Source organism: Sceloporus undulatus, chromosome 3 (genome assembly GCF_019175285.1).
Source record: "Sceloporus undulatus isolate JIND9_A2432 ecotype Alabama chromosome 3, SceUnd_v1.1, whole genome shotgun sequence".
NCBI lineage: Eukaryota > Metazoa > Chordata > Lepidosauria > Squamata > Phrynosomatidae > Sceloporus > Sceloporus undulatus.
This window is the reverse complement of record NC_056524.1, coordinates 254895926-254966756: the sequence shown is the minus strand read 5'-3', so window position 1 is coordinate 254966756 and position 70831 is coordinate 254895926. Positions and strand designations below refer to the sequence as shown.

The following is a 70831-nucleotide window of genomic DNA, read 5'->3' as shown; positions in this document are numbered from 1 at the left end:
CAATTCAAAAGCTTTGTTGTTGTTGTTATTGTTCTTATGTATCTTCACTTCAACTCAGATTTATGGTGACAATATCCTAAGGTGTTCTTGGCAAGATTTATTCAGCAGAGGTTTGTCATTGCCTTCCTCTAAGCCTGAAGGTGTTTGGCTTGTTCAAGGTCAACCAGTGAGTTAAATGCCTGAGTGGATACAAACCCTGGTCTCCCAGACTTTTAATCCAACACTCAAACCACTGTGCCAAGCTGGATGTCCTCCACTAAACTTATGACACATTATGTGTCATAATAAATTAATTAATTCTTAAAACACCATCTAAGAGTTCTTCCTAATCCAAAGCAGTCTTATCAATGAGGGTCGTGGCCAAAGCTTGGATAAATTCCATTTTTGGACTGTGGCTTTCACAGTAACCAAGCTAGCTGGGTAATTCTGGGAGTTTAGTTTAAAACTGTAGTTTAAAACAGTATTTTTCTCAAGCTCTGATCATGTCCATGTCTGCAATGATGGGGAAACCTGGCTTATTGTTTGGGCTTCTGGATCCACAGGGAGGATGACCTGTTTGCACAACTGGAACTCACAATGGGCTGATATCAGCAGCACTGTCTGTTCACTCCTTCCTCCTGTCCTGGCCAGTCCTATGAAAATGCAGTATGTATCAGGGGAACTGAACGAACATGACAGTGACTGTGGTGTGGTGGGAGTTGGAATTGCCAGATGGGAAGAGGTCAGTGGTTCACCCAGCCCTGAGCATGTCCTCACTTTTTCTACTCACCCGCCAATGCTCTTTGCACCAATCTGCAGTCCACACACTTAGGATATTCTCTGAAGCTTTTGGCCTGATTTGCAGCAAATGGGGATTCTTTTTACTCCAGACAATTCCCCTGGAGTGCAGGTTGTCCCTGTGTTTTGCCCATTTTTGGCCCTGTGCACCATATAAACAGGTAAGTGTGGGGATGAAGTGGGAATGTTTTTTTTCCCTCCGTATGACACGGCCCATATCTTCCACCCAGATGTCTGTGATGTGCTTCATGGTACCCATGTTGCTCTTCTATAAATAGGCTTCAACTTCATGGGTTGAGTTGTTTCCTGTCTTAAGGTGAACAGGTAACCCTCATAGGTTAGGAAGCTCAGTGTGTCCAGTACTGGATCACCTATCAGCAAGAGCAAGAACCAGGATTAAGTACTGGTCACCATTAGATTGGGGTCTTTCTGAAAAGAGTCTCACCGTAAAGCCTCCCCACAACCACTATATCTTATCACTGTACAAAAGCAAACCTGCCTGCAAGACAGAACCACCCAGCACCAGAGCTTGGGAAAGTTAATTTGGTGGACTATAGCTCCAACAGGCCCCCAACCAGCATGACCTTTGACTATGCTGGAAATCAACTTTTCAAAACTCTGCCCTTTAGACACAGAGGAGTTGGTGTTTTGACTGCCTTGACACAAGCATATGTGTATTATGTGTAGTGCATAAAGAAGAACAGAAGTTAGGAAATGTGTGGGTAATATCAAAGCTAAACCTACAGTTGGGCAGAGTGAGGATAATAATAATAATAATAATTTGTTTTATTTATATACCGCTATTCCAAAGATCATAGCGGTGAACAGCAAGTAAGCTAATTAGCAAGTAAGCTAATTTGCCCCCAACAGTCTGGGTACTCATTTTAGCGACCTCGGAAGGATGCAAGCCTGAGTCAAGCTTGGGCCCTTTTGCTGGTCTTGAACTCGCAACCTTGTGGTTTTGAGTAAATGGCTGCAGTACAGGCATTTAACCACTGCGCCACCAGGATGAAGCTATAGACAGCAGATTTTAAGCATCATACAAGTCTTAGTTACATGATGGTTATATTGTGTTTACTACTAGGGATAAGGAAAAATTATTGTATGATCTTCTGTCACTGATGCCAAACTAACTTGTTTGGTTTTGAGGGCATTGTGCATCTCTACTTCATGGATAAAGGCTGCTGTTTGTTACCCTGCTTGAGGCAACAAAATACATTAGACTGGCTCCATGTAATATGCAAGCAAAAGGAAATCAAAGAGATAGAAAAAGAATTTAGACATGGAAAGCTGTTGTAAATCTTGCATGCCCCTCATTTCATGGGACATCTTCCATGTACTTCTTTCTTTAGAATATTTTATTCTTTTTTCTCATTTACTCTTTAAAGTCCTGCCCAGAATTTTAGTACTTTCAGTACACATGTGCTTAGTCACAGACAAGGACTCATAGCTAATAGTAGTCAACTCTGACGATTAAGTTTCCCATTGCCTTGATGGGCCTCATGACATTTGCACCCATCTGGACTGGGGGGAGGCAGTAAATGAGTTTGACTTTGATTTGAATCTCAGAGCTGCTCAAAGAATTTCTGGATAGAATCAGTGTGTGAGTGGATGGAGATGATATTGCAGCTGGTGGTGATGTCATGTAACTAAACTTACCTAAATTTATCTGAACCCCTAAAACAGGGGTAGGCAACCTGCGGCCCGTGGGCTGGATGTGGCCCGGCAAGGCCTTGGGGCCGGCCCCAGCCCGGTCCTGCCGCCGATTGCCGCCGGGGCCTTTGGCCTCTTGCGTGCAGGAGCAAGGGGGGCAATTGTCTATAGATGCCTCAGAAACATGCATTTATATTAACATTTTTTTAAAAATCAGCAAATTTTTTTGTGTGTCTTCCACTTTTTTTAAAAAAAAAAGTGTCCACCACTTGAAAATGTTGTCCTACATTTGTCCCAGTTTATTTATTTATTCAAATTGTAAAAAAAAAATTAATTATTTATTTTTTGGCTTCAGCCCCCCAGTTGTACATTGTGCCATGGTGGTATTCAGTATAGGGTGTGTGTACTTCACTGGCAGATATTCACACTAGGCTGGGACAATGTAGGCTCTCCACCAAAGACTATTTAGTCATACTAAAAATGTTGGCTGTTGCTCCCCCAAGCCCGCCATCCTCCTGTCCACCTTGTCATCACAACACAGCACAAGACAGTATCTTGAACTTCAGTATGAGACATCATTTGAACCATGTGATATTAGAGGTATCCCCTGTTAAGTTACAATTATAATGGAATACTTTGGTTATTAGAAAAAGGGAATTAATCACAAGCACTAGCAACCCGTGGTGTGAGCAGATGAAATTACTTCTCTGGTAAACCCATGGGTTGTCCCTGGTTACAAGGCACTCACTATTTGTATCTGTTTACTTCCTAACTTCGTCATGACACCTTTGGAATTATTGTTCTATGATGAAGGAGGCTAGGAATCTTAATCTCAGGGCTCTTAGCACCTCAACAGCCCACACTTCTGAGGATTCTGTGGGAGAATCCCAACGGTAGCAGGATGGCAGTTACAGAGGTATAAAACTGATATTGGTTTTTATTATAATAAGAGTCTTAATATGATTACAGTCTCAGCTTTTCTAGTCATGTACGCTTTCTGAAAAGTGTTTTTATTGTCTTGAAGTCTTCTATGATCTTTCTGCAACTTGCTGGTTCTTCATTTGTCTCAGATGAGATGTAATGGTGGACAGAGGACAGTTTGAAAGACAACAACTGAACTGGCTTTTCTCTTTCCCATACCTCTTCCCAGACTGAATTATCTATACTAAACTCTTTGCCTCTACTGGCCAACAGAGCGATTAGATCTTTAGTCAGAGATAGTATATTTCCCTTTAAAAGCTCAAAAGCACTGAGAGACAGACTTAATCTTTGTACACATTTGTTGGCTCACTTTATTATTATTACAGTTTATTTATAAAGCCGTAAATGTGCACAGCTCTGTACATGATCAATTAAGTTAAAAATAGAGACCTGCCTGAGGCATACAATCTAAAGTTGTAAACCTCTCAGATTTTAGATTGACAAGCAAGAGGAAAAACAAGTCAAACATCAAGTGAGGCTCTGTGATGACTCTGCCGTCTTATACACATATCTCCATCACTTTCATGATTAAATGTTGTCGTTGTGTGTCTTCAAATCATTTTTTACTTATGGCAACCCTATCACAGGGTTTTATTGACAAGATTTGTTCAGATGGGGGGGGGTTGTCTTTATCTGAGGCTGAGAGAGACTGGCTTGCCCATGGTCACCCAGTGGATTTCAATGGCTAGAGATGTAGTCCAATGCTCAAACCACTAAACCTACACTGGCTCTCTCATTATTTAAATAAAGGGTTGGAAAATAGGGCCCTAATAACCTCTGTAGCAGAATGGAAGTAGCACAATAATTTTTATAATGCTGGAATTTAGAGCAGGGCAATGAGGATTCAAACCTCAGCTCTAGCACAAATTTTGCTAGGAAAAAAAACATAGGTGGCTATGTTAGTACATGCAGGGGAAACCAAAAGGAAAGTAGGATAACATTTTGCTTGTTGTTGCTTGTTGTTAACTGCCTTCGAGTTGACCTCGACTCATGGTGACCCTGCAAATGAGACTTCAAGATTCCCTATCCTCAACTGCTCTGCTCAGGTCCTACAAGTTCAGGGCCGTGGCCTCTTTCATTGAGTCTCTCCATCTGGCATGTAGTCTTCCTCTCTTTCTACTGCTTTCCACCTTTCCTAGCTTTATCATCTTTTTAAATGAGTCATGTCTTCTCATGATGTGGCCAAAGTACAACAATTGGTTTCCAGGGAAAGATCAGGCTTGATCTTTTCTAGGACTCATTGGTTTTTCTTTTTAGTCATCCAGAAAGGGGCATGCATTACAGAGATCCATTGCTATGTCTGCCACATCCATAGCCTTCTGTGACTCCATCAGGAAGGAAATGTCTGAGTCAACTCCTCGTGGTGGTGTTGGAAAGAATGACTGGTGATATCCTGAAAAACATGGGAGGCAGTTGCCAGTATATAGAAGTTTCAGCAGAAGGGGGAATAGTGCAGAAATAATAGTATGAGTGGATTCTGCACAGCTAGGAAATCCCATTCCCTTCCCCATTTCATTTTAATATTGGTTATTGTGGACAGGAGAGAAGCTCCCACCTATCATAAATAAAGCTGGCATCATGGAATAGTGAAGGCATACATTTTAATAGATGACAAGTTACGATTGGGACAAGACATGCAAAATACTACATATGAAACTCAAAGGGAGATGACACCTTCAAATATGGAATAAGAATGCATTCTTGAGACAATATATAAGAAAGTCTGGGAAATTCCAAAATCTTTCAATACTTGGTTCAAGTATTTTATTATTATTGCCATTTCTTCCATAATATTTGAAATCTCCCCCCCCCCACCCCGAGTAAAGTTATATTGGCATTAAAATGGCAGTTTACTGTACCTTCTTGGTTATAGCTAGAGAGGGCTGCCAGAGAAGGAAGATGTCTATGATAAAAAAAACCAGGTCATTTCTTGGCCAGATCTAGAGTGAAAGAATGCTTTTGGTGGAATGCTGTTACAGGCCAGAGAATATTCTGTTACCAACCTCTTGGCTTGTTCATATAACCTTAAAGGAGAGAATTTAACTTATTAGGCAATGAGCTCTATGTGTGAGAGCGAATATATCAGTGGAGAACTGGTTACAGGACATGTCAGTTTAGGAAGAATGCCAGATACTCTGGAATGTAAACAAGATAAGAAACACCTCCACAAGTGTAGCTAGACATCAGATGACACCAGGAGGAACACTAACACTAGGCAAGGTCACTACACTAGGTATCACTACATGACAAGAAAAGGGATGGGCTATAAGATAAAGAGCTTTATCGATTGGTCAACTGAAGAGCTGAGTGGATATAGAAAGAGAATAAAATGAAGCTGAGAAGCAGATCTTATAAGGCAGAAGACGTTGTTGATGAACAATGACCATCATTCCTGAAAGCCTGATTCATGATGGTTCTGGTCCCAACCACGTGTGTTTATTTGATTGTTTGTGGAGAGGCCTGTGGATATACAGTACATGTATGTAAAGGGATCTTGTAACACCTTTTAGACAGTAACTGTGTAAAAGAAGTTGTAGCATAAGCAGAAATAATAAAGTTTGACAGCACTTTAACTCTCATGGTTCCATGCTATAAAATCCTGGAATTTGTAGTTTTTGTGGTATCAAGTCTCTCTGACAGGGAAGGATAAATATCTCACAAAACTATAAATCCCAGAATCCCATAGCATGGAGTTATTATGGTAGTTAAAGTAGTGTCAAACTGCATTATTTCTGCAGTGCAGAAGCACCTTTGGTCTACTTCCTCAGATGCACTCCATTCACCTGAGGAAGTAGAACAAGTCTAAGAAAGCTAATGCTACAACTTCTTTTGCACAGTTAGGACATCCACTCGCAGCAATTGTGTCTATTTTTTAAAATAAAAATGCAAACATATCACTTTCAGAGCAGCCATCATGGGTCATCTTCTCAATCACACAACTGAGGCTGCTGCCCCCATCACACTTCCTTCCCAACTCTTTTTCAACCCCACCTCCCTGACCCATATCCTACCAATATTCCTTTTAGTTATTTTTATTTTATTTTATTTCACTTTTTTCATGCAGTTCCAGAGCTCTGCTGTTATGACCTAAGCTTATTGTAAAAAAGAAAAGAAATATAATAATAATAATAATAATAATAATAATAATAATGGAAATCAGGCTGCTTGGGAATAGAAACAGAGAAAGGGGAGAGGGAGAGAGAAGGGAACATTGACATCATGTGACTGCCAGTCTTCCAACTGCCCCAGCAGTGATGTTTCACACCTGTGAACTTGTGTGATTGCAAGGTCATTGGTGGGTTTCCCTGTCAATGAAAAGGGATGCAGCAGCTATGGGTTGAGGACAGAGCAGTTACAGATTAGAGGCGTTGTTGTGTGATATGTATCACCAAATCCATTTTTTTCCTAGTCTAATCACAATTTGAAAGCTGTGTGCAGTAATTTCCTTTGAGGGTATATAGACAGGCACTTTGTGCCGGCCTGCACATGAAATAGGGCTGTGGTAGGGCTGAGAATTCACATGCTCCAAGCCCTTGTTCTGCTGCCCATGTGCCATTATGGTGCACACTCATCCACATGGGCAGTGCCATGCCCAAATGGTGTTCTGCGGAAGTGGCATCATCACGGTGCATGAGTGTACCTGTGGTGCCCCTTCCAGGACACAAAAAGAATCTGCCAAGAAGAAGGTTCTTTTTGGTCCTTCCAGAAGAAGGTTGATGTGGCCTCCATCTAGGCCTCAAAGGGTTGATGTTGAGCCGCCCGTCTGTAGAGGCCCTTAATTTCAAAGATGCTACAAAATCACTTTGCATACTGATATTACAGGCTAACACAGCTGTGTCTGAATTCTACCGCTGTGGATATACAATTTGTATTAATGTTAGTATTTTCTGGAATCTGCAGGGAACTATTAAACAAATGTATGGCAGCTGGCATCAGGGACAATCCTGATTCCTCTGTTGCTGCTATTTACCAAATGTCTCAAAAGAAATAAATTAGTATGGCAATGCAGGATAATATTTCCAGATGGATACAGCCCTCTGTGCCTTGAGTCCTGTCAGCCTGAAGGACTGGAGTCCCCCAATACAAGCCTGTCCAGGTTTTGAGATCTGAAGAGAAGCCCTTCTCTTAAGTCTTTCTCCCAAAGAGGCACATCTGGTGGAGATGCAAGAGATGGATTTCTCAATGGCCTTCCCTATTCTCCTTCCATCAGAATATTTATTTAGGCACACTTTTGGCAATTGCTTGCTGGGTGGGTGCTGTATTATTTATTTGTTTAAAACTGTATTATGGACAGGAGAGATTTTTTAAAATTTAATTGTGTTTTAATGTTTGTGAAGTGGCTTGAGTACCATTTTGGGGGAGAAAGGTGGGATGTGAATAAAACTGATGAAATGATTTAAGAATGCATTGATGCTCATCCCACCTGTGGAGTCTGGTTTCATTGGACCTGCAACTGGGCTGGCCATTATAATTTAGTAAACTAGCTCTTAAGTGGAGCCTTATATCTGGATGCAAAAGGATCCAGAGGAAGAAAGGAAAAGAAAGGAAAATAATAAAAAAAGATCTGTTCAAGATGTGTCTGCTTCTGCTACCTGCTGCAAAAAGAAGTGATATGGCACAACTTTTAATACCCATTCATTTAAATATTTACTTAATGTGATACTCATGTTGTAGTAGGTAGGTGGCTCAGATCTGATACCTGCCACCTGTTTTGTACAATATATCAATAAAATCATGTGAAATTTTAATGTTAGGTGAAGTAGTTGCCTTATTTTTGGCTGTTTGGAATTATATCTGTTTTGGGTGGTTTTTTAAAGGTTTCAGATCAATGGGCTGGGATATAATGCTTATCAGATCTCTTTCTTCCCTGCTATTCCTCTCTCTAACCTCCATCTGTGATGAGATGACACCAAGTGACACTGTATCCTCATTTATTACCCCTTTCTTAGGATGTCACACCTGCTCTACTTCTCTCAGTTTTCACTGCTGTGCTGGGCTTTTTCCAATATGGATACTGCATTGGAGTCATTAATGCTCCTCAAACGGCAAGTAAAAATACTTAGTTTTATTCTTTCAATATTGAGTACCATATATTGTACTTGGTCTGGGGTTACATTATATCTCTTGACCTTATAAGGCCAAGGGATGGCTTTCCAAGTTTTTGCCAAATGAGTCACTCTGGCAAACATTAGGCAAGACAGTGTAAACTTGTAAGAAGTCAGCATAATGAAGGCCAGATTCAGATATAGTGTCAAATCCTAGCTTAGTATTATGTGTACAACCCTGTTCCTCATAAAGCTTGAAAGTAACATGCTACAGCATGGCCTACAACATGGTAGTTTGGGAGTAATAACATTAGAAATGTCATTACTTCTTCAAAGCTATGTAACCACTAATAACACAATACTTTCCTTTGCATCTATACTTGATGCCAACTAAATCCTGATTTGTCACAATGTACTGTGTGAATAGCTTCTAGCGTTTCAACAATTTACTGAGCTCCTTATAGGGCAAACATCACATTATTATGTATTTATAAGCAGCTCTGGGGAAATTGTTTTAAATAATTACATTTCATAACAAATAAATAAATAAAGTACACGTAATTACTTTTTTTCATCACCACAGATCATCATGACCCATTATGCTAAGGTGCTGGGCATTATAAGTGATCAAGAAGCAGAGATTGATAGTGAACGAGATGAGGCACTGAAAAACCCTACTGTCATAATGCTCTGGTCTTTGTCTGTGGCCATGTTTGCAGTTGGTGGAATGATTTCTTCCTTCACAGTTGGATGGATTGGAGAAAAGATGGCAAGGTGAGGAACAGTCAGTTTTGCCTTGATCTCACAAGTAGCCAGGCAGAAACATTTCCAATAACATGCAAATGGGGGATGATGAGTGTGACAATTCTCATCGGCTAATGGGAGCTACTACATTATCATCAGCATTGGTTTATCACTGTAACAAAATTACTGTGAGGAGGCATCCATGAAGACTTTGGGCAGATAAATCAAAACTAAGTAGCCAAGCAGCCCTACTAATTTCCATGGAATCTGTATAAATACTGCTTGTAACATGGATGTGTTCTTCAGATTGGCCTTGAGAATGGCAAGACACTGTGGCCCCAGACTGTGTCCTCTTGTCGTGCAGTGCTGTGAGAAGCATCTTGTGGCCCATTTGATGGTCATCCCATTCTGCCTTGCCCACTGGAGGTTGGTGGCTTCCATATCAGTGGGGCAGTGAATCTGTTCTGAATTGCAGACTGAACTTTAAATGTTCTCTCCTAGTTGCTAGTTGAATCCTATCCCCCAAATAGAGTTCACATGCAAACAAAACCCTGGAATGGACTGACTGACCACTGACATGGAAGCCACCAACCGCCATTGGCCTTTCCTTCCACTTCTACCCATTGAGAGTTAATGCAGTATTCTCTTCCCCACGCTTCTTGCTTTCTCAAGCACAAATCCTTCCTGGCTTCTTTATGCATGGTTAAAAGTGTTATGGCACCTATAGCTTTAATCATGGTTAATATTCAACAGATACACTTCTAATCTGGCTTTTCTACTTCTCTTCAAACTCTAAAGATGGTCCTGGTTAATGCTGTGCTATAGCAACAGGTTTTTAATAGGATGCACGTCCAAAGTTTTGAAGTAGAAAGAAAAAGATGTCCATTTTGCAGATTTTGATTATTGGACTACATATTTACCTATTTTAGCTTTCTCTGTTGTGGAAGTATTTGAGCTTAGAAAAGTTGCCTACATGGACTACAAAAAAGTACCTTCTCATTCTCTGGGAAGTAGCTTGACTAGTTTGATACCATCATACACCAAAGCGAGTGAGATTCAGGGCCTTTTCCCATGTGGATGTGGAATTTATTCCCTCTCTTGTTTCAGAGTGAAATCTATGCTGCTTGTGAATGTCCTTGCAATTGCCGGGAATGTCTTCTTGGGTGTGGCAAAGTTTGGTCCTGCACACGTCCTTATTGTTATAGGAAGATTATTGACTGGACTGTATTGTGGTAAGTTGAGGCAGGTTCTCAGCAGAAAATCACTGCTCTCTGAGTTTCCCCAGAAGATTGGCTTGAAATGCTTTGATCTGTAGTTGGCATACAAGATGCCATGAACTAAAGAAAGAAAGAAAGAAAGAAAGATAGGAAGGAAATTAGGTATAACAAAATGGCAGGAATGTATAGGTTTTGGTAGGCCTGGCACCCATTTTTAGCCATTGCTGAGGCACAGGACTGACCCTTACAATATCCAGGGCCTGGCTTTATCAAGCAACAGCAGAAAGCTTCTGCTTTAATCTGTCCACAATGCCCAATAAACCTTTCAGGTGTGGACTGATCCCAGACATCTTCAAAATGCCTTGAAAAGCATTTTAACCCCCACCCCACCCCCCAGATATCAAGCAAAAGCAATGTGAGCATTGCTCATTGCTTGACTTTTCCCCCATGTTATTTGCAAAAGGGACATTTTTGTCCATGTATTAACCCAAAAAGTAACGCATCGCAGGTAACTTTTGCTTGTAACCTGCTATTTCCACACTCAGAGTATGACACAGAGGACCCTGAACCTGAGAAACTTTCAGAAGGAGTACCTTTTCCTGTCACTGTTATTCTGTCAGACCCTGAAGAAAGTTACTTTTTGGACTACAACTCCCAGAATTCTCCATAGCTACTGTTCTTGCTGACTTGCCATTTTGATCTCAGAATAATGACCTCCAGGATCTCTGTACCATGGATGCAGAAAATTGAATTACTTTATGGGACCTCTCTGTTTTAGAGCCTTTAAAACACACAGGAGACCTGATCTCTTCAAAACATGAACTCCCTTTTGTAATTTCACAGACCTATACCTTCCAAGAAACAATTCTGTTTTAAGTGCTTATTAAAACAGCAGGGATAACTGTTTGTTCTTGGCATGTATTTGCTTTGATTAAGTCATTAAGCTGTACACATATTTTGCCCAGGACTCTCATCTGGACTTGTTCCTTTGTATGTTGGAGAGATAGCACCAATTTCTCTTCGTGGTGCTCTGGGATCATTTAACCAACTTGCTGTTGTTATAGGTATTCTCATCAGCCAGGTACGTAAGTTCACAAAAAGCTAAATAATGCCAAAGCCTATTTTGTTTTGCAACATGTATGGGTCGAGGGCTAAACAGGACACCCAGGAGCCTCTATCTGAAGCCTCCCAGTTCTTCAGTTTTTAATTATATCCAGAGTATGCAGAGATTGCAAACTCTACTATTTAGAGCTCCAGCTCCTAGAATTCCCAATCAGCATTGCCATATATCAAAAAAGTGATTTTTCTAAGACCTGGTTTTGTTCTTATTTTGTCCTTTCATATGATTCTAGTCAAATATGACTTTAAAACAAAGCAAATAGTTGCTCATGCTATCACATCTCAGGGATGGGTGGCTGGATGGACAGACAGACAGACATGATTCTGATGAAATGGACTCTAGTCCATGAATGTATACGGCCATAATGGACATGTTTAAAGTTCCACAGGGTGCTTCAATTTTAACTAGGATGTTGCTGAATAGAGTTCCTCATACTCAGGGATCTGTCCATGGTCTTGCAATATACTAGTTGACTGACTGCAGATACTGTACTGTAGCCTTCCCCTAATGTGGCACCCACCAGATATGTTGGATTATAGTCCCTGTCATCTTTAGTCATTAGTCTGTTGGGGAGAACAGTATCTTTAGTGCAACACATTTGGGAGAACTTATTTAGGAAAAACTGACTCAATGGACTGACAGGATTATTTGTTCATTCTGACTTTTGTTACCATCGTAGAATGCTGCGATGGCACATCTGTGAGATCCAAGTGATTCAGTTATTTCACCTAACTGTCTGGTGATCTCACATGGAAAACAATTTCCTGATGTTACAATATTATACATTTGTTACTAACCTGTTTGCAGAGGTGGAACTATGTCTTTCCTTTCATCAGTGGCATCACTGGGGAGGGGGGTGGTGGTTACGGGATGATGATGATGATGATGATAATAATAATAATAATAATAATAATATTTTATATACCACCTTTCCAAGAAGATCAAGGCAGTTTACAACATTACAATTACAAAATTACAAAACACATAGAGCAAACAAAATCCATAAACAAATACAATAACAATCAAAGAAAATAAAAACATTACAGTCTAATGAAATTCATAATTAACTCCTTTCCCAGTCCCTCAACACAGGTTCAAATGGCAAAAATTAAATAAAAATACATAGTAATTATAGCAATAAAGCAAAATACAAACAAATAATAGAGTAAAACAAGTGAAAAGAAAATAATCCCCATTCTCAACTTCCCATCTCAATCCTAAAATCCAATATAAACTTAAAAAAAAAAAAAAAAGGAGGGGGAGACAAGACTCCTCCTTAAGTCCAGGAGCCAAGGCATGGGTGGAGCCCAGGTGGAAGGAGGGCAACAAACACTCTCTCAGCCCAGCATTCCCTGGCAGATGGTGAAGAGGAGATGCCTTCTGGTCTTGAAGCTAAGCAAGTTCATTCCTGGCTAGTACTTGGATGAGAGATCACCAATGAATACCAGGTGCTGTAGGCTGCATTTCAGAGGAAGGAACTAACAAAACTGCTTCTGAGGGTTCCTTAAGAACCCTATGAAATTCATGGGGTCACCATAAGTCGATAGATGACTTGAAGGAACATATACACACTTCTGTCTATAGTTTAGAGAGAGAGTGTGCGCAATATCACATATATCTTATTCAAACAGATCCATATCATCCTCAGGTTCTTGGACTAGATGTTCTGCTGGGCAGGGATGAAACATGGCCACTGCTTCTTTGCTTGTCTGGTTTTGCGGCTGTTCTTCAGATTTTCCTCCTACTGATTTGCCCAGAAAGCCCTAGATACTTGTACATCAAATGTGGAAATCTAGAGGAAGCTCAGAAAAGTAAGGTCATTTTAATATTGATTTATTTTTGGGGTTCTAACAATGTATGTATGTATGTATGTATATATGTATTTATTTATTTATTTATTTTATGCATCCCCTTTCTCCCAACAGTATAATATTTTGTATTGTAATCCTAGGGAGAGGTGGGAAATAATTATAATTATAATTATTAGAGGCTACATTTTTCCCCAGAAGCTTCCTCCTTCTGTCTCTTTATTCATTTGGCACTCTTAAGTTAAAAGTCTGTTGTCTTCAGGCAGAGGAGCACAATTAAACTAGTTTCTATTACAACTTCATCACTTGGTCATTGACATCTTTTGGAATGGCTGGAAGGCAGCTAACAAACTTCCTCAGCTTTTAAAGTCAGCAAGCATTTTCTTTTCTCGAGCAGATCATTAAACAGAGAGTCCATGAATATTTAGAAGGGAATGCCATAATCACAAAAAGTTAACATGGGTTTCTAAAAAAACAAGTCATGCCAGACTAATCTGATCTCTTTTTTGATAAAATTACCAGCTTGGTAGATGAAAGGATTGCTGTAGGTATAACATATCTTGATTTCAGTAAGGCCTTTGACAAGGCCCCCATTACACTTTTGCAAACAAGCTGGTAAAATGTGGGTTAGATAATGCAACTGTTAAATTCATTTGTAATTGATTGGCCGAACCCAAAGGGTGCTCAACAATGGCTCCTCTTCATTCTGGAGGCAAGTGACCAGTGGGGTGCCACAGGGATCTGTCCTGGGCCCAGTACTATTCAACATCTTTATCAATGACTTGGATGAACGTATATGGGGCATGCTTATTAAAGTTACAGATGATACCAAATTAGGAGGAATAGTTAATATCCCAGAGGTCAGGATAAAAATTCAAAATGACCTGAATAGATTAGAAAGCTGGGACAAAGCTAACAAAATAAATTTTAACACAGAGAAATGTAAAATACTGCACTTAGGGCCAAAAAAAAATGAAATGCATAAATATAGGATGGGGGACACCTGGCTGAATGAGAATACATGTGAAAGGGATCTAGGAGTCCTAATATATCACAGGTCAACAGTGTGATGTGACAGGTAAAAAGGCCAATGAGATTCTAGGCTGCATCAATCGAAGTACAGTGGTACCCCGGGATACGAATTACCCAGCTTACTAATTTTTCGGGATACGAAAAAATCCCATAGGGATTTATTGTTTCGGCTTACGAAGGTTTTTTCGGGTTACGAAAAAACCTCGGCGCTGTTTTCAATGGAGCCGCGGCGGAGCCGCGGCTTTTTTTCCATTAGCGCCTATGGCAATTCAGGTTACGAAGGTTTTTCGGGTTACGAAATTAGCCGCGGAACGAATTAATTTCGTAACCCGAGGGAGCACTGTATAGTGTCTAGATCAAGAGAAATAATAGTGCCACTCTACTCTGCCTTGGTCAGGCCTCACCTGGAATACTATGTCCAGTTCTGGGCACCACAGTTCAAAAAGGATGTTGATAAGCTGGAGCATGTCCAGAGGAGAGCAACCAAAGTGGCGAAGGGTCTGTAAAGCATGACCTGCGAGGAGAGACTTAGGGAGCTGATTATGTTTAGCCTGGAGAAGAAAGAGTTAAGAGGTGATATGATAGCTTTGTTTAAATATTTGAAGGGGTGTACCATTGAGGATGGAGCAAGCTTGTTTTCTACTGCTCCAAAGAATAGGACCGGTAACAATGGATGCAAGCTACAGGAAAAGCGATTCCACCTAAACATTAGGAGAAACATCCTGACAGTAAGGGCTGTTCAATAGTGGAACATACTCCCTCGGAGTATAATGGAGTCTCCTTCCCTGGAGGTCTTTAAGCAGAGTCTGGATGGCCATCTGTGGGGGATGCTTTGATTGTGAGTTCCTGCATGGCAAGGGGTTGGACTGAATGGCCCTTGTGGTCTCTTCCAACTCTATGATTCTATGTGCTAAGTAAACTGTGAGAGCTCATGTTTATTGTGACTATTGTATTGCCATTATTACCTTCAAGGATTGTGTACTATCTTCAGTCTGGAAGCCTGAATGCTTTAATAAGGAACAGATATTCTGGGAAAGATGGGCCATCCCTCCCCTGAAAGGCTGCATTCACACTTTAATCACATCTGACATAATTTTAACTGCCATGTCTCAATGCTATGGAATTCTGGGAACTGTAGTTTTGTGAGACATTTAGCCTTCTCTGTCGGAGCACTCTGGTGCTTCAACAAACTACTATTCCCAGAATTTCATAGCACTCAGCCATGACAGTTAAAGTGGTGTCAAACTGGATTGTTTCTGCACTGGAGATGCAGCCAAAATCACAAGGAACCCTGTGATAGAATCAGAGACCTTCTGCATCCTAGGCACTTTCTCAGCCACAGCCCTTCTCCAGCTTCTGTCACTGCTAATTTAATGATGATATGCCGAGAATAACAAACATGAGTGCAAAACACCATTCAATCTGTCTTGGTCTTTTCTCAACAGATTAATGGGGTAGCAGAGACACTAAAGTGCCTTTCCTGAGGGAAACAGGCTTGAGTGTGAAAGCCATGTAGTCTCCAATGTTATGCCTGGATTTGACTCCCTAAAATAGTTGTCATGTATTGCTTTGCAGAAAGTCTAATATTTTGTCAGTGAATTTCCCTTTTCAGCCAAATACACCATCCTTGAAGACTTACTGTATGCTTTGATTTCCAATGGCCATCCAGACTCCGCCAGTGAGCATGGCCACAACCTATGCTGGTTGCTTGATACTGGGAGCTGTAGTAGAAAAGTAAAATTTCCAAGCAATGGAAGAAATCATGAACTTTCCTTGCTCTCTTCCTAGGCTTGAAAAAGCTGAGAGGACAAAGCTACGATACTACCAAAGAACTTGAGGATATGGAGAAAGAAAAAGAGGAAGCATCAAAAGAAAAGCCAGTCTCCATCTGGCAACTTGTCACTTCCCCCATCTATAGGCAGCCATTCCTGGTGGCTATTGGAGTCCATATTGCTCAACAGTTTTCGGGGATTAATGCTGTGAGTTCGTCTAGTGATCACTCCTCAGATACAATAATCTACTTACTTATTTGAGAGTAAATCTGAAATAAATCTCATTGAACTCAATAGGACATGTCTGAGTAAGCACTTATAGTCCAAGATTCCTAAGAGCCCTGGTGGCGCAGTGGTTAAATGCCTGTACTGTAGCCACTCATTCAAAACCATAAGATTGTGAGTTCAATACCAGCCAGGAGCTCAGGGTTGATTCAGCCTGGCATCCTTCTGAAGTCGCTAAAGTGAGTACCCCAGCTTGTTGGGGGCAATTAGCTTACACATTGTAAACTGCTTAGAGAGTGCTTAAGTGCACTCATAAGTGGTATAGAAATGTACTTGTATATTGCTATTGCTATTGCTTCTGTAGTTTGATGAGAGGATAACCATAAGTGACCACTGATGATTTTAACAGTTTATTTCTTTCTTCTTGGTTAGATTTTCTACTATTCTACTGATATTTTTAACAAAGCTCGCGTTGGACAACCCGTCTATGCCACCATAGGAGTTGGTTTTGTGAACACCGTGTTCACTGTAGTTGCTGTAAGTAAATAGCTATGTGTGTAATAGTTATTTTATGTCCAGAGAACTGGGAGTCTTCTCTTGCCTGCCATACTGGATGATAGATTTGTGTGATTCTCTTTAACATTGTGCTAAGATGGTTTGCTCTTCTCTTCTTTGGTCAAGAGACTTTTAGTATCACTTGATGTTGTATTAGAAAGTCAACAACTGTTGTTGGTCCAGATCCACATGCCTGCTGTATCTACCCACTGGCTTAGACCTTGAGTGCCAAAAGAGCAAACAAAGTGCAAGGTCAGGTGGAAACATAGCAGCTCCAGAGGAAGTCTTTGTGTACAGAGATATACTGTTCTATGTGGAGCTTGGGAAGTTTGCTCTTTTTTTCTTTTTTGGAGTGTAATTCCCAGAATCCCTCAGGGAGCATGTCCAGAGGCCCATACTCCAAAGGCATAACCTTTCTGAACTCTGATTCTATGATAATACTGTTGTTGTTCTGCACTCCCCTCATGAGCAGCAAAACTATTCCATGTTTAGGTTCTTTAGGATGAGGCAAGGATTACCAGAGGCCCCAGGTGTATCATTTCCACATCTGCTTTATTTTCAGATTTACAACTACAGCAGAAGTGGAGACAAACATGTATCCTACAGGACAGAAACTTCAAAACTGCCAACTGTTGGGTTGCCTATGTTGAGTCAACTGACAATAGCAATATACACATATAGTCTAACTGTTCTTTGTTTTCCACTAACAGATCTTACTAGTGGAGAAAGCAGGGAGACGCATCCTCTTTATGGCTGGCCTATTTGGAATGATGGTGTGTGCAGTAACAATGACCGTCGGCCTTGTGCTACAGGTGGGGCTCTCATTTGTGATCATTTATGTCAATGTTAGCATCAGTTGAACATTTAATGCCCTCTAGCAGAAGGCTCCAGCTATATGAACATCAAACTTGTCTCTTGAGACATGTTCAGTGTAAATGATAGGTTTCTAGGTACTATATTTTATCTGTTTCCACAGAACTGAAGAGGCTGGCTGCGTCACTGTTGAATAAAAAACTTATACAGTTCTTTAATTTATTTTATAAATGCTACAGCCATATTCAGTTGCTGGGGCTATTGAGCTGTCCTATAGGTCAGAGGTTCTCAGTTTTTTTACCTCCAGATGACTTGAACCTCAATTTCTAGAAGCCCTGAATATTGCCCATGCTGGGTATGGCTTGTAGGATCTGAAAAGTAAACTTTTTAAAGGTCCAAGCCAGGGCTCTAACCATGAATAATTCAGCCTCCACCTATAATGAAAGAGCAAATTATTTATAAACCCAGCTTCTAAATCAGGACTGGGGACAATGTGCAGCCCGTGAGCCACATGTCGTCTCCCAGGGCCATTTTTCTTGGCTCCAAAGCCTCACAGGGGTAACTAAAATTGCACCATAATTCTGCTTTGAACACCAAAGTAGTAATGGTCCATCTAAATCTGACTTACTCAAATAAGACATTGCATAGGGCAAAATAACATGCATTTACCAGATAAAGCCTTCGGTTTGAATGAAGTCTATGTACAGGTGCCATATTTGGCTGTTACCACATGAGCGGTGGGATAGCACAGGCTGAAGGCAATGGGTTGGATTTGTCCTTTCAGGTATCTTCCACACTTGCCCACTGAGAATGAAGGAAAAAGATGCATTAAAATGCCATGTAACCACTGATGTTGCTAATGTAATTCTGTTTTGCTTTTGTTTTTAGCCTATGATTGGATGGATGAGCTACATAAGCCTGACTTCCGTCTTCCTCTTTGTCAGCTTTTTTGAAATTGGGCCAGGACCAATTCCCTGGTTTATTGTTGCTGAGTTATTCGGCCAAGGACCTCGCCCAGCAGCTGTTGCAATATCTGGGTTCAGCAACTGGTTCACCAACTTCTGCATTGGGATGTTTTTCCCATATGTAGCTGTAAGAAAACCATCAAATTTACTGCATTTATTATCAAGACTGTTGAATGAGGTTTTCAGGCATTCATATGTTTAAAATATAATGAAGGGAACAAAAGAGGGAAGAAATTTAAATGGTGGGAGTTCTAGACAAACTAGACAATCCAAACCTTTGGTTTCTATACTCTCATGATGCCACATGTAACAGCAGAGAGTTACAATGTTGGCATCTAAATTTACTAGACAGTGTCTTGACTAGTGGAAACACCAGATAACTGGACACTGTACTGACATTCCTTGGGGACCCATCTCTAAGCTGCCATCTTTGCATCAGAGGGAGATCACTACATGTTCAAGCAGGACCTGGACAGATCAGAGGCAGTATGCAAAAATTCTGATCTAGTTAGGCACCCTGTAAAGTGAGACATAAAATAAAACCAGAAGAAAACCCACGAGCAAAAACTAGAAAACTGTGTAAAGCTCTGTGCAATGCACTGGGCAAGATATGGCCTGTTAGTTGTGCATGGCTTTTGCCTCTTCCTGCTGGCCTGCAATCTCCCAGACCAATTCTCAGTGAGGGGAAAAAATCACTTCTTGAAAGGAAAAATTCCCACTCCTGGAAATCTCCAGGCATGACAATGCTTCTCTAAAGCAGGGTGCACCATCTTCCTTGCAGGACCCTGATGGGAATCTGGTCCAAACCAGGGGATCAAAAGTGGCTCCTGACAAAGTTGCTCCCACCCCTGATCTAAAAGCACTATGGTATTCAAATACCAGGTATTTATTCCACACTTAGTCATACTTAGAACAGAGCCACTGAAATAAATGGGACAAGTAAGTCACAACTTAATTCTTATTCATTTCATAGAGCTCTGTTTCAATGGTGTGTGTTATTTGCCTTCAAGTCGTTTTTGACTTATGGTGACCTTAAAATGAGCCTATCACAGGGTTTTCTTGGCAAATTTCTTCAGAGGAGGTTTGCCATCCTCTGAGGCTAAGAGACTGTGACTTGCCCAAGGTCACCTAGTGGATTTCCATGGCCAGGTAGGGATCCAAACCCTGCTCTCCAGAGTCATAGCTCAAACTACTGCACCACACTGGCTGACATGGTACTCTGACTAAAATACCCCTGCTAAATAAAATACTTTGCTTGGTTCCATGAACAGCAACCTATAATGTAGGCACCACATGGGCTTTTCTGTGCTACCCCTGAAAAGGCCACCTCTCTTATAAGCAGCTACTATGCCTTATTTGGTGAGAACACCCAAAAGAAAGGCTTTGAATGATTATCTTTGGGTCTGGATATATGACTAACAGGTTTTCTGTCTCTGTTTTGCCTGCCTCAGGAAATATGCGGCTCATACGTGTTCCTGATCTTTGCTTTTCTGCTGATCCTTTTCATTATCTTCATTTACTACAAAGTGCCAGAAACCAAAGGCAAATCATTTGAAGAAATTGCAGAAGAGTTCCGTCGCCGAGACAAGGCGGGTGCCAAAAATCCCAAAGGAGCTACTGAAATGGAGTATCTGGGAGGCAACCAGGAAGCATAGAGGATCTGTACAAGAAAAGCACTTGAAAGAATGTGTTACTAATGCTTCTGGGAGAAGTTGTGGAGAAAGCATTTTGTTTAAAATGTAAAAATTTGGAAAATAATGCTGGTAGGGTGAGTCTGTTCTGTGGCTTTGGATGGATGCTTTTTACAGAGTTGTCTTTGCCTTCTTTGGGAGCATAATTTCATACTGTCTTGGGAGTTTTACCCAAAAGAAGCACAGGAATGAACTGCCATGATGCATGAATGGGGGACCTGTACCCAAGTTAATTTTCCTTGTAGGATTTACTAAAGGACAAGAGAGAAGTTAGGACACTACAGAAAACATGGTCATGGGTTATTCTATCATTCACTGTCAGTAATCTGACATTTTGCATTTAGTAGAATCTCAGGGTTCTGTGATATGAGAACATTTTGCCACTTAGGAAATTCTTCTGCTGTTGACTTAGCTTGGCTATATGATTAGGTTGGCTCCTTCACTTGGGATTTTAGTGCATGGATGGGCCACGTGTGGCCTTTCTATTATTAAATCACATGGTTTTGTTGCTCCTGTCACTCCTTTTCTTTTGTTACCTAACTTGCTGCCACACCATCAAGTTTTGATGGCATGCAAACCACCATAAAATCTAGACATTGTTTTAAAAAAAACAAGCATGTGAGGTGCATGGACACTTGTTTTCAAGCTGAGTTGTGCCTAAGAAGCATGATTCTGCTCCAAAATAAGGTACACCCCCCCCCACACACACACACATGGCTTTTGTTTTAAAGGGAAATTGATAGGTAAGAAGTAATATGGCTCTCCCAAAATTTCATAGTATAGTGGCAAATTTGACAATGAAGGTGGTGACAGGATGCACCACCACCACCACCACCACCACCCCCAGACATTTCCCATTCCTGTTTTAGGTTGTGGGGTAATCAAAAGGGAATAAGACGCTTGCTTTTGTTTCAGTTGTTTTTGTTAATGTGGGCTGAGAAAGGGAAAGTGGAACTCTTTCCCAACTGGTAAATGATTTACCTCTCCTGAAGTCAGGATATGGAAATCTGTATGTTTTCTCCAGAGACAAATAGCAGGTCAGTGGATGGTGGATGTGAGGTTCAACTTCGGAAAATGATGCTTTGGGAAGGGTTACCTTTCTTTTTCCTGATCCAATTTGGGAGAACCTAATGGCTGCATTTACACTTTTACAAAACCAAGTGATATCTGACCACAAATCTTTCACTGGTTTTGATGCCTGCATTGTGTTTCTTTTCTTTATCTTAACTGTACCCCCTTCTACATGTATTTCCTCCTCTTACCAAGCAATGCTCAGGGATCTCTACCTCCCCCTACCTTTTAAATAAGTATTGGATTGGTACAGTTGCATTCATGAGCTCATATTAAATTTAGTGCATTGTGCCTAAACTAGACAAATGGGAACTTTGCAATGAAATTGTGAAATAACTTGTTTATTTGGAAATGACAGAGTTGTCATGTTTGAAGTTCGCAAAAAAGGCATGACTAATGTTAGCAGGCAAGATGTCCACTGAATGGGCCGCAGGTTCAATTGTACACATTTACCTAGGAGAAAAATCCTAGGAAAGGAATCAGTCAGAATAAATCTGACTGACACAAGGGAAGTTTTGTTCCTTATCTGCCCAAACCCAGAAAAGTATTGGTGCTCACTAGAATACTATTTAGGATCATACCTCCTGAATGGCCTTATCTGACATCTGATAATTACTATTTGTTAACATTTCTGAAGAAACAGCACATGATGAGAGAACCTCATGCCTGTTGACAATATGTTATGTCTTTGGCCTTAATAGCCCATACTGGAAGCAGACAACTTCAGCAGTAAAATTACTTTGCAGAGTGCTATAATAGTGCATCAACAAAATTTTGATGTTCACTGCTTAACATTGTGGCTTTCTGTTGCCCTCAAGTATGGAACTTCAGCTTGGCAAGCAAGAAATATTTACTGAGGTTTCACTTTGGGCATGCCTGCTGCCTTGACCCTGAGCAAACTAGAGAGAATTTGCTATGAGACTAGGGTTTTTATAAATTTAAACATTGCAAGTCTGAAAATCTAGAACTAGATAATTATGAGCCTTCCCCCACCACACAGAGATGAAAGCAAGTAGGTCCATGTAACTTATAGCAACTAAGAGCAGATTGCGAGTCAGAGGTCTCAGAGCTTAGAAAATACCTTTGAAAAAGTAATTCACTATGCAACCTACTGCAGAGCCTTCAAAAGTAATTCCTTCCCATTATTATTGTACAAAAATTGCCACGATTCACTACATTACACTTTCCTTTTCTGTTCATTTTGAGTTCTTTTTGAGGAAGGGGACTGATCTAAAAAAGGAAGAAAATAAGCTGCAAGAAAGGATTTTGGTTTTCCAAAAGCAACAAGAAAGTGTATGTGTAAAGGGAATTTGGTATTTAGACAAAAAGTATCAACATTGCCCATCATTACTATATTGACAAAAAGGGCATGCAAAAATAATGTGCTACATATAACATCTTTACTTTAAACATATTACATCCAAGCTGTAAGAAGCAGCAGATTGCTGGATTGATTAGACAAGGATTTGGAATACCTTTACCTGTCATTAATGGTTAGGTGCAATGGTATATACAGGGACAGAATGACCATGAGAACTGAAGACAAATGGAGTGCCTCTCCAAGGTGTTTTCTCATGAACACAGTGAAAAAGATAATGCCCAAAGTAGGAATCTACAAGCTTCCAGAAGTGATGAATTTGCCTTTTAAAAAGTCTAACCACCCTCCAGAGTTTGCCTGCCTCTGACCTAAATGCAAACACAAAGGCAAAACAACAATGGAGTAAGGGAGTACTGCTGAAATCCTTAGTACATTCAATAGTTTCCCATTCCTACATTACAGTAAATGTGAAACCTGACATTCAGAACTGCATGAACAACATGGAATTTTTATTTTATATTCTAAATGTAATGGCATGAATTTAAGATATTCAGCCAAATACCATGGAAGTAACTCCTGTTGAACCCAGTGGCTTCTGTAGGACTGAAGTCATTGGTGTGTGCTATGTGTAACAACACATTCTGAAATGCAAATATCAAACCATGAATTTTCAGAATAGACTAAACATACATTTAACGATGAAGATTTAGAAATCTTCACATTTTAACATGTGTAGAATTCATTATGGAACTATTTCCCCACATCTATTCATCTTTTTACAACAGTATTTTCAGAGAGTATTCAGATGGTAAAGTTTGGTAACTGAATGTCCCCAGATTCTTTAAGTGCTGAGTCTACATGGTCTTCAACACTACATAGTTATAGCATCACGATTTCACCTTAACTGCCATAGTTCTATTCTAATGGAATCCTGGGATTTGCAGTTTCCAGAGGGCTATTCAGAATTCTTAGTCAGAGAATCCTAGCACCTCTACAAATTGCAAATGCTATAATTCCATAGGATGCAGTTATGGCCATTAAAGTGGAATAATCATTCTATACTTGTATGTTATGAAAGGGCTCTACAGCCTGGCAATACTTCACCTTTAGGCAACAGACACCATCAGTGAGCTATACAAAACTATATCCAAGAGAGATTTCCCTTCCACAGCAAAAGTGATCCTGGAATCTTTGATATGAAATATCTCCAAGGTTCTAGTTTGGAGAAGTTTCAGAACCCTCCTTTCTATCTCTTCCCATAAACCACAGATATTTCTGCAATGGCTTCCTCCATGGCAGAAATGGGTGGCCATGGATGGTCCAGGGGCTGCTCTGCTTGCATTTCCCACTCCCCCAGCACTCTAGGTGTACCTTCCAGGGAAACAAGAAGTGACCAGAAGGTGACCCCACATTTTCTGCAAATTGATTGACATCCGCCCCCCCCCCCCAAATGCAGGGGGGAGCACCTTGTTTTAGGTTACAGTTGCATTCTCTGGTGTCATCTGAAGTTGTGGTTCTATGTAACTGAGTTAATGGTCTGGGAGGGATCCAAGTGCCACACAAAGGGCTTCAAAGGACTCATGTGGCTTGTGTGTTGGAGGATTCCCATCCTGTCCTCATGAGGTGGGGAAGGCATGTTGGAGGTTTGATTGCAGGGCAGGAGGTAGAAGACATGCATCTACTGGATCCACAGTTCTCTCCCACCCAAATTACACTCCTAACACAGGGGAGAACTTAGATCAGCTCTGAAAATGACACAACTCCCTCCCAGGGGAGGGGAAATTTGGGGACCTGACAAACAATTCCATTATTATTTCTAGTCTATAGGCAAGAGCCTGATAGGGCTTTGGAAGTTGTGGAGACCCAACTTCAAAATACTCTGTTGCTGAGGTTCTTTCTGCTTAGGATTTCAGTCTGTTTGGCCTGTGTCAAGTAGAAGCAAAATTATTTCATAGAATAATAGAATCATAGAATAATAGAGTTGGAAGAGACCGCAAGGGCCATCCAGTCCAACCCACTGCCATGCAGAAAATCCAAATCAAATCATCCCCAACAGATGGCCATCCAGCCTCTGTGTAAAGACCTCCAAGGAGAGAGATTCCACTATACTCCGAGGGAGTGTGTTCCACTGTCAGACAGCTCTTACTATCAGGAAGTTCTTCCTAATGTTGAGGTGGAATCTTTTTTCCTGTAGCTTGCATCCATTGTTCCAGGTCCTAGTCTCTGGAGCAGCAGAAAATAAGCTTGTTCCAGTAGTAGAGCATCTATAACAACTTGCATTAATGCAGGGGTGGAAATCATGTGATCTCCAGATGTTGCTTGGCTACAGCACCTATAAGTCATCACCAGCAGCTATGCTGGCAGGGTAGATGGGAGTTGCAGACCAATAATATAATAATAATAATACAATAAAATTTATTTGTATTTTCCTGCCTCTCCCGGGTGGATCGAGGTGGGATTACAACATAGTATAAAATATGACAGAGTAATTACAAATCATGCAAACAATTCATAAAGTATTAATAAGCAGTTAAAACCAAATTACTCAAGCAATGATGGGGCAGAATGCGCACATTCTGTACAAAGAGCAGGTCTATGTTTCACCTAAGATCAGGTGGGTATGCTCATCGGAGGCGACAATAGGGCAAAATGTTCTCATCATGTACAGGGAACAGATCTATATTTCACATAAAATCAGGTGGATATGCTCTCCAGAAGAGCTCCGACTTAACAGCCCTCCTGAAAGGAAGTTGAAGTATATTTAGTTGTTGATAATTCTAGCAAATTCTTCCCCATTTTTCTAACATCTGGAAGGGCACACAAGTTCCTTTCCACCCCTATTTTTAGAGGTATATTCTAAGGGAACAAGAGGAAAACCCCCTCTTAATAGCTTACTGCACTGAGCTTCAGCTTCTTCGCAGCCTTGCCTAATGTTCAGCAGTACTCCAAATCACGGTATGGCAACCTCCACTTCTCCAGTGGCACCAAATGACCAGCTTCCCCTGTCCCCAAAAACTATGCACATCTAGGGGCAAAGCAGAAGTAAGTTTCATGCACAAAGACTTAATGCAATAGATGACCTGTGTGATGTTTGTGTAGACAAATATGTGTCCTAAGTGTTCTATACAAATATAATAATAATTTTTATTTATATTTCTAAAACCTCACAGGGGTAGTTATTCTGTTCCTGCATTCATTTTGAAACTAAATAAATTAAACAAAAGTTTCTGAATATTAGGTAATATTTTATGAAACAGATGGAAAGACTGACTTGCTTTGTAAATAAAATAACTGTCTATATAACACAACCATTAAAGTAACTTTTATGCCTTTTTATAAAAACCCCACTCATTCTTTATTTTAGATTTGCCAATGACTTTGAATTTTATTATTGCAGCTGCAAATATGCATGCATCTAAAATCCATGCATTTGCTAGATTTGATTATGTGAATAGTGGCCTAAATGCATAGTCCTAAATCCCAGCTAAAGTAGACACAGTAAATAACTGCTGAGTGGTAACTCTGCACTTAGGTATTGATTTAAATTGCTTTAAACTCCACAGGGGTGCCTTTTTTACTGTAGAAATAATGCAGTTTGACACCACATTAAGTGATATGGCGCCACCCTACAGAGTCCTGGGATTTGCGACCAGCATGATATCATGGCTTGAGTGTTGGACTACAGCTTTGGGGACCAGGGTTCAATTCCCCACTTAGCCACATAAACTCACTGGGCATGTTACATGCTCTCACATGCTCTCAACCTCAGGGGAAGACAACGGCAAAACTTCTTTTGAACAAATCTTGCCAAGAAAATCCTATAATAGATTCACCTTAGGGTCATCTTAAGTCAGAAATGACTTGAAGGCACCTAACACACACATAGTTGAAAGCCAGGGCTCACAGCAATCTACACAGTTGAGCAAAAAAACTGAAACTAGCTCTCCCCAACTGAAGTCTATCATGGACTTCAAGAAAGTGCCATTTTCCTTTAAAGTTTACATTCTGTGGCTGTAACAGCAAAGGTGTATATACTCTTATCTTACTTTTTTATATGAGTGTTTTGACGAGTTTTGCAAGAGCTAATGGAGTTCATTAGATGCAGCTATTGTGCACAATTTTTTTTTTACAAAGTTTAATGCTTTCCAAACTGAAAAGTCTTCATTGCCATGTTGGTATATAGCTTGAGTAAAAGCACCACATTTATTAGTCTCTACTACACTCAGCAATTTGACAGGGAAAATATACTCATTTTAGCTCTCACCATGTTGTGGAGATGCAGCTGAAATTTATTTCTGGGCTACAGATGGTCCAGTTGTTGGGAGAGCAGGTAGCTGTCTCTCAGTGTTATAGTTTGACTAAATTGCTAATCATTAAAACAGTTCCAATGACCAAGCCATATGGGCAAGCTAAATGGTTGCAGCACTTTAGAGTAACATACAAACAATGTTCCCGGACCATGACTACTTAATAATGCATTATAATTAATAAACTTTACAAAAAGCCTCTTGTCAGCATGGTTTTGATGGTGTTTTCCTAAATTACCCAAATGATGGCTCTTAGGAGTTCTTTGTTGCGTCAGATGAATGGTTGACAGTGTGCACTTCCTCCTCTCGAAAATGAGTCCTAAAGCAACAAACATGGGGCATGTGATCCCATTATCATTTTCTCTGCTATCTCTTAGGAGTTTTTCTGCCCCACTTCATGCTGTTTTTCATTATCCCCTTCAGAATGGATGCCCTATTTTGACTGATCTGAATAGCTGATGAGAAAACAGAGAGCGAAAAAAATGAACCAGAGACAATTTGGCAATAATTTTATAGCTTGTCCTTTTTTGAGGTGTGTGAAACAGTGCCTACTGTATGAGTTCTAGACCAGAGTTTGAAAGTCATTGGGGGGGGGGGGAGACATAACTACATATTGAAGCCATCCACAACTGAGTAGTGGTCAAATGATGTTCTGGGAGCCACAGCAGAACTTATTTTAGCAGGGCATTATATTCGTTCATTTAAAAACTGCTTGTAACTTTTCAAACTCTGTCATTAACTATATATACAATGGACCCTTCCTTTATGCGGGGGATCCGTTTTGGGGACACCCCCCCACGTAAGGGAAATACCGTATACGGTGGAGCCCCATTAAAAACAATGGGACTCATACTTGTGGTGTGGTGTGTGCGCAACGGGCATGCATACCATTGTTTCTTCCAGCGCAGCTTTCAGCGTATGCTGAAAGCCATGTATGGCGCTCTCGCGTATAATGTGGGCACACTGTATATAAAAAGATGCAACTTAGTTCCCCTCCCCCAAAAAAACCCCTCTTCCAAAGTCAGCCTATTGCATCCTAACTCATTTCCCCTTAAGCACCACTCCACCATCCTAACCTCCAACACAGCTTACAATCAAAGCCCATGGAATGACAATATACAGCTGGGGGAAATGTTTTTAAAACAGCAAGCAAAATTATCAGAGGAAAGGAGCAACTTTCCTAGAAGGAGAATTACAACATTTACTCTTTTCAGTTTAGGAGAAAGAGAAAAAGAGTTAAGTGGAGATAAAAGCCAGCATGGTGTAATGGTTTGAGTGTAAGCCAAGAGATCTGGGTTCATATTCTTGTTCAGCAATAGAAACCCAATGGGTGACTTCGAACAAGTCCCACTCTCTCAGAATTCAAGGGAGGCAGTGGCAAACCTCCTTTGAAGAAATCCTGTCCAGAAAAACTCTAGGATTGAGTTGCCTTAAGTCAGAATTAACTTGAAGGTACATAACAACAAAGGAGGTACCTGAAAGAACCATATAAAATTGCCCACCACTTTGCAGACTTACAAGTTTATATAGCATGAGCTTTTGTGGGCTACAGTTTACTTCATCAAATGCAACTCAGTGGTCCAGCAATAAATGTGCATGTGTATGCACACACTCTTAGTGGACATGGTGGGAAGGAGATGTTGACCATGAGATCATAGCAAAACTAGATTCAGAATGTACTCTTGGTGACCATTTTATTATTGACAGGGATCATTAACAAAACTGCTAAACTAGGGATGGGCAATGAAAAAAAGGGTCGAGGTCCAATTTTTGCCTCTACAGTGATCTGTGCTATCCTAAAAATTGGCATAAAACAAAACCAAAAGTTACTTCCTGAGTGTAGCCAGCCAGTTTTGTATCTGTTCTGGTGTGAGTTTTATTTATTTATTTATTTAGGTATTTATAGCCCACCCTTCAGCCCTAATGGCTCTCAGGGTTTTGGCTATCTAATGTTAACCTCCAGAAGTTGTGATGAATTAGTCTGGGGCAGATTTTACCACCTGTTTTTTGGAGTGGTGGTAAGAGGGCCTTGGGGATCAGGCTGCAGTTTTCTCACCCTTGTGTCAAAACCAGATACTTGGGAACAAAGACCATTTTTCTTATAGAGATGGATAATGCATATTTTAAAAATAAGTATCATAAAATGAGTGTCTGCAACTTTACACAGGTCTGATTGTTCATCCTTTGACTATAAACAATTTGGAGGAGGAGGGTGAAATGAGCACAGTCAGCCCTAGTAAAGACCATGACAGCAACCGAATGCTGACGCTAGGCCTACTGTTATCCTTGAGCATTTGCTTCTGCCTGCTGTCTCTTTCAGGACACTTGAGGGCCCTGGCCTTCAGCTTCAAGGAAATGGTAGCTGATGGCTTTCATGTCATTGGGGCAACAAATCCACTCCAGGTTTTGAACAGCTTTAAAGGAATTATCTAAGGTGCTGAAACTTTCTGGAGAAAAAGGGTTCTGGACCTTGGAATGGTCCTTTAAAACAGGCATTGAAACCTGGAGTGGATTTAGCACTGACATGGGAACCACCAATAGCTACTACATCAAAATCCAGCTCAACCTGCATCGCTGAATTTGCTCTGCAAAATAGGACATATGGCCATTCCAGAAGTGATAAATGCACAGACAGTTATGCTATCCTTTGGGAGACTGGAGCAGAGCTTGGAAAAGTCTTTTTTTTGGACCACAACTATCACAATTTTCCCAGCCAGCATGACCAATGACACAACCCCAATCGATCCCCAGGCTGCTGAGGGGACAGGTGGGTTTTTACACACCCGCCTGTCCTTGCACCATGGGCCCACTACCACTTTAACTTACTGTGTTGTTGCTGCTAGCAAGAAAGCCCCGTTGCTACACCTGACATGGAAATGTAGTGCTTGGTTGCAATCGCATGGCCAGGTACTCTGTTTCCACATCAGACATGGTGATGGAGTCTTCTTACTAGCAGCAATAGCAAACTAAGGTGAAGGATACCCAGGGCAAACCACAGGTCATTTTGACCTGTGTTAAGGCCCTGTTTGATGCAGGCTTTGGCTGGATCCACCAGATCAGCATCCAGTCTGCTGGATCCTGACCCAGTCCAGGTCCAGAGCTAATTGTAAGATCCAACAACCTTCACCAGTAACCAACAACAGCAACTTGCTTAAAAGCAGTGAAGTTTATTGATATATAGATGAAAAGTGGTCAGACAGACTTCTTTGAGAACTCTGAAAGCCAAGCCTCAAACATCAGGTTAAAAGTACTCCTTTTTTCCTCTCCCGCCTTCTACTGCCCACAGTTACCCCTCCTGCTTGCTTCCCAGGCTAGCTGGCTTGAGAAACCAGGTTGACCTTGGCCAAGGTCTGCAGATGTCTCCGACTAATTAAACAGTGCATTCCAAATCTATGCAGCTATCCCGCCAAATCATCCCATCCCCCCTTAGCAAGCAATTCCCCCATTAGCAAGCAAGCTGGAAGAACTACATCTAAAGCAATTACAACAACAATATGAACAGAACCTAAAGTGAATGTGAATATTGGTCAGTAATTGGCTTTGGAGTTCTGACACTAATAGCCTGCATTGTCCAAACAGAGTTTTGCAAGACCAGGGGGAACACAGGCCTTTTGGTCTATGAGAACATCCCTAAGACAGCTGCGTTAAATTCCCTTTCTGGTTGCCTTGTCTCAGTTCTTCCTGTATTCCTGAGTGATCACTAATAGTGGCATCATGGCCAAGGGTGTATCGTTTTCTGCATAACTAGAGAGGAAAAAATCCAGCCCATTTTATACATCAATCAAAACAGCAATCCTTAGTATGTTTGAGACACACATAGATGTAGAGATGGGAACAACTGCATAGAGTCATGTGCCCCAGACACAGAAGAACCTGACATTTACTGGGGCTTTTGGCCAGCTACAATAAGCTCTGTATTTAACAATAAGGAAAAAGTCTGAAAATTTCTTAGTGAGCAGGAATGTAGGTTCCCAACCCATCGTGATGTGATTTTAACAGACAGGACTGCCACAAAAATAATACCCAAGGCAGAAGTGCATTTGAAAGTCAAATTAAATCTGCTCTATGGAGCACATATCATATAGAGATAAGAAAGAACTCTAAATGCAATAACTCATCAATATTATTGAATCTTTTGACTGAGCAACACATTACAGATAAGATTTAATTTTTTCAACAAACACAAAATGAACCAAATCAAATTAAGATGAGATCCATTACTGGATTTGCAGTTCTGTTTGGAAGAGCTGAATTACTCTTGTTCAGGCTGAAGCATGGGAAATTTATTTCTGCTCTAATAACAAATGGATATTAGAAAATGTGCTGATTTTCATTTACAAAGGAACTATCTGTGTAAGTAATGTTTGGTTCAATAGAATTTCACAATGTGTATGAAGAACAGACACAAATATTGACCTTCCACAAAAAGTCACTATCTATGCTGTTTGCTTAAAAAATAAACAAACTCACAAACCTTAACAGAATGCAGAATGGTTCTCACTATTTCCTAAAGGAAGTCTGGCCCATTCCCCAAAATAAAGTGTGCACACTCAGCTGAGGCACCAACTCTGCAGGAATTACTGAACATCCCTGTGATAAATGGGGTAACTCCACACAATACTCTTGTTGGCAGACAGCCACAGAAGGTGCTTCCATTCTAAATCAATTTAGCTAGGACTCCAGCTGTTATTTCCTGTCAATGATCTGAGATTAAAATTGGGATCTCATTATGCAGTGGAGGTGAGGCTTTGGAGAAGGGGAGAAGTATGGGATGGAGAGACACACTCCTTGACAACATCTTGCCCTGTAGCTTGTGGTAATCTGGACTCACATACAAACCAACTCTCAACTCCTGATGCAGTGTCATGATAGGAATACCAAAAATCCAGGCAATTGCATCGATCCATATCAAGCAAGGTATTCCAACAGTTTTCATCTCCACCAGAACCAGGACTTTTGTAGAGCAAATGGGTCATGACTGCCATTTCAGAGCAAAACCATCTCAAAGTACCCTGTGTTACAGCAATATTCTTCAGGGGGGGGAAATTCAATTTCTGTCCAGTCTGAGGACTACAAGTAAACACAGGAGAAACAGAGAACATGGAGTGTGTGCTGATAACATCACCAAGCAGCATTCCAACCCCAAAGTCTCCCACCAATATAACACTTCCCATATGTGAAGATGTAGAGTATGTAGCTCATGAAAGGTTGAAAATATTTTGTTTTAAAGGTGCAAGTAGATTTTCAATTGACTTCAGAAGATAATTTCAGTAGGGTATTTCATTGGAGTTAGGTGCAGGGAGAAGGCTACTTGCCCAAGGGAGGAGCAGAATGTCATGAACCATCCACAGGCTACAGGATAAGCCTGGATCCAACTTTGTAACTAACAAAAAAGAAATTAAGCATCTAATTTGAGAACCACAACTTATATACATGAAAATCATAATCACATCAAGCCAAAGGTCTTAGATGACAGAAGACAAATGAATGCTTATTTTTAATGTTTCAGACAGCAGCAATAGACAATTTAAAATTCTAAAGTAAAACTGATTTCTTTATCAGGCTCAGTGTAAAAAAAAAAAAAAGAAGCAAGTGAAGAAAGGGCCTTCTGACTCACAATGAGGAATTAAGCTTAGCAAAATAAACCATCCACAGCTGCAGAGAGCTATGAATAGGTTTGTCTACAGATGCTATTTAGATGGATTTTTTCCAGAACAATATTCACCATTTGCCTATTGTTTAGTCCCATTTCTGTCTACTGTACTTGGTCTCTGTTGCCCAGTTGTGAATGATTAATATGGCAGGATCTTTATCACATGATGTATTAAATTGATTTTGCTTTATTGCAGCAAGCAGTATAGCAAGTGACAGAGGGGTTTTAATAATGAATTAGCAGGCTTCCCCTCCCATCACACCCTTGGACACATTGTTAGGTCCAATTTGGCACATCAGCCTTTTACATAAAAGGGTGGAAACACATGCAAATTATCCATTGTACAAATTGTAGGTAGCTGTGCTAGTCCAGTAAAAGAGGGAGAAATTCAGAAATAATAGCAATGCAATGGCATCAAATCCTGTCTGTTCTTGGAAGCTAAGCAGAGTCAGGCTTGATTAGTACTCAAATGCCCAAGTTTTGGTAGTGGCCAGCAGTGCACATATGCCAACATGGTGTAGTGGTTTGAGTGTTGGACTACAATTCTGGGGAACCAAGGTTCAATTCCCCACTCAGCCATGAAACCCAGTGGGTGACCTTGGACATGTCATATCCTCTCTGCCTTAGAGGAAGGCAATGGCAAACCTCCACTGAGCAAATCTTGCCAAGAAAACCCCATAATAATCTCACTGTGGGAGAAAGGGGGGATATAAATCCTTTAAACAAACAAACAAACAAACAAAATAATTTTGCCTTAGGGTTGCCATACATCAGAAATGACTTGAAGGCATACAACAACACCAGTTGTTGGGGGATTCCTGTCTGATGCCTTAGCTAATGCCACAGGGACTGATTCTGTTCAAAACTAGTGCACCTTTTGCACACATTTTTTGAGAAGTTGCATCTGGTTACGGTGCCATATGACCTGCTTACATCCTGCTTGGATTACTGTAACATAGTATGGGGCTTCCATTATAAACTATTCAGAAACTCAAGCAAAGCCACTTTGGATCCCTTGGCAGAAGAAAGGTAGTCTACAAATGGAATAAATGATAAATATATAAATACAGGCAGATAGACATATGTGGATGGAGGACAGTAAAGGAATACCAGTTGGTATAGAATATACTATAAAGGAAGGCAGTGGCAAAGCACCTCTGGGCATTCCCTACATGACAAACTTATGGGTTGTCCATGGCGTTACCATAACCAATAAGCATTTTTACATTAGCTGAACGGGACGTAACCATGTGCCCAAGGTTGTGGTGGGAAGGGAAGCCTGCTAATTCTTTATTAAAGTCCCTCTGTCAGCAGATCTACTGCCTGCTGTTCTACTGTTCTTACTAGAGGCCAAGATAAATACAGTACAACGAGGCTGCCCTACTTTGGATATATCTATCAATCAAGTTTTATTTTCTTGTGGCGCAATGTCCATTACAAAACATTCAGTTAGCACAGCGTACTACTGGTATTTGAATATATCTTGAGATGACATGACTCACTGGGAATGGCAATAATTCAAGGAAAAATGGAAAGTAGTAGGAAAAGAGGGAGTCTGCACTGCAGGGGGATCAATTCAGTCAAGGAAACCACAGCCTCAAGTTTGCAAGACTTGAGCAAGGCCTAATCAATTGATGACCTCAACTGATGTTCTCTTGGAGGTCTCTCATTCACAGGGTTGCCACAAGTCAAAAGTCAACTTGACAGCAAATGACAACAACAAAATCATTAAGCAACTTGAAAGCACATATCCACAAAAGATAGGATGGGCAACCATGGTCCTGCAGATATTTTCAGCCGCTAAATCCTAACAGCCATAGCCAGCATAGCCATTTTAAATAGTTCTTGTTTCTTCCTCCAATTTTCATGCCTCCTTCCTACGAGTCGAATCCTGCTTTATGCATGATATGTTCAGCATACAAGTTATACAGACAGGGTGATAAAATGCAGCCTGATTTATTTTTATTGCCTGAGCCTTGTTCTGCGCTATATGGATACAGGGCATGATGGAAATAAGACAGAAAAATAAGACAAAAAGGTAGATAGAATTTTCTTATCAGGGAAGATTTGCTATACTGTATATAAACAAAGTATTATTTTAAGTACATTAATAAAATACATATTTATGTCATTTATTAAGCTATACTCGAACATATTGTTATATGGGAAGAGGAATATAAAGTGAAGTGGCAGATCACCAGGGATGTGTGTGCTAAACTTTTTGTTTTACCGGTCCTTTCCCCTTGAAAGATTGGGCCTCCCTCCAACTACTTTTCCTCCAGAGGAAAGCCAATGGAAAGCAGGGTTGGAGAAGAAAAGCACAACCTGGTTCAGCAGCCCTCTTCTATCTAGGTTTTCTCCACATGAGATTGCCCTTTTCTCTTCTCTTTGTATCTTTATATAATTATCTATATATAGTAAGATGTGTTTTGAAATACTACTCTTCCACTTCCTGATTTAATTACACCAGGGGTCATCAGAACTTTAAAAATTAGCATCGCCATTATTCATTGTGCTCTTTTTGAAAGCTCATGCTACCAACCTTTTTTCATTTAGTCTCAAAGTTACTACAAGATCCCTTTGTATATTAATTCCCCAGATTAAAATGGCTATGGCTTTGAATTTCAATTTGTTGTGTTACTTCTGGAATGTAACTTCACCACACCCTCATTGTCAAGAAAAGTAACTCATTAAAGATGACTGCATTACTTGTGACTGGTCACTTCCAAGTGTGGTGCATGGGTGGGAGTCCAGATGTTGTTGGACAGTAACTCCCAGCAGCCCTAGCCAGGATAGCCAATAATGAAGGATGATGGACGATACACTCCAAAAACATATGGAGGGCAACCTCGCCCTGGGAGCCCTTTTGGGTTGAGAGATTATACAGAAATATTTAAAATAAACGTTCTCCATGCCTGATTTCAGGCCAAAGTTTTGCACTATTTTTTGTGATTTTAGGGTTTTGTGGTAATAGAACCCATGCTAGGGAATCCAATATCCCAGTCACTAGCGTTTCTATTTTCATATATTTTTCATTTCATTGTCCCTCTGTGTAGCTCAAATGGCTTGTTTTGTAATCTAATTAAGCATCTTCCCAAATTACTCTACCACATCCAGCATTGTTTAACTTTGGTTGGCTGAAGTAAAAAGATTATTGCCTTACTTACTCTGTATTTGTAGTTCTAAATGGCTTTTTCCTGTTGTTTCAAAAGCACTAGCACCATCTGCTGAAGAAAACCATGAAATACATATCCCACAGGATTGCCTTTTTGGAAGTGACAGACCATTTTAGAGCTAAAGAAGTATATGCCTGGGAAAACATTTCTGCTGGTTTTTAATCATTTTGACCCAACTTCTGTTCTTAATGTTGTGGAGTTTGGTTTTAGCAAATGCATAAGGGAGATGGAAAATGTTCTCAGGTGAAATTCTGTCATGGAAAGCTGCAACGTAAAATGCAGTGCCTTAACAAACACAGGCCTTCCAGGCACAACGCAATGGTTACTGACACTACAGAGGGTGCTGAGCAAATACCAGCCTGAAGCTTTAAAGGCAGGTATTAGGGAGTGATCCACACTGAATTCTATGGAACATCTGAGCAAAAAATGCATAGGACTGCATTGTCATCTGTAGAATGTTATTGTGATCATTCTTACATGGCTATTGTGTAGAGGATTAGTATAAAAAAAGGATTGCAAACTTGGGCGGGTTATAGACCGCCCATTTGGGGCGGTCTGGACCCGCCCCTTCCCCCGGAGTATTGGGGCTTCAGTGGCTACACCGGCAGCCGCTGAGGCCCCGATCCGCCGCTTTTCGGGCTGCGAGGAAGCAGCAAAACGCCGCTTCCCCGCAGCCAGAAAAGGGGTGTCCCTGGGGCTTCAAGCCCCAAGGACACCCTGCGGCGGCGGGGAGAAGACAAAGGGGCCGCTTGGCCCCTTTCTCTTTTAGTCCGCTGGGCGCAGCCGTCTGAAGGCTGCGCCCAGCAGACTAAACCAGGAAGGAGCTCCGAAACGGAGCTCCTTCCTGCTCCGTGTTCAGGGCGCACTAAGCGCCCTGGCACGGAGGAAGGATGTCACGTCCGCGCCGCCCCGTCTAGAGGCAGCGCGGCCGTGACGTCCTCACGGCGGCGGCCATATGGAAGGGCCGCCGCCGTTTAGTGCGTGACGAGCATGCATAGAGTTAGGGCGATGCGGAAGCACCGCCCTTTTGTAACCCTAGTGCGTGCTCATCACGCACAAAAACGCCGGTCTGTAACCGGCCTTGATCATAGAATGGTATCCTCTGGGGTTTGGTTCCAGGACCCCCTGTGGATCTCAAAATCCACGGATGCTCAAGTCCCATTAAATATAATGGCATAGTAAAATGGTGTCCCTTAGATAAAATGGCAAAATCAAGTTTGCTTTTTGGAATTAGCAATAGCATTTGCATTTCTATACTGCTTCATAGTGAACCTTATGAGCACTCTCTAAGTGTTTTACAACGTGTAAGCCAATTGCCCCAAATAAGCTGGGTGCTCATTTTACCAACCTATGAAAGGATGGAAGGCTGAGTCAACTTTGGAGCCCCCGGGACTGAACTCACAACCTTGTGGCTGCAGTACTGGCACTTAAGCACTGCACTGCCATTTTTTTATAATGTCCTTTCCACCAAATATTTTTTTTAATTATATAATTATGTATTTTTAAAATATTTTCAAGCTGTTGATCCTTGAATCCATGGATAAAAAAATCTGTGGATATGGAGGGCAGACTGTACCTTGTATTAGCACTTTACTGCATTGGACTTATCAAGCTAAGAATGAATTCCTGCCATTTCTGCTTTGATTGAGCTCCTTCCAGGATGGCAAAAGTCTGCCAAGTGACTAGTGAGAAAAGAGAGGAGGGATCATGTCTGCCTGCAGGCTCTAGCAACTAGTTTTATTTATTTTTCTTTGTTCTCTTACACTATACAGCTTGAAATAATATGACAACAAAAAATAACATTAAAATTATTACATGGATAAAAACTAATTGGAATAAATTCCTCATAGTTTAGTCTTTGTTGGATGCTAACATGTAGGTGCCCAGCAAGCCTCCCTGGAGTAAGAATTACATATATTGAAGGCCACCTCTGAAAAAGCCTAAGAATAGTGTTTTCCCTCTAACTGGGTTGCCATGGAAGATCAGAAGCAGTGGTATTGTACTGTTTGAAGTTCCTAAGATTTCTAAATGAGGAGGGCTATACTGTAGTAGGCAGACAGGTGCAACATCTCTAGGTGAAGAGCACAGTAGATGTTTGTGCATTTAATACACTCTGCCATTTTTGTGAGACAGAAAAACCAAACTTGATGTGTGCAAACATTTATATATGCTTAGGTTTCAGTTTTGAGTGTTAGCTTTAGGAGACTAGGATGTTAACAAGCTGGATCGTGTCCAGAGTAGAGAGACCCAAATGGTGAAAAGTCTAGAAACCATGCCCAATAAGGACAGATTTTGGGAGTTGTGTATGGTTAGCCTGGAGAAGAGGCAGTTAAGAGGTGATATGAAAGCCATGTTTAAGTATTTGAAGGGGTATCATACTGAGGATGCAGCAAGCTTTTCTGCTGTTCCAGAAAATAGGACACGGAGCAATGGGTGCAAGCTACAGGAAAAGATTCCACTTCAACATTAAGAATAACTATAGGGTACTGTATTTATTTCCCATTGGGAAATACAGCTCTTCATAGAGAAACACTGGAGAAAACTTGATTTTATTGTTCATAAGGAAAATACAATTTCCCATAGAAAACCTACACCTGCTCATAAGGAAGCATAGGATACTTACTGCCCATAGGGAAAATATAGCTCCCCATAGAAAATCATACCTGCCAACAGAGGCGAAGGATGTTTATGGTTCATAGTGAAAATATATTTACCTATAGGAAAAATCATACCTACCTACAGGAAAGCATAGGGAATTTATTGCCCATAGGGGAAAGATTGCTCCTCATAGAGAATCCACACTTAGAGAAACATTGGGGATTACTTGCCCACAGGGATACATGGGAGAATACTTGACCGTAGGAAAACATTAGCAAATACTTGCCCATATGGATTTTATTGTTCATAGGGAAATGCATCTCCCTATGGAAAAAAATCGCACCTGCCCATAGAGAGGAAAAAACCATATTTTCCCATATAGAAACCATATTTGCTCACAGGGAAACATTGGATAGCTGTCCATAGGGAAATTCAGGAGGATCCGTGCCCATATGATTTTATTGTTCATAGCGAAAAAAGTTCTTCATTGAAAAACCATCTCTTCACATAGGGAAGCACAAGATATTTACTGCCCATAGGGTAAATACAGCTCTCCATAGAAAAAATCATACTTGCCCACAGGGAATGATAGGATTTTATTACCCATAGGGTAAATTCAGCTCCCCATAAGAAAGACCCTACCTGCCAATACGTAAGCATGGAATATTTTTTGTTCATAGGGAAAATACAGCTTCCCATAGAAAAATGATACCTTCCCCTGGAGAAACACAGAACTTTACTAGCCCATAAGAGAGACCTTACCAATGGAAATAAAGAGCAGAACATTTGCCCCTAATAAAATCATACTTGCTTATTGGAAAGCTTAGGAAGATTCTTGCCCATAGGGAAAAATAGGAAAATGCTGTAGTCAACCTTGGCTAGGAAACATTGCCATAGAAAAGTCTTTGCCTTTTGGGATTAATAACACCACTTTAATCAGTTGTTTTAGACATGTCATGAAAGCTCTGTGTAGTTCTTCCTGGAGGATTGGCCTGATATATTGTTTCTGTTAAATTTTTATTTAATGTTTCTCCCTGTTTATTTTTCCATTTAAGGTTTATTTGCTGAACTTTTATTGATTTTAAATTTGACACACTATGTGATTACTTTGTTTAATTATGAAGTTGGATATAAGTTGCAAAAAAGAAAAGGAAAGCAGGGACATCATTGGCAAGTAGCATGGGTACTATTCAATGACAATGACTGTCAAACTGTGTGTCTGGAGTCACCTGTGGTCCCACCACACTCTCAAGTGGGTCCCGGTTCTTCCAGCCACCCAGTACTTCATCTTTTGACCCCCTCATTCCATGACAACACTCCAGCTTTCTCATAAGTCTGATGCAGCATCAGTTCCCTACACTCACAGAGCACAGAAACTTTTGGGAGTCGGAGTTGGCTAGAGATCAAAACTGGAGCTTGAAAGTGAGCAAGGAAGATGTGAAGAAGGGAAATAGTTAATTAATTGTATTTTTATAGCATTTTTATATTTTTGTTTTCTTAACTGACTTCAGGTGGTTTTGCCTCCAAAGGCAGTCTAAAAGACATTTGAAATGAATAAACAATATAAATGCACAGACAGCATGAGGGAGGATGAAAGTTAGTCGACAACTTTATCTTGATATATATAAACAGAAAAACACATTAAACTTACAACTATGATAACTTTTACTAATAACCCTCCTTGTGCAGAACACTTTTTCTTTGGCCATGTTTCTTTTTTGTCCATTGCCCCGTCTCCCTCCCTTGTATCATTCCATGAGCACATTAAACAAACCTTTCCGTGAACATCACCATGACATATCCTCAAGGATTGCACTGTTTGCAAGTGTAGCAATCTACACTTTAATTTCTGAAGTATCAAGGACTGTGTCAGTGACCTTGCAGTTACGTGGAAGATGATGTTCATGGTATAACATACAGACAGTGGAATCAGGTGCTGGGCTTTCTCTGCAGTGATAGTCATCTGATCTGGGTTTTTATCTTTCCAGCTTTATTTAATCTAACACTCTTTGTCAACTCTTTCCATGCAACAAATTGACATTTGAACAGCAATAACATGGTAACATTGCCCTGTACTGCGACAAGAACAATATGCAGGTTGAGGGTAAAGTGTAACTGCTTGCATTTTATTACTGTGAACATCACGGACAGTGAAGGTGCCTGACTGAGAGCAGAAAGCAACTCCTCCAGAGTCCTTGCACAGCTTAGCTAGAGCTATTTGGCTCATGTGACAATTCTTTGGTTTTTCCACACCTGTCCTGGGACGGTTTTGATCTTGGGTGGATTTTATGTTTTCAATAATTGTTTCAAGTGGGTAAAATAAAGGGAAATCTACGTTCAGAGATGATTTCTGTAGGTGTAAGAATTGCATTTTAAGAGAATAGTTTCCCAGACCACAATATGCTCGTTTGAACTCATAAAAAAAATATGTTTGCATATAGTACATTGTGAGTGCCATAGCATCAACTGGTATATCTGTCCAGTCCATCTCATCCTTAATCATCTTGTTCATGCTCTCACTGATGTTATTGGTTGCAGTTTGGTCACTTCTGAATGCAGCAAATTTTTCAATATGGAACTTTGCAGCATATTTGGGAATGCAATCCTTCAGTTCTTTATCAAAAAATTCTTTAAATGGTTGACTCCACAGCACACTATATTCCCCATATCTCTTCTGATATTGCTCGTTGGATGATGATTTTAACAGTTGTGTCACATTGTCTGTTAAAACTATCAAGTCATCTTTTTTCCCACCATGAGCCTTTACCCACATCGTCACATCTCCTAGGATATGATTTCTGCAATATACCTTTGGAATCTGTGGGAATTTCTCTTCCAAAGGTTGAACAACACCACTTTCTCGGTCTATTACAAATGGTATTTTTTCCATGTTGTCTCCTCCCAGTTTTGAAAGTATTTCACACAAAAAGTCAACATGGTATGCCGTACATTCATTAGTATGTAGGAGAAATGCAACAGGGAGTATTGGATCTCCTTCTAGAATAATGTTTCTTATTACTATGGGAGATAAGTAGAAATCGCCTAGTTTGAAAGTTGTGTCATAGGACACAAGTTGTGGCAAGGATACATCTTCACTTGAGAGAGAGAGGAGAGCTTCTGCCTCAGCAATGATACCGGGATGCGCAAATGAAACAGTCACATTGGGGACTAACGTGAACGACATGATAAAATTTTCAAGATGGCATGAGAGTTCCACAATGTTGAATATTTCATCATTGCTAATTTGTTTTTTCTGGTTGAGTTTGTATGATGCATTCTGTACCCATTTCAGATTATGTGAATGATCAATGGCCATACATCTGTGAGAACTGTCCAGTGATGCAACCATTTGTAAATCTTTATAGGCTTTCAATGGCTTTTTGTGTGACTTCGATTCTATTTTTATTTTTGGTAAAACCTTCTTCGTAGTGCCAGTAAAAGGCTTCTTTGAATGCTTCCTGTTACCATGACTGGAAGGCTGGTGCAATGTTTCATCACCCAAATAGTGGATAATGTACAATTTTCTAGGATCTGTGCACTCCCTGAGGCAGAATATATGTTTCTTGAAACCAAGCAGTGAGTCTTTCCAGGATCCAGCTGGGTCCTTTAGACAGTAGTATCTTTTCAGTACAGTGGGGAGGTGCAACCTTCTCCGATGGAAATTTGACCCCCTTGCTACCCATCTGTACCGGTCAAAACGATAATCATGCTCATGTTTAGGATCAGGAGAGGAGGAACAGTACACAAACACATCACCTCCCTTTGGCAGCACAGGTGGCAATGAAATAACTTTACTTTCATCTAGGCATTCTCTCCTGAGAATTGCTAGAACTTCTTCCATTGGAAGATCACTTGTCCTGCCAGTCATATATGGGTGGCTGCATGACTCCATACCTGTAGCGTGGCAGTCTCTCACCTCTATACTTGCTGGCCCATGAATTGTTGATAATTAAAAAGGTGGTAGGAAGTTCAGAAAAGAAAGATGAGAGGATCTGCAATGGAGGGAGAGATATTGTTAAAATGTGTAGCTTGGAAGACTTTCATTTTCCCTTTAACAAAGAATGAAACAGAGGCTGTCTTGATGGCTTGAGGTGGAAGCTGTTTCTTATCTCTCTCCCCACTCCCCCTTTTTGGGTATTTTATTTTGGAAAGTATTTTTAACTTTCCCTCCTGTTCTGTACCTGAAAAGTTGGTTGGGATGGGAATAGACAGGGTGATTGTCTTTGGAAGTTACTCATGTGTTGGCCATATACCAAATCCAATAACATCAAAAATCCACCAAACAGTAATAGCTTTATTGGGCCAACCAAAATGCACAATATACATGTTGCAAGGTCCACTGCATCTCCACTGCAGAAATAACCCGGTTTGAACGTCTGCAGTGCAGATGCAACCATAGTCTTCCAAAATTTGGACTCTTTCTAAACCATCTCCCTTTCCCCCTTCAAAATTGAAGTAATTTTTGTTTGTCATAAAGAAATGAAAAATCTAACATTTTAGTGCAGCTCTGACTGGCCAGCACTGTATTTTTCTCTCCCATTACTGGCAAGTTACTGTCTTTAGTATCCAGTATGAATCTAAAAGTTAACTTTGTAGAGGAGATGCATGAATATGTACCAGATTTTGCCTAATAATAATAATAGCACATTGCTGTGCGCTTTCATGTAACTTCTCACTTAGCAATTTATCCTGGGGCTTGGCAAGATTTGTTCAGAAGGGGTTTGCCTTTGTCTTCCTCTGAGAAATGTGACTTGCCCAAGGTCACCCAGTGGGTATTCTTAGCAAAGCAGGGATTTGAATCCGGATCTCCAGAGTTGTAGTCCAACACTCAAGCCACTAAACCACAATGGCTCTATCTATGGCCTGTTACAGACTGCCAAAATAAAGCTGCTTTGGGTCACTTTGGAGGTATGCTATTTAAATGATGCATGGGTCCTAAGAGTCTGGAGGTCGTGCCAAAGCCACACTCCATTCCTAAGCACTGAAGTGCAGCTTTGGTGCAGCTTCCGGATTCTTTGGGTGCATGCATCATTTAAACAGCATGCCTCCAAAGAGACCCGAAGCAGCTTTATTTTGGCAGTGTGTAACAGGCCAATAGCTGCCATATTTGCCCAGAAATCTGACAAAGTGATCACTTTAACTAGTTATATACCTCAGGGGTGAGAGTCACTGTGACCCTCTAGACAGATGTTGAAATATTAGCCTCTTTCACCCTAGGTTTCATAGCGAATGCCAAGGGTAACATGATATATCTGTTGTGATAAAATAGTTGGAAGAGACCCCAAGGGCCATCCAGTACGACTCTATTCTGCCATGCAGGAACACACAATCAAAGCATCCCCAAGAGATGGCCATCCAGCCTCTGTCCAAAGACCTCCAAGGAGATAAACTCCACCACAGTCTCCAAGGAAGTGTGTTCCACTGTTGAACAGCTCTTACTGTCAGGAAGCTCTTCCCAATGTTGAGGTGGAATCCCTTTTCCTGCAGCTGGCATCCGTTGCTCGGGGTCCTGTTCTCTGGAGCAACAGAAAACAAGCGTCACTATATAATAAATATTAACCCAAACATATAGTTACATACAACTATATATAATTTCAAACTAACCTGGTTTAAAATAAATGACTTAAAAAACCACTCCTTGTTTTTAGAGATGAGTAATGGACTCATAGTAGAGGGCATGAGTACATAGGACGAAGGTATGAGTAGGTAGACAAGTTGAGGAGAAAAGTGAGGAGGAGAGAAAGGGAGAAGAAAGGAGAGGATGGTGGAAAGAGAGAAGGGAGGAGGGAATGAGGAAGAAGAAGATGGAGAAGATCAGAGGAGGAGAAGAAAAATACGAAGAAGGCTACAAGCAAAGAAGAGAACTGTAAATGTATGGAAGGGTGTGCTTATTTTATGTTTGTATATTAAATTATTAATAAAGCTTGTTGGCTTATAAAAACACTCCTAGTTTTTAAAATTGTGTGTCTGTGTGTGTGTAGTTATATATATATATAATATTGCACACACACACAGTTTTAAAAACTAGGGAGTGTTTTAAGTCATTTATTTTTAAACCAGATTGGTTTAAGCCAGCCAACCCTTCTGTGTAAGAGATATATATGTGTGTGTGTGTGTGTATACGCACATATCTATACACACAAACATACAGAATGTATATATACACACAGAGACACACATATATATATACATATAATATAATAAAACAATGCGGTGGCCTTTGCATTTATAGAATATTATAATAATAATAATAATAATGTCGAGGGAGGGAAAAGAGAAGAAACGCTCACCAATGGCGACGCTTGCTACGCAGGGGACGCTCTAGGACTCAAGGGAGTCACGTGACACGAGGAGAGCGAGGGAGAGAGCGCATGCTCACAGCTGGGGCGGCGGGGCGGCCAAGGCGAGCAGCCAATGGGCGGCGAGGATACCAGTAATGAGAGGGCGGGGCACAGGAGATAGCGGGAGTGAAGCCTTCGTTGGAACGTACGTGTGGCACGCATGCGCTCTGGCTCCCCTCAGACTCCGACGCAAGCGAGGTTCGCTTCCTCCTTGGCCTCAATTCCTTCCTTTCCGGCGGTTCTGCGCGTGCGCTTTGCGTCGGCGGCGCTCCTTCTCCTTCTCTCCGCCTCGCTCTCTCTCTCTCCCCCTCCCTCCCTCCCTCCCTGCCGCGTGTGTCGTGCGAGGTAAGCGTTTCCCTGACGCCGGCGCGTGCGGCGCCTCCAACGTTCCATTCGACCGTTGGGACCGTTGGAAAAGGGGGGGGGGAGCGAGGGGAGGCGGTTGGCGCGCGCGCGCGTTCGAAACGGTTGCCATGGAGATTTTACCTCAGGCGGGAATAAGGAGCTGTTCCATAAGGGCTCCCCCGAAGCTCCGTCTTCGCCCCTCGCCGCCCCGATACTACTATTATTGTTATTGTGTAGCCCGCTTTTTCCTCAGTGCTGCCACTCAAGAGCGGCTTACTACGGTTTCTAAGAACAGTACATTCAAATACATAACACCGGCTTCTTCATGAGGGCCCAAGTTTTCAGAACAACTTTTAATTCCCTAGCTCGCCTTTTTCTCTCTCATGGAGCTCGAGGCGGCTCAAAAAGGAGTCTTAAAAGTCCTTAATATTTAAACAACTCAGGTTGCAGCCACACTGTAGAGATAATCCGTTTTGAGGCCGCTTTCACCGCCCTGTGTCTCCAAGCTGTGGAATTCTGGGAAGTGTAGTTTTGTGAAAGGTTTAGCCTTCTCTGTCAGAGAGCAGAGAAGTGGTAAACTACAACCCCCAAGGTTCCCTAGCACTGAGCCAAGGCAGTTAAAGTGGTCTCAAACTGGATTACTTCTGCAGTATGTTTTTGACCATAGCCACCTTAAAAAGGCGACCTGGTCCGGTTTGTTCAAAGTCTGCGCTGTTTATCTTAGCGGCCCATGTGCTAAACCAAGCCAGCAGCGTCTCATCGTGGTTTTGGGCGTTGGACTGTGACTCTGGAGACCAGGGTTCAAATCCCTACCTAGAGAGGAAAGTACTGGTCATAGCTGCTGTTAGAAATAAAGAAGGGAAAAGTGGGTTGAACTTAACTTCACCTGCTTTATTCTGCCAGTTGGGTTTCATTTGCAGAAAATAAGCATAAATTAGCGCTAGAGAGCCAGTATGGTTAATAGTCTCAGTGCTAGATTAGGACACTGGGAAACCTGGGTTCAAATCTCCACTCAGTGGAAACCCACCGGATGACCATGGGCAAGTCACACACGCTCAGCCTCAGAGGATGACAGTACAGACCCTGTCTGAAGAAATCTGGCCAAGAAAACCCCATGGTAGATTCACCTTACCCTATATTGAAAACAACTTGAAGGGACGCAAGAGCAACCCCATGTGCCATTCTTCGGTTCTCACCCTCCCAAAGCAATCATATCGTACCGAAAGGTGCCTAATCTTGTAAAATCGCCATAGCAAAATGTATAAATTACTGTAGGAATGTGTTCAGTGGGATGCAGCTGGGGTGGCTGAAGTGGGCTTCTCAGTCCAGTCCTCCCTACAGGAGCACCTACAGCCCTTGAAAATGTAGTTTTGAGAATCGGAGACCTTGCTAAAGATTGAACTGAGGAGGCAGGATCCCTCTGAAACTGCCCCAAGGCACTTTCTGAAACCTTGCAATAAAGGGATGTCACATGCAATCTGTTACAAAGAACACTGGATATACAGCCTAAGTCTTTTCTTTCAGATTGGTTATTCAGACTCCGTTTCCCGCCATTGGTTTTAAAACTGGCTGCCTTTGGCCAGAATAATTGTAGTTGGCCAACAGGCTTGCACCCAAATGCTTCTGAAAAGCTCACAAACAATTTGTCAGGGTAATAGCCACTCCTTATTCATACCTCCCGGCACCTGAAATGCAGGAATGTATTGCTTTTGAAGATGGAGGTCTTAGTTAAGCAACCTCTACTAGATGTCATGCCTATCTCCAGTGAATGTATTGTCATGTGCCCTTCCAGGAAAAACCTAGATGCAAAACTGATACCAAGGTGTGTGTGTGGCTTGAAGTCATCTGTTCATTTATGGTGATCCCATGAATTTCACAGGATTATCTTAGGCAAGGAATACTCAGAGGTAGTTCCTCTATATGAGAAATAGCATACAGCACAGAATTTGTTGGCACTCTCCCATCCCAGTACTAGTGAGAGCTGACCCTCTTCCAAGTCCAGAGGATCTCGTTCCTTGAGGGTGTTTAGGCTGAGACCAAAGTAATCAGATGCAAATAAAAACGGACTTCTAGTATGTGTAAAAGAGGGCATGGGGAGGGCATGGGAAGCTATACTTGCCATTTTTTGTACATGTCTAAAAATGCAATATTCTCACGTGTTATTCTATTTGGCCCTAGATCCACCTACCTGCTCACCTATGCCACACCGTCATAGCTTCTGGATAGTGATGAATCAAGTGCCAGTGAGATCATCTGTAGCAGTTTTAGCATTTCCACTTGGTTTATCTTCATATTTCCTAGGTCAAAACACACTGCAGAAATAGTCCAGTTTGAGACTGCTTTAACTGTCTTGGCTCATTGCTAGGGGATTCTGGAAACTAGTTTTGTGAGACATTTAGCCTTCTCTGTCAGAGAGCTCTGGTGCCACAATAAACTACAATTCCGAGGATTCCCTAGCACTGAGCCAGGGCAGTTAAAACAGTCTCAAGATGGATTATTTCTGCATTGTGTTTTGGACCATAGTTTATAAACCTTTTGGAATTTCTGTTGATATTTTTTCCTCCTGTTTCTCCCTGACCTGTTGAAAGACATTGACTGAAGCATGACGCATTTAAGCATCACACAGGGATCAAGTGACTTGAGAATGTGGTTTTTTTACCCTTGTCTGCTGTTATCAGATTGTATGGCCTTGATTTTGGGGATGCACTCATGCAGAACATTCACTTAATGTGGTTCAGCTATCACATTTCAACACCCCATGGTGCTACATTTATGAATTAGTCCATTGTGGCACAAAGCAGGGCATTTTGTGTAACAGTCAGTGTTAATGACTTAAGATGTAAGGTGACTGCAGTGGGAAGAATATTAATCCTTATTTATTGAATGCTCTGTAGAGATTGTATTTGGGTGACGTAGTTGTATTAATTGATTGATAAAATTTGTAAATGACTGATAAGTGACTGTGGAATTTCAGTATTTGCTGGAACACACTTCCTACTATGGCTGATGAAGTTGACTTCACCACTGGAGATGCTGGTGCATCTGCCACCTACCCAATGCAGTGTTCTGCTCTTCGCAAGAATGGCTTTGTGGTGCTAAAGGGACGTCCCTGCAAGATTGTGGAGATGTCAACTTCAAAAACTGGCAAACATGGTCATGCAAAGGTAATCTCTTCCTTCACTTCTGTTAGACATAGGTCTCTGCATTTTCGCTTATGAATGCTGAACTTTATGTTCATTTTGCATTTTGTACAGTGTGAGTTTTGTGTAATTTGCCACTTGTTGGCATTTCAGTCCTAATTGACTATCCTCTTGTACTGTTTGTGATCTGGCTAAGCATCTTGTATGAGGTGAGTATCTCAGTATTGGAAACATAATTCATCCATAAAAATGCAATGTATCTCCTGCTCCAAATGGGACAGCATTCCTGAATGCTGTACTGAAAAGTTGAGGGACTAAATTCTAGTTCTCTTAAATCATAGTTTGAATGCTCTTTGTTCTGGTCTTAATGACCATAATCGTAACAGGGCATGGAACAGGGAAACCACTTTCATGAGGGAAGAGGAAAATTGAATGTCATCCTGAACTATGACCTCATCTTGGGGATTATGGTTCGGAGAATCTGATTATGCTACAGTGTTTCATTCAGATTTGGATTGCCACTGTCCGGATTGATCCAGCAAATCAAATTTACAAGTCAGGGCTCATTGAACAAAATGCTGTTAAAATAAATAATAATAAACTTTATTCTTATACCCCACCTTTCTGCTGCAGCAATCAAGGCAGCTAACATGACTAGAATATTTTGGAATAATACATACTCTCAATAAATAAACTGACCCCCTCCCCTTTTTTTTAAAAAAAAAAAACCAGGATTAAATACAATACAGTTTAAAAATTCAACCTATTAAAATGACAGCAATTTTCTAGTAGAGAAAGTAGTTACATAAAGTAGGGAGAGAACAGAAATTAGATTCTGTTAACTTGCCTGAGCTACTCTTCCTGGAGCATGTAGGATGCATTTGGATAAATGCCACAGTTTAGAACAGCTGGTCCACACACGTATGGTTGTGATAGTTCTTGTTATATATTAACTTAGATGGGCAATACTTTGAAGATGATAAGCAGAGATAAGTGGCTTGGAATGGAGCTGTTAACTGTGCACAAAAACAGCTTCTAAGATTAAAAATCATCTTGCACAGCTGGATATGCAATAGGTTTTAGGTTCAAATAAATGCTTAAGCATAGAGTTGGCACCAGACAGTAATAGACAATGATCTATGTTGTCTAATACATTATGGAATTAATTTTTGTGCCTGCTGACATGAACAGGAGAAAAAATAAGTTTGAGCACTGAAAATGCTGTAGTAGCATGGTGTGTTAGACTCAAGGATTTTAAGATACATGTGTTTAATCAATATTAACCTTGTGAATGGTGCAAATGCCTGAATGAAGCATTACAATTTTTCTCAGAGCACCTTCAACTTCTCTTCTTTGTGTGGATGTGCATTATTTTCCATCAGTGGAGGAGAGCAATGAGTTATTCCTCCTTGCTGCCTCAGAAGGCAGCACCAGCCATTCAAAATCTTTAAATACCTTTTCTTGAGAGGAAAACCCCACTGCACCCCTAATTACTGGTCCTGCCTGCTCCAGAACACACAGCTGCTCTGCTTTTTAAGATCCTGGTTTACTTTCCTTGGGGATGGCTGCATTTAGGCAGACAGAAAAAGACAGCCTGTTCTCACTCTTGCTTGAATTCTCTGAGAACTTCCAGACTGGGAGGGTCCCAGGACAAGGGTTGTTTTTCTCCCCAAGAGGCCATAGGAAGTAGATTTACCTGAAAGTGTGGACAGGCTTCCTGCACACTTGCCAACTCTTTGGGTGGACAGCTGACTTTGGTAGAAATCTTACATAGTTGCTACACTGGACAAGGCACTTGGTCCAGAGGACCACCAGTTGCCCTCAGTTGCACTCCCAGGGTGAGTGATTCTTCATTGCCTCTTTCTTCACCTCCATGGGCTGCCCCCCCCCCCCTATTTATCAGACCTTCTTTCTCCTCACCTTCCCACCCGGGCCCTCCATTCTGGTAGTCAAGGTCGGGATTTTCAGCCCAGGATTTTCTCTGCCCATCTCAGATTCGCCCCTTTTCACTTGCTGCCCCTCACTCCTGGAACCTCCTTCCCCCATCAGTAAGGGCCATCACTTCTTTAACCAGCTTCAAAACGGAGTTGAAGACCATCCTGTTCAGAGAAGCGTTCCCAGGCATTGCGTGATTATCATTTGCTATTTGATGTTCTTTTTGTTGCCTGTTTTATTGAACCATTTCCTGTATTGCTATGTATTTTTTATGTATTATCCTATTATTTCCTAGATTGTACGCCATAAGCAGGTTTACTCTTATCTATTTATTGTTTTTATGTACAGCGCTGTGCAAATCTACAGCGCTATATAATAATAATAATAATAATAATAATAATAATGCTATTGTTTGGCCCTTCACATTGACTTCTATAAGTGAATTTACCAAATTGTGGTAAAGGAGTTGGAGCCCAAGAAGAGCAGCAATTCTGGCCAAGGCCAGTAATGAGGAGGCTGGTTGGAAGATAGATGAGGTGGCTCAGATTCCACACATGGAGACTAATACATCTGGGTTTCCTAAGGGGAGAGGAATCTCCACCTCCTCTGCACACAAGAATGCACAGGCACCATTTTGGTGTGGCAGAATAGCACATACTATGTACATCATCAAAGCTCAAGCACTCTGCTGCATTAAATCTAAGTGAATCCTGCATCTTCCGCTTAGACCTAGGCACCTGGATATTTCTAGTACCCATTCAGAATTCACCATATAACCCTGGCTACGCCAGAGCACTCTAAAGGGTCATGCTCCCAAACTCCCAGCCACTTTTAAGCAAAAACAAACTGAGAGTAATGAGACTGGGATAATACATTGTTTTTACATAATTTTCTTTGTATTTCTTTGTATTTTAAATATCTGACATATGAACATTCCTCTAGGTCCATTTAGTTGGCATTGATGTATTCACTGGCAAAAAATATGAAGATATTTGCCCTTCCACTCACAACATGGATGTTCCAAATATCAAGAGGAATGATTATCAAGTAAGTATGCATGAAGTATAGACTGGGATTTGGTAGCCTGTGGCTCTCTAGATGTTTCACTGGAGTGTTTGGATCTGATGGGACTTATAGCCCAACAACACTTGGAAGGTCATGGTTTTCCCATCCCTGATAGATCCATCCAGTTGGTACCTGCTTAACTTTACATCAGTAAGAATCCTGACTTGCCTGCCTTACCTCTTTCAACAACTAGTTATGTCACAATTCCATTTGAACATTTGTTTCTTTATTAGATTTTTTTTCTGCCTTTCTCTGCAAAATTGGGCTCAGAAAGAAGAAGTAGCACTCACATGGTTAAAAGACGTTTCTACAGCAGCCTACCTTAATTGCTAAATGCCTCCTCAAATAAAAAGATATTTGTATAGCAAGGAAAAGACAACAAAAGCATCAGTCTAGCTTCAGTAGGGAATTTCATAGTCTGGAAATGGTGTTTATAGGTTCCCACCAAACATGGTTCTGAGAGGCACAACCAAGGGAGGGGCCTCCCGTGAAGATACCACAGCTCAAGCAGGCTTCTGTGGGGAAATATGGTACAGATGGCCTGTACCCAAGTCATATAGGGGTTAATGGGTTATAATGAGCTTTTTAATTATGCCAAGGAGTTGTGAAAACACATTGATGAAGAACAAGTGCAGTCTAAGAATATATCTGGTTAGAACTAGTAGGAGATCCATGTTCATATCTCTGTCCTTAAAAAAAGGTAAAGGCAGCATCTAGGTCCCCCTGATTTGGATCAGGATTGCACTTACAAAGGAGGGAAAGCCCTTCCTCCTGCATGGTTTTCTAAGCAAATCAGGTTTTTCTATCAAGGTAAAACATGATAAACCCACCAACAAGCACTCTTGATTTAAGCTCCAAAATTTAGCCACCCAAGAACCCATCAAAAGAAATACCAGGCTCTCCCTCACTCCATTGCACTACACTCCACAACTCACTTTCAGTTAAATAGGACTTCCCTATTCCCATCACAATGTTAATTTACCTTCAGCGTGGAGAATATAGAGTTCAGTGGACTCTCTAGGGTTTTGTTCCAGTGGCATAGTAATATTGCATCTCTTATAATAAAGGGGGAAAATCAAGGTCTGCTATTCAGATTTGGGGGGGGGAGGTATTTTCAAGTAGCCGCTCTGAGAACCTTTAGGGCTGAAGGGCAGGGTATAAATACCGTAAATAAAGAAATAATAGTGGATGGTAGCATCCATGAATAGAGAATTTGCAGATGGAGGGGTGACTACTACTGCTGCAGCTGTTATGTACCTTCAAGTCGTTTCTGACTTAAGGCGACCCTAAGATGAATGTGTAATGAGGTTTTCTTGGCAAGATTTGTTTAGAGGGGGTTTGTCATTGCTATCTTCTGAGACTGATAAGGTGTGACTTGACTAAGATCATCTAGTGGGTTTCCATGGGTGAGCAGGGATTCATACCCTGTAAGTGTTACTATCTATAAGCTGTGATTGTATGAAAAATATATGTGTACCTTACTACATTTAATTTCAGTTGGCTCCCATATGGTTAAATTTGCATGAATTTTTGCTGAAGTGAACTAAATATTTTATGCTTAAATACAGGGCAGATAAAATGCCAAAAAGAAGTTTAAAGTATTTGGCAGTCCTCTGAAACACTTCCTGCTCCACCCAGAATAATTATGACGGCTATCAGTCAGTCAGTCATTCAGTCAGTCATTTATGCTCCACCTTTCCCCCAGGGCTGGGACTCAGCAGACTGAATAGTTAAATATTTAACAAACTGCAAAATAATTAACACAGTCAAGTGAAATTGTATTCTTTTTGCTTTCAATGAGCAAAGATTAGAAAACTGTCTGGTAGTTGTAGCATGAATTTCTCATTTTTTCTTTAACTAGAATGTGCTAACAAAGAAGCATTTAGTTTGATGAAGTAAATGTGGTTCACGTTATACAATTGTCAAAGTCAATATGGTTGAGGATGAGTTGTGTATAAGGTGGCTTTTTTGTGTCTATCACATGTTACATGAGAGATCCAGAAAGCAAAGTCAAAATAGCTAAAGCTAGTATCTGTCCCATTGAATTTATGTTTAAATTTTGTCACTTTAGTTAAGAATCCAAATCAAATCCAGATTGTTTTACACACTTTCCCACAGCTAATCTGTATACAGGACGGCTACCTCTCTTTACTGACAGAAAGTGGTGAAGTTCGTGAGGATCTAAAGGTTCCAGAAGGTGAACTAGGCAAAGAAATAGAGGGGAAATACAACGCAGGCGAAGATTTCCAGGTAAAATTTTAGTCCTAAAAGTATTCCTTTGCATATTTTTTCTGATATTAACAGTTGATCAAATATGAGTTACTTTGTCTCTATATAAATATTTTAATGGGATTGAGGACAGTTTGCTAAATGTTGAGTTAGAAGTACTGGCACCAGAACTTGGGTAACACTGAACCACTGCCACACTAGACTTGATGCAAATATAATCTCGGTCAAATAATCTAACCATGTGCTTTTTTTCTGTTGTAGGTATCTGTTATGTGTGCAATGAGCGAAGAATGTGCTGTAGCCATAAAACCTTGCAAATAGGACCATCTGGATCTAGGCAGTTGCTCAAGTTCTGGCAACTGCAAATCTTGTATTTTAGTTCTGATTATCACCAAAGCTATAACCTTCACTAGCAACCTCGTGTCTTTGTTTGAAAATAGAGCTGACTAATGTTGCAAGCCATTTGGCAATACTAAAATTGCTGAAGTTCAAGTGCTTACAGGAATGGCAAGGCAGTCAAAACTGTCATTTTAGATCATGAGGTATTAAACTAGTATGCTTTGCTCGAATGAAACTGTATAGCAGTGCCAATACCAAGATAGTACTAAGTTTGGGTTTAAGAATAGTGTTTACAACATTTTAAATCAGTGAAAATAACCATTTTTATCTTAAACATTGTAAAATATGGCTTGCACTGAACTGTGAATACTCACTGAGCTAGAGACAAAGGAAATCCTATGATCAAAATGCCAGTGCTGATGGCCATGTACAACAGTATGTATCTGTAGTCCTGCTGGCTCTGGCTCACTCTTAACATGTTGCCATTTGCCTGTGATGCAAACATCCAAGATATTGGATGCTTTCATACTCTGGTTAATAGTGCACAAATGTTCAGGGGTTAGGGGTGTGATTCACTAGAGGCCTTTGATTTCAATATGGAGTTCAGCCACTCTTCTAGTTTAAAAGAAGGGAAAGCCTCAAGTGTTTCAGTATTATATGTACTTGTTTTGGATTTTAACTTTAGTTTTGTAGCACAAGTAGAATGCTTGGCTTCTTTTTAGGAACTGGAACAAAAGTGTGCATAGTGGCAACTTATATGAAGGCTAAATTTAAACCCTGTTTCACCCAAATAATTTAGGTCATGGGATTCAGACCTGCTAAAGAACTATGACTCAGCATTCTGTCAAATGGAAGAACTTCAGGGCTATGTAACAGGGTCACTTTGACTCAAAATCTATTTGTGCAGGACTTGGTTACACTGAACAGGCAAATGCCTAACCACTAATAGACATGATCTTCTGCTTGGAAGATCGTGCTTCTGCTTAGTTAGCATTTGGAGAAACCTAATGACTTATATTTGCCTTAAATATTGGTAGCAACTGACTAACTTGAACTAGTGACTGGGTTGTTAAAACATGCTTGGTTTATTTTGGGTACCTTTGGGGTGGGTGGGTGGGGGGTTAGGACGCAGAATTTTGAACTATATTTGGGAATATGGTTGCCCATCGCCAGTGAAGTTATAGAGATGTAAACTGTATGACGATCTCACAGTAAGTTCTAGATTGGATAGGAATCTGCACTTTTCCAGATACTGTTGGACTGCAACTCCCAACATTCTTCATGATTGGCTGTGCTGGAACTTGGAGTCTTAACAACATCTTGTGGGTTTTGAGTTGCACCATTCTCTAGATTTAACTGAGCAAATATCTATGCAGAGAAGGGGCACAATGCAGATTGGTTTGGCAATAAACACTCTTGAATAAAGCACAGTCTTGATATAATGTCAAATAACTATATGTTTTGAAGATCTAGGGCTACTAGAAAGTTAGAGGATTTTATCATTGTTAGTCCAATCATGCCAGTATTCCTGGGTAGCTGATTCTCAGTCTTGATAGGAACGGGAAATCCTAATTTGAAAAACAGACTTTGTTGGCTAGTATCATTAGTCATTCTCAGATGTTCTGCAGGAGTTAGCAGCTGTGCCCGAGTAATTGAGGCGCCGTCGTTACGCGCAAGGGGTGGCGCTTCCTGACGCGCCTTGCCCCTCGTGCGTAACGAGTGTGTCAAAATGGCGGCGCCCTAGACAGATGGGTGCCGCCATTTTGACGTCGCGGACGCATAGCATCCGGACATCATGTGGCGGAAGTGATGCCGCGAGTGCACGCCTTGCAGCGCCATTTCCGGGGCGCAGGAAGAAGCGCCATTTTGGCGCTTCTTTCTTGCTGCGCCCGGGAACCATGCGGTTTGGCTGCTGCGGTTCCCGGATGCAGCAACCAGCAGCAGTGCAAGACCGCCTGTTTTGGGCAGTCTGTAATGCGCCTGAGAGAATTATTTATGTCACAGTATCTGAAGATTCCTGCTAACATCTCATTGCTTCTGTCATCTTAAGGATGCATATGGCTGAAACGTATGGAGGCAGCTAACCTATGGAAATGTTACTTTAATTACTCCTTGCCCCAGAAATGGGGGAGTCCTACTTCACCTTGACTTCTATGTGTCTGGATTTACAGGTTATCAAAGCTAGCTGAATAAGTATAGCATCTGCTAGGTAAATCATATATAAGACACTGGCATGCAGCTGTATGATATCATTATTTCACAGCAACAAAGACAGTAACAAAGCCATTTCATTTTGTAGAGGGCAATCTTTCTACAAATCACCAGGTTTACAATAAACTGACTTTGCTAATAAAAGCTCTGACTTTGCTAATAAAAGCTAAATGCTGTATATTTCAGGTTCCTAAGCCTATTTCAGGGTAATCATGTTTCTCTAAATCCACTGTAAAATGCTGGTTATTTTTGTTGGAATAAGGTGCATTTAATTTTTAAGAATACTCTTGAACTATCAAGAGAATCCTTTTCAAACAAACTACAGGCTAAAATGAAGGCTGAACAACTCAATCTTGGTGTTTTGTAATGGTTCAAGCTTTCATTTTGGGACCATTGATACTTTTGTTCAGTGTACTATATTTTCTCTTGCCTCAAATGTTGGAGAATTCTCTTCTTAAATCTTAAGTTTACCTCTTGATGTGTTGCTGTTTGTTTTTTTGTGTTCAACAAAACCACTGCTAGTTGAGCCATGACTTGAATATACTCTTCTCAGGGCTGCTCTCGTGAAGAATTGAAAGAGCTTAAGTTGATTATTTTATCAAAGCTGCTTTGAAAGTCTTACAGGGTTTTGTATTCCATAAATTTATAGCATGGCTGTGATACAAATAGAGTTCTAGTATATTTGAATCTTAGTTGAAAGCAGTCAAACATTGTGACCAAGTTGTTCTTGTTACTAGATGACATAATTGACTGCAGTAAGCTTTAAATGTTGGGAAATCTGCTATTTCTGGGAACTTTAACAGAACAAGCTGTGCTTAAATACTACCTTCTGTAAAAGTGCAAGATTCTCATACATCATAATCAAAATGTTTCACTGTACAACTCAAGACACTGATCTCAGTAGCTTTTATTTACATTGTCCTATCCAGGGCTTACAAAACTCTGAAGTCATCATCAGTGACTGTTACATTAAAACATTTTATTGTAAACAAAGTGTGGGAAGAAGAGGTTTTTGTATTTGCCATATGTGGAAGCTTGGTCAAGTATGCAATATACCTACTGGCTAGTGAATGGATGTATTTTTTCTGCATTCCTGTAATAGTGAAATATTCATATGTTAACAAGTTTTTGCCTTTTAATGATTGTTTTATTGAAATGTTTGAATTCTGATTTGGGTCACAGTAAAGAGAATAAAGTTTAAACATAACAACTAATCCATTTTTCCCTTGCCAACTGCTAGTAAATATGTGCATGTTCCCACAACCTGTGAAGTTGGGAGAATAGTTGGCTTTGTTCAATATGTTCCAATATGACTCTGCCCACCATAGTTCTCGTATGTGACATACATCCAATGTTCTCTAATGTTATTTTCAAGGAGAAATACAGCATGGCAGTTACACAGCTGCAAGAGTGAAGCTGAGTGAGCATATACTTTTGACTGATAAAAATTTATCTTGTTATAGTGAAGTCTGCTTGGAAGCATATGTTTCTTTGCAGCTTTCCTTACTGCTTGTTGTGTTCAAGACAGTTCAGAGGAGAAAAATGTATGTAATAATAATAACAATAGTATTTATTTATACCCTGCTTTTCAGCCAAAAAGCTATCAGAGCAGCTTACAAATTATTAATTAGACATTTAGCTATTTCCCTGCCCTTCGGCTTACAGTCTAAAAAGACAAGACACAAAAGGAGAAGGGAATGGCAGTGGGAAAGAGGAAAAGTCCAGCAGATCTTCTTCCCTCGGAGGCTTGAACCATGGCAGATGGACTGGAGGGAGGGCTCTTCTTCTTACTGTGGTTAGGCCCGATGGAGCTGGCCTGTTCTTTTCTCCCTCTGGATGATGGTGGATGAATGGAGGGCCTTCATTCAGGCAAGGTCTGATAGAGCTGGCTTGGCTTTCTCCCTCTAAATGAGAGAGTATATGTAGTGAATATATTGGTGGTCCACCGTCTAGTAGCACTTAGATATCTAACAAAATTTGGCCAGAAAAGGCTTATTCCACACTTTCATTTTTGGTTATAACAGGATAGGTTTATAGAGTAGGATTAATCTTTTGCCACCAGCATGACCAAAATACTAAAGTGCAAGATCACAGGTATTCAAAAATGCTGAACTCTGCCAATTATATTCATAGTGATTTAGAGTGAAATCATCAACAGTGAAATACAGTTACACCACAATAATGGAGGCCTAAAATGAAAGAATAGCCTTTGTGCAGTGTTCCTTTAGCTTCTGAGCACATTGACAGTTGGATGTCTTTTCGGCTTGAGTCCAGGTGTGCCATTAGCCGCAGTGCTATTTGCAGCTGTCCTCTGGCTTTACCCCAGTAGTTCATTGAGTGTCCTCGGACCTGGGAGTCTCACCATCATAAACTATCTTGTTTCATTTTGGATTGTCTCATCAGGGTTTTTGTGGTAAAAAACATTCAAAGGGGATTTACTGTATTAGCTTTGTTAACAAGTGTTAGCTATGGTGCCACTGCTGTTGTCTCTTGAGAGATCCTCCACCAGTGCCACCCTCACTGCTGCTGCCCAGTAGATGTTTAGCATATTTAGTCTGGCTCCTCAGCAAAAGGCTGACTACTGTGGGAGACCTTACCAGCAGCACTGCTACCAATAGCATATGGTCTTGCCTCAGGTATTGAATCCCGCCACCATTGAAAGGTGGTGTCCTGGTGTATAGCCTATTATCCCCATGCCATAGGTGGGAGAAGCTATTGTTTACAGCTTTGGTTCATAGCAGCCCTACATTGTGTGTTAACTGCCCTCAGGTCAGCCCCAGCTCATGGTGACCATGTGGATGAGACATTTCCAAGAGCCCCTGTCCTCCATTGCTCTGCAGTAGGTCCTGTAGATTCATGTTCAAGTCTAATCATCTGACATGAGGTCTTCCTCTCTTCTTCCCTCCTTTCCTAGTAGCATTGCCTTTTCTAGTGAGTCATGTATTCTCATGATACAGCCAAAGTCCAACAGTTTAATCATCTTGGCTTCCAGGGAGTATTCAGGCCTCATCCGATCAAAGGCCGGTTACAAACCGGCACCGCAGGACGTCCCATTTTAAAAAGGGGGCGTCTCTTCTAGACGCCCCTGGGTCTAATATGGACTCTGTCCGTATAATATGACGCCGGCCATTCCACACGGCCAGCGCCATCTTTACGTATCGGACGCTATGCGTCCGAACGTGTTGCAGCGCCTGTGACGTCGCGAATGCGTCCCTGGCGCCTTGCGACGTCACAGGCGCTGCAGAAAGAAGCTCCATTTTGGAGCTTCTTTTTTGCTCCGTAAGGGAGCCGCGCGGCGTGGCTGCGACGGCTCCCTTATGGAGCAAACGGCGGCGGCGGCAGACCGCCTCAAAGCGGCGGTCTATAACCCGCCAAGGACTCATTTGTCTGTCTCCAAGGTATCTTCAGCACTCTTCTCCAGCACCACATCTCAAATGGGTTTTCTTTTTCAGCTTCCTTCACTGTCCAGCTCCCACATGTGTACATGGTAATGGGGAATGTGATGGCTTGGACATTGTGTGGCCCTGTAATAGTAAAGCAGAGGGGCCCTAAATAACACTAAAGTTACAAGATCCTGTCTGATCTTGGAAGCTATGTGGGATCAGCTCTGGTTAATGCTTGGATGAGAAACTGACAATGAAGACCAGGTGCTGCAAAGTATATGCAAGGTACGCTTCTGAGTGCTCTTTGCTTAAGAAAGCCCTAGAAAATTCATGGCGGTCTCCATCAGCTGGCAGGCAACGTGCCACAACAAACTACCATTCCCAGAATCCCATAGCATTGAGCTGTGGCAGTTAAAGTGGTGTCAAACTGGATTATTTCTGCAGTATGGATGCAGCCTTGAAGACACAGGAGGCAGGGAGCAAATATCCCCTCTGATACCCAATGCTGATACTCTGTTTGGAGGCTGCAGACCTCTTTACACCTGAGAATATAACTCCAGCCAGCAGCCAAAGATCAGTTGTTCAAAGTGACCTCTCCTGAGACCCTCTTCTCAAGGCTAGGCAAAAACCCTTGGGCTCCATTGACATGTATGCAGACACAGTGCTCTTTGGATTTATATTTTTAATTTTTTAAAAGCTTATTAAAAATGAGAGAGGGATTGCATTGGAGACAGTGCATGCCAGAATATTTTAACTGTCCAGCCAGGCAAGAAGGCTTGCGAGAAAGCTGCCCAATGGTCCAAACAGGTAAATCATTCTGGATGCTTTAGTCACCCTCATGCAAAGCAGGGATGCTGGTTGTTGCTGAGTGCCTTCAAAGAGACCCTCTCATGGGGTTTTCTTGGCAAGATTCGTCCAGGGAGGGGCTTGCCCTTGCCATCCTCTGAGAGGCTGAGAGAGTGTGACTTGCCCAAGTTCAACATGGCTGAGCTGGGGCTCGAACGCTGGTCCCTAGAGCCGTAGTCCGGCGCTCAAGCCACTAGGCCACGCTGGCTTCCCTTGTGTTGAGTCTACCTTCCACTTCCCTTGTACTTCTCAGGAAGAAAGGCTGGGAATTCCCAAATGGTACCGGAAGTGAGGGGGGAAAGCGGCACTCTTCATTTCCTTACTCTATAATCGCTCTCTTTTTTTCACTCTAGCCTTTCTGTCTCTGTGCGCCCTTTACGTCGTGCGTGATTGCGTCACGGGCGGAAGGCTATAAAAGCCTCGCCTCGCTGTCCTTTCGGTCTTTTGAGAGGCCTCCACAAAATGGCGCCGGTGAGTGAAGACGGGGAAAGGAAGGGAAAGGAAAGGAGAGGGGCCCCGCTGATTCTGGGGTCCTTCGTCCCTTTTCCAGCCGCGTTACAGAGAATTGCTTTTGTACTAATGTTACTCATTATTATTATTATTATTATTATTGTATTTATTTCCTTATACCCCGCCGTTTCCCCCAAACTCGGGACTCAAGGCGGCTCCCAACATTAAATACAACAACTGTACAGTTAAAAGCATGCAAAAATAGCATGTCGGGATAGAATTAGGTTACTATAATATTAAAACAAGTTTACACGTTTAAAAAATAGAATGCGATTTTGAAGAGACTGAAATATTAAAAGGGTATTTTTAAAACTACAATAACACCCCCCCCCAAAAAAAATGCCACGCTTCAAAAAGCGGCAGTTCCTGTATTTCGCTGAAGGCAGGGGCGGAAGTTGTGACATAAACAACCAGCAAAATTAAAAGCACCTTTACCTTTAAATCATAGCATCAGGCATAAGAGCCGGTCGATGCTGCCGAGAATCGCATTGGCCTTTTTGGCTGCTGCATCACACTGTTGGCTCATAGAGATCTGGCAGCACCTTTGAGACTTAGCTGAAGTTGGCAGCATGAGCTTTTGTAGACTAAAGCCAACTTCCTCAGATGCATTTGCTAGAGTAGAAAGCCAGAGACAGGGCATGCTAGTTTTAACCATCGTTAAAACAGGCCTTGCCACTTCATTTCCATACACAAAAAGATTTTGACCTGCCATGCGCACACACTAATGGCATAATTCAAAGATACAGCCGGGTTAGTCTGTAGAAGTCAGTATGTAGAAACATCTTGTAGCACCTTTGAGACTTAACAGAAAGAAAGAAGTTGGCAGCATGAGCTTTTGAAGAGTTAAGTCTGCTTCCACAGATGCATTTGGTGGCATGGAAAGCCAGAGACAGGCCTATATGTGCCATTGGTGTGTGAGAATGTCAAGTTCAAAATCCTTTGTGTATGGGAATGAAGTGGCAAATCCAGTTTTAACTGTAGTATATCCTATGTATACAGTAGGCCCTCCACATTTGCGGCTTTGACTTTTGCAGATTTCATTATTTGTGGTTTTAATTCATATAATAATAATAATAATAATAATAATAATAAACTGTTTATTTATAGCCCGCTTTTCCTGCCAGATCAAAGTGGGTAACAACAAAGGTACTACACAATATACAATTTACAAACAGTATCCATATAAAAAATACACAGCAATACAATTAAAATTATTAAAAACAGGATAAAAAAATTCACAAGATTAAAACCACAACAATAACTAGCTTAAAGTGCTGGTGCAACGGGGAGAGAGCAGATATCACAGCGTCTGGGGGAAAGCCTGTTGGAAAAGGAAGGTTTTTAACTTCTTCCTAAACAGATCAAGGGAGGCAACCGAGCGGGGCTCATCGGGAAGAGAGTTCCAGAGCTGCGGGGCAGATTATATGGGGAGAGGCGGTCCTCCAAGTACCCTGGGCCCAAGCCATTTAGGGCTTTATAGGTGATAACCAACACCTTGTACAGTATTGCACCCGGAAGCGTATGGGCAGCCAATGTAGATCTTTCAAAACAGGTGTTATGTGGCTGGTCCTGGAGGATCCAGTGACCAACCTTGCTGCCATATTCTGCACTAATTGAAGCTTCCAGGTTTGGTACAAGGGTTGCCCCATGTAGAGCACGTTACAGAAATCCAACCGAGAGGAATGTCCTCTCTAAGAATCTAGGTCCTCCAGCTCAACTCTGCCATAGAGTTGTTGACCATAGAGCTGACCATAGAGTTGTGCTGGAGAACCTAGATGTTTCTAGAGAGAACACCTCTCTAGGCATTTGTAGGTCCTCCAACATGATTTTACAATAATCCTTTGGCAGATGTTGACCATAGAGTTGCACTGGAGGACCTAGAGGTTCCTAGGGAGCTGTTCTCTTAGGTAAAAAGAATAGTGGGGTTTTTTAATTTCCAGTTCTTCCACAGTCGGGGGGGTTCCTTCACCCCTAAACCGAGCGAATGTGGAGAGACCACTGTGTGTATAGAGAGAGGCATATATAAGTTTGTCCCCGGTTTTCCACTCCTCCAAATGCATCTGAGGACTTAAGTCTACAAAAGCTCATGCTGCCCCTTTCAGTGGTCTCAAAGGTGTTACAAGATCCTTTTGCATACTGATTTTCCATACTGATTAATAATAATACTTATTTCTTATCCACCTCTTCCCATGGATTGAGGCAGGGAACAACAACAATTGATAAGCAAACAACATCAGTACAACACTTAATAAGCAAACATCAGTTAAAACACATTAGTTTAAAAAGACAAGATGTGCACATATTAAAACAATCCATATGAAGCCTTCAACTTCATATCTAAAATTAATCATTTAAAATGCACAATGTAAAAATCAATCTGGATAAACCTGCTGGGAAAGACTGGTCTTCAGTGCTGTTTTAAATTTAGGCAATGTATTGTGTTGTCAAATCTCTTCTAACAAGTCGTTCTACAGTTCAGGGGTGGCCGGGAGACCAAGATTCGAATCCCTGCTCAGCCATGGAAACCCACTGGGTGACTTGGGCAAGCCATACACGCAGCCTCAGGAAGGCAAAACCAAACATTTTTGAACAGATCTTGCCAAGAAAACTATGGCGGGTTACAGATTGCCATACAACGTTAGGAAGGGCCTTATTAGGGTTAGGAAGGGTCTTACCTTCCTCACGGCCCTTCTTCCTAGTATGCGCGGAGTGCGTCCTTAATGGCAACGCCTAGCCACATGGGCGCCGCCATTTTGACGTCTTGGACGCATAGCCCCTCGCGGCGCCACTTCTGCGTTTTGAAAAGGAGCGCCATTTCGGCGCTCCTTTTTCGCTGTGCCGGGAAGCCTCATGGTCTGGCCGCTGGGGCTTCCCTCCGCAGCAAATGGCGGCGGCGGGAAAACGGCCGCTCGAGGGCGGTCTGTAAACCCGCCTATGTGATTTAAAACGTTAGGGTTGCCATAAGTCGCAGATGACTTGAAGGCACACAACAGTAGCATACAGATCTTACTGACATAGCAAATTAAGATCATAAATACTCATTCTGGTATACCTCTTTGTTTAGAAAAGAGACAAGAAGCCGAAAAAAACAACTTGCAAGTATAATCTTGATCTCACTCATCCAGTAGAAGATGGAATATTTGATTCAGGAAACTTTGTAAGTAAATCTGCTACTTAAAGTTGTCTGACCTGTTTTTAATGATGCCAATGTCAGCATATATTGAACCTTAATGAAACTATCAAATTGTAGTCCTTGAGATTTCTTTATATGGCAACATAACGTGTTGATGTTCTAGTTAACTTAATAATAAAATAGTTGCTTGTCAGTCAGTCTAGATAAGAGAATAATTTTTATCTCCGAAGCCACCTCAGTTGATTCATTGCATCCTTATATTTCCTGTTATGTTGGAGTGGTGAGGATCTTTAGTTTATTTAATACCTACCAAATAACCATATAATTTCTAAATGTTTTGAATATCTCAAATACTTAGTGTGAATTTTGACAAATATGGTGTGGCTTAAATTTTATTTTCTTGGCTCTGTTTGCCTCCTTTGATTGTAATAACAAAAACTGTCTGCCTAGGGTCCCTTCCCTAGTGCCATACCTAGGGCAACATCCCCTAGTGTTGCATTTTTTGTTTTTTGTTGGTATAGGAACAATTCTTGAAAGAAAAAGTTAAAGTCAACGGAAAAACAGGAAACCTGGGAAATGTAGTTCACATTGAACGCGTTAAGAACAAGATCACAGTGACGTCTGAAAGACAATTATCAAAAAGGTGGGTATATTTATTTCCTACTGTGTCTTTTTCTTTCTTTTTTAGCTTCATCCAGAAAGTTTGGGATAGATAACAGTAACTACTGAAATATATTTAAAATATTTTGTACAGAAAGCATGCTTTGCCTTAGTGGAAAGTACTTCTGCTTGTTCAAGTCAGAACACATCCCTGCACCTGTCACCTGAAAAACAGTTCCTGAGAGCTAGGAAACTGAATGGAATATGGCACATAAGGCTTATGTAGGTGGGCAATTTTGCATGCACTTTATACTAAGGGCTGATCTTGTGGATTAGCTTGGCTCAGGAAAGTCCACAATAAAAGACCTCAGGGTGCCCACTTTTAGGCAAAGCAAAACCTTACAACTATGTGGCCATAGTTACCATTCACTAATTTCATTTCACCTGAAGTACATGGATTTAGAATGGTTAATTTGCATTGCCATCAAAGTTTGTGCATGTGTATATGGAAGAAAAATGGGTCCCCTCTCTCGAAATGCACAGTTATTTCTGTTCAGGAGGGAGATCAGCCCTCCATTTCTGGAAGGAGGACTGGAAGAGGAGGCAGTTCTACTCCATAATGGGAAACTGAAGCAAGTCAATGGCCTGTTACAGAATGCCAAAATAAAGCTGCTTTGGGTCTCTTTGGAGGTATGCTATTTAAATGATGCATGGGTCCTAAGAGTCCGGAGGTCACACCAAAGCCATACTCCATTCCTAAGCACTGGAGTGCAGCTTTGGTGCAGCTTCCGGATTCTTAGGATGCATGCATCATTTAAACAGCATACCTCCAAAGAGACCTGAAGCAGCTTTATTTTGGCAGTCTGTAACAGGTCAATGTCATACCTAGCAGCATATTTGAAAAGAAGCTAACTTGTTTTATATGATGTCAAAATATATGGGCTTAGGAGTAGGCTTGTGTAAAGGTTTCCTATAATGTTTCAATATCACCTGGAGTAATTTTCAACATTGTTTATTTTGCAGATTGTATCTATTTTTAAGTAAAACCTTGGTGAATATTTTTCACGCATGTAATAATGACATTCATGTAGTGTAGGTACGGAAATTGTGGCCTTTGAGCGGCATTTAGCCCTAATCTTCCCTTCTGCAGCCCCCATATCTTCTTTTTTTTACAATAATAATTGGCATGTTTTGCAGCCTTGCTGCCTCATTTCACCAACAAATAGCATTGTTCACTCCCGCCCTCCTAGCCTTCCTCCTTCTCTCCCTGCTCCCAAGCAGCCATGGAAGGAAGAGGACAATGGATAAGATAGTGATGGTGGCTCTAGCATCTCCTTGTCACCATTAATGGAGAAACTGGTTGCGCAGTGGTTAAATGCCTTTACTGCAGCCACTCACAAACCATAAGGTTGCGAGTTCAATCCCAGCCAAGGGGCTCAAGCTCGACTCAGGCATGCATCCTTCCGAGGAGGTCGCTAAAATGAGTACCCAGATTGTTGGGATTGGCAATTAGCTTACACTTTGTAAACCTCTTAAGGAGTGCTTAAGTGCACTGATAAGCGGTATAGCAATGTTATTGCTATTGCTCCCACAGGTCCTAGAAGCATAAACGATGGGGGGTGACGCGTGAGGGTGTGGGAGCTGATGTCTTCTAGTTTGTCTTGTAGCAGGGAAATGGTTGGGTTGAAATGACACCATGCACTTACACCTGCATTACTTTTCTTTTGCATGAAAGATACCTTAAGTATCTCACTAAGAAGTACCTCAAGAAGAACAACCTTCGTGACTGGCTGCGTGTGGTGGCATCTGACAAGGAGACCTATGAACTGCGATATTTCCAGATCAGCCACGATGATGAAGAATCTGAAGCTGAGGAATAAAATTCCCTGTGCCTTCACTTTTTATGACGAACATACAGAGTGTACAAATGAAACATCTATTTATGAAAATGAATTAATTTATTACCAACTAAAGAACTTGTACACTGAATTAAAACTTCAGGTCTCTGTGGGAGATTGGGATCTCTTGCACTTCCCAAACTGCATTAAAAGGTTGTTTTAATGATCTGTAATCTGTGATTCTTTTAAGAAATGGGGTTCTGTATGTGTGTGTATGTACATTCCTGCATAAATAACTTCCGCAGTAATATATGAATGCATAATGCACATGTTTATTAGTGTGAGATGAGCCAATTGTCAACTCAAACCTGAATAAACTTCATAGGTTTATTAATTTTTAAATACAGCTTTGTTTTAGTATTTCACTGTTGTGATAAGATCTTAATATGGGCTTTTGGATGTGAATAAGACTTGTGAAAAATGGCGTAGCTGGTGGTGGCTGGATTCTAAAGGAACAACCATTTAGAAAAGTGAGCCTGACTTTGTCCTTATGCTAAGCCCAAGGTCTTCCCTCTGATTGTGCATGTGAATGTTTAATTTTTGGCGCCCACTCACCTTGGACTAGGCTGATAACAAGAGCTTTGACAGAATTTTTTTCTATCACACTTAAAAAGTTAATTAGGTCCTGCAGCATTTTCACTTGGAAAGTGGTACTGTGAAATGGTGTTTCTGCTGATGGCTGAATTACTGTACTGCAGTCCCTTTTTAGGGGTTGCTTGCCAGGCTTCCCTTCCAGCCTCTGAAATGACCTGCTATTCATCAGCAATATTTACAGAGTTAGGTGCTTTCAGACCACAGCTGTGATTATTATGTTTTAAGTTTTCATTTATTACCTGCCATCTTCCTGTAAAACAAAATTGGATTTTTTTTTTACAAAAATCGAGATTTTACAAAAATAAAAGTATCTGTAAACACTGCCAGATGTGTTAAAAACAGGTAAAGAAACAAAACAATTGCAAAACAGTAGCCTATGATGGCCAGCATGGTAGTGTGGTTTGAGCACTGGATTATGACTCGGGATTAGGATGTAAAAAGATTTGTAGCATCTGTTGAGACCAACTGAAAGAAGTTGGCAGCATAAGTTTTCATAGACTGAAGTCCACTTCCCCAGATCTGAAGTCAGAGACTTAAGTCTATGAAACCGTGCTGCCAACTTCTTTCAGGCAGTCTCAAAGGAGTCACAGGATCTCTTGACATACTGTTTTTACAGACTAACATGGCTATATCTTTGAATTTTGGAGATTAGAGTTTGATTCCTTCTTCCATGGAAACCCACTGAGTGAGTCAGACACGTAGCCCCGGAGAATCCTGTGAGAGGGTTGCTATTAGTTGAAAATAACTTGAAGAGCCTCAAAAACAATGAAATGTCTTTGTACATGTTTAATAATAAATGGTAAAGAGAGCAAATTCCTTTCGAAAATAGTTTGGGGGGGGATTCTACAGTGAAAAATGCCCTGTCAAAAATGAGTGAAATTGTCAGGATCATAAGTGGGAAGGAATACTGGTGTCTGCGTTGGTAAACGTAGAGTGGGGCAGAAGAACCTTTGGCACAGTTTCTTATGCTACAACGTCTTTCTCAAAGGTACTACAAGATCCCTTTGCATACTGATATACCCCAGAGGACAGGATCAAAAGCAATAATAATCTTAATAGATTAGAAAACTGGACCAAAGCTAAAAAAAGTGAATTTTAACAGGAAGAAATATAAGGTACTACACTTAGGCAGAAAAACTGAAATGCACAAATATAGGATGGGGGACACCTGGCTTGATAACAGTACATGTGAAAGCAATCTAGAAGTTCAAGTAGAGTAGACCACAAGCTGAACATGAGTCAACAGTGTGATGCAGCAGCTAAACATGCCAATGTGATTCTAGGCTGCATCAATAAGAAGTATAGTGTAGATCAGTGGTTCTCAACCTTCCTAATGCCATGCCTCTTTTAATACAGTTCCTCATGTTGTGGTAGCCCCCAACCATAAAATTGTGTCTCGTTTCCTAAGACCATCGGAAATAGGTGCTTTCCGATGGTCTTAGGTGACCCCATTCGACCCCCCAAAGGGGTCGCAACCCGCAGGTTGAAAACTGCTGATCTAGATCAAGGGAAGTAATAGTGCCACTCAATTCTGCTTTGGTCAGGCCTCACCTGGAATACTGTGTTCAGTTCTGGGCACCATAATTCAAAAAGGATGTCGACAAGCTGGAGCGTATCCAGAGGACGGTGAACAAAACGGTGAAGGGTCTGGAATCCATGCCTTGTGAGGAGATACTTAGGGAGCTGGGTATGTTTAGCTTGGAGAAGAGACAGTTAAGAGGTGATATGATAGCCATGTTTAAGTATTTGAAGGGGTGTCATTTTGAGGATGGAGCAAGCTTGTTTTCTGCTGCTCCAGAGACTAGAACACGGAACAATCGATGAAAACTACAGAAAAAGAGATTCCACCTGAACACCGGAAAGAACTTCCTGACAGTAAGAGCTGTTCAACAGTGGAACACACTCCCTTGGAGTGTAGTGGAGTCTCCTTCTTTGGAGATCTTTAAACAGCTGCTGGATGGCCATCTGTCAGAGATGCTTTGATTGTGAATTCCTGCATGGCAGGGGGTTCGACTGGATGGCCCTTGTGGTCTTGCACAGGGTAATTGGCTGTTTAAACCCTGATTTTGTTCTATTTCCCCCGTGTGATAAAGTCCTATGATTCTATGTGATATTCCAAACTAACAGGGCTATGTCTCTGAATTTTACTTCAATAGCCACTGGGTGGCACCTTAGACCACGGTCTGTTCAAGGTAGGCTGTAGCGAGTTGCAATATACCCTAAATACCTAAAGATTCTTGAGCAAGTTGTGAGGATTCCTCAAAAGTTGTGGTAAATATTCTGAAAGTCTGAAACTATATTTTTATAAGAGCTTTACAGTTCTGAGCACCTTCTAAACTACACAGTTATAGTGCTATTCTTCCAATTTAACTATTATGGCTTTATTCAACAGATCCTTGGATGTGTAGTCTGGTGAGAAACTTGAGCTGCTGGCTGAAAAATCAAAATGCCCTCCCCTAAACTGCAAATCACAGGATCCCATAAGATGGAACTATGGATGTTAAAGTGGCATCATTGTGTTATAACTATTCCGTGCGCGAAAGAGCCCCAGTTATCTTCATCTCGAACCCTAATAATATGAACTTGGAAGAAATATGAAAAAATAGAGGTAAATTGTCTTGGGGTGATGAGAGGCTAATAATGTTATATTTGTTTTTTTAAAAATATATATATATAATACCAGCAACATTGCTTTTTACTGTATTGGGCAATGTTTACTTGTTACTCCTAAAACACTGTTGAGGGGTCATTTGCAAGATTTTAAAACCATCCTTGTATTTTATAGTATATTTAATAACACAAAGTAGCTTGCTAACATTACTCATCAAAAGAGTTACAAGTTTGTATTTTGATCTTCAGTAAGCAGAGTTAACAAGTCACTAAAAAAACTGAGTTTTATATACTACCATACCCAATTTCAGCACAGCACTTCCAAAACAGAAGTTATTTTCCATCACAAAAGTCTCTGTAGTGCACTACCTGTTAGAGCAGCAATGACTAATAGGTAGATTTGCAACTACTGGTAGTTCTCTGGCTAATTCACAGTAGCAAGAGTAGCAACAAAATACCTTCCTTCCTAAACTGTGCTGCTGAAATGAAGGAACGTACAGTCAGCCCTCCATATCCATGGATTTAAGCATCCACAGCTTGAAAATATTCCAAAAAGATATAAATTCCAAAAAGCAAACCTTGATTTTGCTATTGTATACAGCGCGCCCGCGTCATACGCGGGCGCGCTTTACGTGGCTTGAGCATACGCACTCAAGCCGTGGGGCGGAAGGGGCAGTGCGTCCCATTCGCCGTGTAAGGCGAGGACCCACTGTATTTTGTTGTTGTGTGCCTTACGTTGTTTCCGACTTATGGCAACCCTATCATGGGGTTTTCTTGGCAAAATTTGTTCAGAGGAGGTTTGCCATTGTCTGTCCTGAGGCTGAGAGCATATGACTTGCCCAAGGTCACCCAGTGGGTTCCCATGGCTGTGCTGGGATTCGAACCCTGGTCTGCAGAGTTGTAGTCCAGCACTCAAACCACTATGCCATCTTTTTATGTAAGGGACACAATTTTACCATGCCATTGTATTAAATGAGACTTGAGCATCCATGAATTTTGGTATCCAGGAGGGTCCTGGAACCAAACCCCAGTGGATACCAAGGGCCCACTGTAGGGATAATCAGGAACAGATTTTTATATGGAAAGACTGTAAGTTCTGCTCAGTTCTCAGAACAAATCCTGAGTAAGATT

The 70831-nt window shown here is 41.1% G+C and overlaps 4 protein-coding genes and 1 long non-coding RNA gene across 8 annotated transcripts in view; 3 read left to right on the top strand and 2 right to left on the bottom strand.

The window, feature by feature from the left end:
* The window catches only part of SLC2A2 (solute carrier family 2 member 2), a 24707-nt gene extending 3510 nt beyond the window's left edge, over nucleotides 1-21197 (top strand). Inside the window, exons 1-11 of one of the 2 annotated variants that reach the window (XM_042455994.1) lie at nucleotides 3299-3346; nucleotides 8361-8456; nucleotides 9040-9230; nucleotides 10308-10432; nucleotides 11383-11498; nucleotides 13186-13348; nucleotides 16166-16356; nucleotides 16807-16911; nucleotides 17640-17741; nucleotides 18631-18834; nucleotides 20159-21197. In XM_042455994.1, coding sequence (XP_042311928.1) covers nucleotides 3332-3346; nucleotides 8361-8456; nucleotides 9040-9230; nucleotides 10308-10432; nucleotides 11383-11498; nucleotides 13186-13348; nucleotides 16166-16356; nucleotides 16807-16911; nucleotides 17640-17741; nucleotides 18631-18834; nucleotides 20159-20362 — 1512 coding nt within the window. In that variant the 5' untranslated portion in view covers nucleotides 3299-3331 and the 3' untranslated portion in view covers nucleotides 20363-21197. Of the gene's footprint in view, nucleotides 1-3298; nucleotides 3347-8360; nucleotides 8457-9039; nucleotides 9231-10307; nucleotides 10433-11382; nucleotides 11499-13185; nucleotides 13349-16165; nucleotides 16357-16806; nucleotides 16912-17639; nucleotides 17742-18630; nucleotides 18835-20158 lie in introns of those variants that run through there. The other variant, XM_042455993.1, reaches the window with a different exon arrangement.
* LOC121924670 lies at nucleotides 9424-18524 on the bottom strand. The gene is made up of 3 exons (XR_006102694.1): nucleotides 18412-18524; nucleotides 12335-12381; nucleotides 9424-10537 (listed from the first exon to the last, which is right to left on the bottom strand). It is a non-coding gene; the product is annotated as an uncharacterized LOC121924670 (long non-coding RNA).
* An 18910-nt stretch (nucleotides 21198-40107) lies between the features above and the next one.
* LOC121927141 lies at nucleotides 40108-44435 on the bottom strand. 2 transcript variants are annotated; one of them, XM_042460726.1, is made up of 2 exons: nucleotides 43961-44435; nucleotides 40108-42513 (listed from the first exon to the last, which is right to left on the bottom strand). In XM_042460726.1, exon 2 carries the CDS (start codon nucleotides 42411-42413, stop codon nucleotides 40521-40523), a length of 1893 nt encoding a protein of 630 aa, XP_042316660.1. In that variant the 5' UTR covers nucleotides 42414-42513; nucleotides 43961-44435; the 3' UTR covers nucleotides 40108-40520. The 2 variants fall into 2 exon arrangements, with proteins under 2 accessions (XP_042316660.1, XP_042316661.1); XM_042460727.1 differs by lacking the exon at nucleotides 43961-44435 and adding an exon at nucleotides 43674-43884.
* A 556-nt stretch (nucleotides 44436-44991) lies between these two features.
* On the top strand, nucleotides 44992-55716 carry EIF5A2 (eukaryotic translation initiation factor 5A2). 2 transcript variants are annotated; one of them, XM_042460807.1, is made up of 5 exons: nucleotides 44992-45060; nucleotides 48182-48371; nucleotides 51225-51329; nucleotides 53466-53597; nucleotides 53838-55716. In XM_042460807.1, the coding sequence occupies exons 1-5, from the start codon at nucleotides 45023-45025 to the stop codon at nucleotides 53895-53897; spliced, it is 525 nt and encodes a 174-aa protein (XP_042316741.1). In that variant the 5' UTR covers nucleotides 44992-45022; the 3' UTR covers nucleotides 53898-55716. The 2 variants fall into 2 exon arrangements, with proteins under 2 accessions (XP_042316741.1, XP_042316742.1); XM_042460808.1 differs by lacking the exon at nucleotides 44992-45060 and adding an exon at nucleotides 45076-45207.
* Nucleotides 55717-60713: 4997 nt separating this feature from the next.
* RPL22L1 (ribosomal protein L22 like 1) lies at nucleotides 60714-66664 on the top strand. Its single transcript, XM_042460645.1, has 4 exons — nucleotides 60714-60826; nucleotides 63930-64022; nucleotides 64520-64641; nucleotides 66334-66664. The coding sequence occupies exons 1-4, from the start codon at nucleotides 60818-60820 to the stop codon at nucleotides 66476-66478; spliced, it is 369 nt and encodes a 122-aa protein (XP_042316579.1). The 5' UTR covers nucleotides 60714-60817; the 3' UTR covers nucleotides 66479-66664.
* The last annotated feature ends 4167 nt before the right edge of the window (nucleotides 66665-70831 follow it).

What these genes read in the sequence shown, in the direction of transcription:
- LOC121927141 (XM_042460726.1), bottom strand. Translation starts at nt 42,413, where the DNA reads ATGGAGTCATGCAGCCACCCATATATGACTGGCAGGACAAGTGATCTT.
- EIF5A2 (XM_042460807.1), top strand. Translation starts at nt 45,023, where the DNA reads ATGCGCTCTGGCTCCCCTCAGACTCCGACGCAAGCGAG. An exon ending in GCAAACATGGTCATGCAAAG is followed by an intron (nt 48,372 to 51,224) that starts GTAATCTCTTCC and finishes ACATTCCTCTAG; the next exon opens with GTCCATTTAGTTGGCATTGA. An exon ending in TCAAGAGGAATGATTATCAA is followed by an intron (nt 51,330 to 53,465) that starts GTAAGTATGCAT and finishes ACTTTCCCACAG; the next exon opens with CTAATCTGTATACAGGACGG.
- RPL22L1 (XM_042460645.1), top strand. An exon ending in TATTTGATTCAGGAAACTTT is followed by an intron (nt 64,023 to 64,519) that starts GTAAGTAAATCT and finishes TTGTTGGTATAG; the next exon opens with GAACAATTCTTGAAAGAAAA. An exon ending in GAAAGACAATTATCAAAAAG is followed by an intron (nt 64,642 to 66,333) that starts GTGGGTATATTT and finishes TTTGCATGAAAG; the next exon opens with ATACCTTAAGTATCTCACTA.